The 72,089-nt window shown below is 32.2% G+C and overlaps 2 protein-coding genes and 1 long non-coding RNA gene across 4 annotated transcripts in view; all 3 read left to right on the forward strand.

Moving 5' to 3' along the window:
* The first annotated feature begins 16,680 nt into the window (after positions 1-16,680).
* On the forward strand, positions 16,681-48,107 carry LOC127700025 (inter-alpha-trypsin inhibitor heavy chain H3-like). The gene is made up of 12 exons (XM_052203465.1): positions 16,681-16,844; positions 25,508-25,671; positions 27,494-27,604; positions 28,996-29,228; positions 30,960-31,123; positions 33,177-33,465; positions 35,576-36,255; positions 36,771-36,930; positions 39,189-39,335; positions 42,021-42,125; positions 44,585-44,869; positions 46,300-48,107. Exons 1-12 carry the CDS (start codon positions 16,755-16,757, stop codon positions 46,515-46,517), a joined length of 2,646 nt encoding a protein of 881 aa, XP_052059425.1. The 5' UTR covers positions 16,681-16,754; the 3' UTR covers positions 46,518-48,107.
* Positions 48,108-48,137: 30 nt separating this feature from the next.
* On the forward strand, positions 48,138-54,189 carry LOC127700026 (uncharacterized). 2 transcript variants are annotated; one of them, XR_007981401.1, is made up of 4 exons: positions 48,138-49,291; positions 51,452-51,562; positions 51,916-52,226; positions 53,285-54,189. It is a non-coding gene; the product is annotated as an uncharacterized LOC127700026 (long non-coding RNA). The 2 variants fall into 2 exon arrangements; XR_007981400.1 differs by lacking the exon at positions 48,138-49,291 and having other exon boundaries at positions 51,311-51,562.
* A 15,362-nt stretch (positions 54,190-69,551) lies between these two features.
* Positions 69,552-72,089, forward strand: part of LOC127700027 (inter-alpha-trypsin inhibitor heavy chain H3-like) — a 25,730-nt gene continuing 23,192 nt past the window's right edge. Inside the window, exons 1-4 of the mRNA XM_052203466.1 lie at positions 69,552-69,716; positions 69,987-70,150; positions 71,399-71,509; positions 71,744-71,976. Coding sequence (XP_052059426.1) covers positions 69,633-69,716; positions 69,987-70,150; positions 71,399-71,509; positions 71,744-71,976 — 592 coding nt within the window. The 5' untranslated portion in view covers positions 69,552-69,632. The remainder of the gene's footprint in view (positions 69,717-69,986; positions 70,151-71,398; positions 71,510-71,743; positions 71,977-72,089) is intronic.

Raw genomic sequence — 72,089 nt, forward strand, 5'->3', positions numbered from 1 at the left:
GGTTCATGTCTGTCATATGTTTTTCATAAATTGTATTGTTATAAATTATGCCGTTAGTTTTCATGCTAGAATTTTTTTACATTTTTTCATGTCGGGGCCTTCTTTAGCTGACTATACGGTATAATGGCTTTTCTCATTGTTTGGCTGATTCCTGCTACTAACGGCCGGTTTCGAATAACTGCATAGTCTCTATTCATTTTTGCACATAAACTAAAGCCTATAATAGCTAATAACAGTCGGAAAGCTGACCCCGGTTTGACCCCATTTCTTAAAGCAACAATGGAAGTCATGTGATTACCATATATGGGCATTTTTTTACCAAAAAAAGTGAAGCCCGTTTTTTGGAATTTGTAGTTTTTTGCATGAATTAAAACTAATTTGCTTTTAAGTGAACATTCTTGAGTATATAAGAAATATATTGATCCACTCAATTATGGATTAAACTAATTTTTTCTCTCAAAATGTGTCTTCAAAGTCTAGGTGTTGACCAAAAAAATCGGTCACTGGAAATTAAAATCGTAATTTTCTTTCTTAACTTCTCGGGAAGCTATGCTGAATTTAAATTATGTCATGTAACCTAACTTTGACTATGACATGTCAAATTTGTGCCACTTAATACGCTGTAATACGCAAATGTGCCACTTCGATGTGTCGATATTTCTGACGCAGCGGGGCCGATAGTAATTTACGAGTTACGTCCCTTTGTTTGACACTCTCATGATCAAACTATTATTATATTAAGCACCATATGCTGTTATTTACATGAGGATATTTATTAAAATAATATTATTGTATATATTTTGATACTAAAGACATGTGCAAAAAAATTAGCGAAACACATTTTATCACTTTTCAGAACTCAGTCTCAGTGAAATACTCAAATCATGAGGCCCTATGTCAGTATGTGCCATAATATTATTATTCCAAGAGTTAATTTAATATTTATATTTTGGTAAGTATTTATACTGCTGTAACCAAATTATTTCAACACAGAAATAAATTTCTAATTTAATCATACAAGGGGTAGCCAAAATATTAATGAATAATGGATCAAGACAGGGTTAAAATGATCAAATACAGGAACTCCTTTTCATTACTGATACCTGATCCTACCTTTTTCATTTAAACTTAAACGAGACCATAATGAAAGTATTCTGAGACTGAATGTAAATTCTTCATTATTTGAAATAAAAGGAAATTACTTAATTAGTTTGCAATTCTTGTATGAAAAAACAAAATATAACAATCAATTTTGTCTCACTGATTCCATGCAGATTCTAATGAATGGACTCAAATTATAAAAAAAAACACTAAACCAATAAATAAATGGTTCTAATCATGATTATGAACTTGAAAATAGACAAGAACAAAAAAGACTGGGTCTAATATTTTTCTTCTTCTATTTTTTTTTTTAACAATTATGCATTTTTATATTTATATAAAAGTATTTCAGAGCAGATTCTGAGTGCTAAGTCAACAATATTATGTTTTAGATCACAAGTCATAAGTAAGTCACACTTCATGTCAGTATGAACATGCTTTGAATAAGAGTGATTAAAATGCTAGTCTGAAAGAGATTGTTTTAAGTTCATATTCAGGACAAGACTTTTTCATTTACCTTTGGCAGTTTTGCAGCATTACTTCATCACAATTTTTTTTATAATATTATAAACGATGAATGAGTTTTGGTTAAGGTTGTGTAAAGACAGTATACGATTTCCTTACCTTGTTTTAGTTAAGTCAAACAATTCACTGACTTAAAGAGAATAATTAATCCAGTCAAATATTCACAGCTGAACTCGCCATTGCTTATTCAAACAAACACACTAAATGTGTGTACATTGTGTAAAGATGCAAGTTGACATCGATGTGTAAGATAAAAAAACTACAATGTCAAAAAATGTCTTTCGTTTGGAATTTAGTTCGAACGGGGTTTCCTAAGGGGTGATAGAACATTAGACTTGATTTTTGTTTTAACTTTGAGATACTTATTATTAATTTTTTATATAGTTTGTATAATCTTTGTTTATCTGGAAAAAAAAGAAGAAAAAAATAACAGACAATTTCGCATAATTCTTAAACGACGATCAAAGGCATTACGTTATTTTTAAAAGACGGACAATTTATAACATGTTTAAGTATTATTTTCTTTGATAATAAGAACCATGCTTGAAAAATCGAACGAAATCTATTTTTGACCCTAATGGCAAGTAAGAAACAGAAAAAAGAAAAAAATCCAAATTGGCGCCAAATTATTTTTCCGCGAAATTAACGCAATTTCAGAATGGCGGGTTTTAATATCAGTCCCATTGTTGTCTTAAGAAAGTAGCAACAACGGTCGTTTCTAAGGGCTTGCTTTCCGACTGATAAAACATAAAAAATATTCAGAATACTGAATGCTTTTTTATGCCAATTTAACAATTCGTATCAATAAATTAATATTGTAGACTTATTTATCTATATACCAACGTAGACTTTTTCGTTGTTTAATTCATTTGTTTTCAAACAAGTAAGAAAACTAAGGCAAGCACCAAGTTCAACACTTAGTATACATATCAGTGGCCCTCCCAATCTAAAAGAGTTGAGGACATTTGTTTGAAATATTTATATATATTGTTAGATACAAGAATTAAAACCAAATAGCAAATATTTTTGTTTGTACTTTTCAATGATTATTTGTTCATGTTAATTTTTTTTTCTGTTTCATACTATGATTCTATGTTACAGTCGGAAAGCAAGCCCTTAGAAACGACCGTTGTTGCTACTTTCTTAAGACAACAATGGGACTGATATTAAAACCCGCCATTCTGAAATTGCGTTAATTTCGCGGAAAAAATAATTTGGCGCCAATTTGGAATTTTTTCTTTTTTCTGTTTCTTACTTGCCATTAGGGTCAGAAATAGATTTCTTTCGATTTTTCAAGCATGGTTCTTATTATCAAAGAAAATAATACTTAAACATGTTATAAATTGTCCGTCTTTTGAAAATAACGTAATGCCTTTGATCGTCGTTTAAGAATTATGCGAAATTGTCTGTTATTTTTTTCTTCTTTTTTTTCCCAGATAAACAAAGAATATACAAACTATATAAAAAATTAATAATAAGTATCTCAAAGTTAAAACAAAAATCAAGTCTAACGTTCTATCACCCCTTAGGAAACCCCGTTCGAACTAAATTCCAAACGAAAGACATTTTTTGACATTGTAGTTTTTTTTATCTTACACATCGATGTCAACTTGCATCTTTACACAATGTACACACATTTAGTGTGTTTGTTTGAAAAAGCAATGGCTAGCTGTGAATATTTGACTGGATTAATTATTCTCTATAAGTCAGTGAATTGTTTGACTTAACTAAAACAAGGTAAGGAAATCGTATACTGTCTTTACACAACCTTAACCAAAACTCATTCATCGTTTATAATATTATAAAAAAATTTGTGATGAAGTAATCCTGCAAAAGCCAAAACTGCCAAAGGTAAATGAAAAAGTCTTGTCCTAAATATGAACTTAAAACAATCTCTTTCAGACTAGCATTTTAATCACTCTTATTCAAAGCATGTTCATACTGACTTATGACTTGTGATCTAAAACATAATATTGTTGACTTAGCACTCAGAATCTGCTCTGAAATACTTTTATATAAATATAAAAATGCATAATTGTTAAAAAAAAAATAAATAGAAGAAGAAAAATATTAGACCCAGTCTTTTTTGTTCTTATCTATTTTCAAGTTCATGATTAGAACCATTTATTTATTGGTTTAGTGTTTTTTTTTTATAATTTGAGTCCATTCATTAGAATCTGCATGGAATCAGTGAGACAAAATTTACTGTTATATTTAGTTTGTTCATACAAGAATTGCAAACTAATTTCCTTTTATTTCAAATAATGATGAATTTACATACAGAATACTTTCATTATGGTCTCGTTTAAGTTTAAATGAAAAAGGTAGGATCAGGTATCAGTAATGAAAAGGAGTTCCTGTATTTGATAATTTTAATCCTGTCTTGATCCATTATTCATGAATACTTTGGCTACCCCTTGTATGATTAAAGTTGAAAAATTTATTTCTGTGTTGAAATAATTTGGTTACAGCAGTATAAATACTTACCAAAATATAAATATTAAATTAACTCTTGGAATAATAATATTATGGCACATACTGACATAGGGCCTATTTGAGTATTTCACTGAGACTGAGTTCTGAAAAGTGATAAAATGTGTTTCGCTAATTTTTTTGCACATGTCTTTAGTATCAAAATATATTCAATAAAATTATTTTAAAAATATCCTCATGTAAATAACAGCATATGGTGCTTAATATAATAATAGTTTGATCATGAGAGTGTCAAACAAAGGGACGTAACTCGTAAATTACTATCGGCCCCGCTTCGTCAGAAATATCGACACATCGAAGTGGCACATTTGCGTATTACAGCGTATTAAGTGGCACAAATTTGACATATCATAGTCAAAGTTATGTTACATAACATAATTTAAATTCAGCATAGCTTCCCGAGAAGTTAAGAAAGAAAATTACGATTTTAATTTCCAGTGACCGATTTTTTTGGTCAACACCTAGACTTTGAAGACACATTTTGAGAGAAAAAATTAGTTTAATCCATAATTGAGTGGATCAATATATTTCTTATATACTCAAGAATGTTCACTTAAAAGCAAATTAGTTTTAATTCATGCAAAAAACTACAAATTCCAAAAAACGGGCTTCACTTTTTTTGGTAAAAAAATGCCCATATATGGTAATCACATGACTTCCATTGTTGCTTTAAGAAATGGGGTCAAACCGGGGTCAGCTTTCCGACTGTTATCTTATCAATGCGAAGCATTTTAAAGGATCATTCTAAAATTTGATAGCGCTATTTTGCCTTCAACTCAATTACGACATAAAATGACGTCAAATAATATATGACGTAATAATGACGTTTTATGAAAAAGATGGATAAAAAGAAAACAACAACAAAAAAAATAACCACATAATGAATAAAATATATAAAATGTATTCAATAATTGAAGGAAACTTTTTTAAGGGTATTTTTTAGAAATATCAAAAAGTGAAAAAAATAATCGATTTTTTTACACAAAGGACATATATGTCCTTCCCGCAGTAAGCCAGGGGAAGACACATGTCATATGTCCCTGTCGCAGTAAGAGGGTTAAGGTGGCTCACCCCAATAAGGACCCCCGGTAGATTTTTTTTATTTTCACTTTTTTTGTAGATTTTTTAATGATGAATCCAAAAAGGCAAAGAAAAAAGGGGGTCATCAGGCTCGTTTTCCCCTCAAATGGAAGCGAAATGTGCGATTTTGACCCTATTACAACAGATTCTCGGGTCAGCCGGGAATAGCGATAAGGTGTATTGCGGGATACATTTGATATTTTACACAATACCTGTTTTGCAAATATATCCAAACTACTAGTATGTTGAAGATCTATAGTACGTTGCATTCAAACCTGCATATCAATGTCGTTTACGGCGTCCACTTTCAAGTGCAGTGGGAGCAGTGACGTCGGTATGACGTCAGAACTGTAACTGTGAAGCGAAACCTCCTCCAATAAAGGAGAACCTCATATAATTCGATTTAAGGGCTTTGAAAGTCTCTGTTAAATTTATTCACAACTTTCATAGGCTCTGGACTTTTTAGAGCTTGACATTATAATGTATAGACACCTGTCTTTTGTTAGAGACTTTATGTTGGCCCCAGTCTTCTTTGTGTTGTTTATATAATTGGCTTGTTGTCTCATTATACGCCACATATCCTTTTATTCATAACGCATACAACGTATGTAAACTTTAAATTGAGTGAATACTACTGTATATTCTGCATACAAAATCTGTCATTCATTTTACGGCAAGTTTCTTTAAGGACCTCTGAGGAGCCAAAAATTTCTAGTATTCAGTAAACTTTTTTCTTAACCTGATTTTGTACCCAATTCTGATTTTTACCCATTTTTTTGCTATTATCATGAAAAAAAATCACAGTTTCACAATTAAATGTTTTTTCATACTTTCAATAAAAATGAAGTGGACCAATCTGAATAGATTTAACTAAAAAAAAAATATAGGTAACGTTAGGTGTTAATATAAGAAAGTTTATAAAATTTTGTTGCTTTTTCGTGTCAAATTTACCATGCTGTCAATTTTGTAAATTTGGGATTTTTCTCTTTTTTTAGAATACAAAGCATATTATTTCAACTTCTTTTTTATAAATGATTGAAAAAATACATTCTAAGAAATTCGAAAAGAAAAAATTGATATGGGATGTACATGTTTCTGGTAAAATTATTTCTTGTGCCCCTCACCCATTTTCTCAACATTTTGGCTAATGAGACTGACTAGATTGGTAATAAAATTTGAAAACTTTATTACTCAAATACTACTTATTGTAAATACACAATTTTTTCACAGAGTTAAGTTTGATTATAATATTTTTTAAATTCATTGATATTTTCCACTTGTATCACATGTTTTGGAAATAATTCCAGAACGAGATTTCAACGAGACTGAAACGTCAGAAGAATACATCTTTAAGGATGTCCGCTACTCTGTTTCAAAATAACAAGCTTTTTAAAAGACTGTTATACATTGAAAGTATATGAATAAAGGAACTTAAAAAGCAGGAAAAGTGAAGGGTCCGTGTGCTTGTTTTCAAGATATAAGCCATTGAAAATTTGGCGGGAAGTGATTCTCTCTAGATTTTTCATACACTTAACATTGGCACCCTTTTTCTTTCAAAAGCTATGAAAAAATAAAAGGATTTTATAAGATTTTCAAATATGGCTTTGTAAACAATATGTAATCAAAATATGAAAAGAAAAGTAAGGGTTTGCGGGCAAAAACTTTTAATGGCACTACATGGATAAAACTAGAGGATTCCGAATATCTAACAAAAAATCAAATACAAGAGTAGCAAACATCATTAAGTGCTGTTCGGAAATACAAAATCACGACTTTCAAAAGCACTGTGCTTAAACGGCTGTACAGCCCAATTTGGAGCCGCCTGGCATCGGTAAGAAACTTCTTACTTAAATAATTACAATACCATGAATACAACACAAATGTTCAGTAATAAAAAAATTGTATCAATGATCATCAATCTTTTACGGAAAATCCTAAACGTAAAAGGTTATTTAATACTACAAAATAAACGATGACAGCACGATTTGCGGAATCACTTTGGTTGTAAGTAACTTGAAAACATCTTGTTCGTAATTTTTTTCAGTATACCAATAGAGATGTCCGTAACTTTAACATGATGTTCTTTAACCTTGGACATAATATATTATAGAATAATAGTCCCAGCTGTAACTTTCTTAGAATCGATATTCGTGAATGAAATAATCAAACATATCTATAGAGATTGTATCGAATATATAATCAGAAATAAAGTAGATTTCTAGTATGATATAATTCTTCTGTGAATACCAGCTAATTGATAAACTCGACCCTTTTTTTTTTAAATTACATGTGTTATTATTCTCCCTGCCATTATACATCTAGTGACATAGATACCATACTTTATCACTCAATCAGCCAAACACAATGGAACTTCAAAATTTAGCATAAGAAAACGAGTTTTTTACGAGAAATCAGGACATGCAGCTTATAAATCTAACAACTTCCCACTGCAGATATCACAAATTTCAGATCAAATTACTAAAGGCTTTAAGTTTTAACCATACATTAATAGTGAAAATATGAAAATCACATTCAAGAGAATAAGTTCAGTGTCAATCATGGGCGGAAATACATAGACGAAGCTTTCCAGACCCCTTAAGGTGGCTCACCCCAATAAGGACCCCCGGTAGAATTTTTTTATTTTCACATTTTTTGTAGATTTTTTAATGCTGAATCCAAAAATGCAAAGAAAAAAGGGGGTCATCAGGCTCGTTTCCCCCTCAAATGGAAGCGAAATGTGCGATTTTGACCCTATTTCCAAACTTTTCCACCATTTCATCAATAACGACTACATCAAATTCAAAGACTTTTAGAACCATGTCAGTATGATTATTATGTGAAAAAACAATTGGTTAAATCGATTTTTCGTAAAAATTCCCCGGTAGATTTTTTTTAAAAACGGATATGTCAAAGATATGAACTTTTCGAGCATTTTAAGGTAAAATAAAATGGGGGTCACCAGGCTTTTAAAAAAGTTACGAGCTTTTGTTTAACCCCTCTACCCCATGAGGTCTGATTTCAATGCACTCCCCTTACTGAAAAATAAGCCTTGTGGCAAACATTTGCCGCAAGTTTGCAGCAAACATTGCCGCAAGTTTGCAGCAAACATTTGCTGCAAACTTGCCGCAACCATTTTACCATGCAAATAAAGGTTGCGGCAAGCTTGCTGCAAACATTATTATGCAAATTAGATTTTCCGCAACTGTTTGCTGCAAACTTGCGGCAATTGTTTTCTGCAAACTTGCGGTAAACTTGCAGGAACTACACATATACCAATGCCATGTGTGTAGACACATTCAATTTATCTCTTTCAAATTACACATCAAAATTTAAAAAAAGAACTTCCTGCCTGTATACAAACACTGTCATTGAAAGAATACTTGCACACTTATGAGATTAAAGGAAATACATAATCTTATTGATATTGATAGGACAATCTAATTGAGATATAAATCTCTGATTTCGTTATACTCATGCTTCGACGCAAGTTACGATTGATCGATATTTTATTAGATTGTTGATAGGATCACGTATTAATTAATCTGAGGAATGCCATTTGTGATGTCATAAACATGTTGAAATTTACATTTTGACCTCAACATCAAAATTATAAAATATTTTACCTGACAAGAATAAAAGTCTTTTGAATATCTGGATAGATATATCATACTTTTCTATTTACAAATTCAAAGTCAACATTTATTTATTTCGACTGGGTCAATACCGCTGCTGGTACAGGGGTTATCATCTGACCAGTAAGCAATACTTCGACACTAGTATACCGTCACTAGTATGCTGAATTATTAAAGATATTCTATGTGTGGTTTACAACAAGTGTGTTGTGTGGTATACAACAACTGTGTTGTGTGGTACACAACAATTAGACAAAGTTCTTTAATCGATCATATCGAAATCACGCATAAAAAATACGGAAACGCTAATATTTCATCCAAATTGAGTTCATGCAGCAGGATGGTTGACAAATAAATTAGGAAACAGGAAAATATATTATTAAAAAATCAAAACAAATCATGCAATAATTAATGAATTGGTTTAAAACTTTGGTATGCTGCAAAGTTCAAACTATTTCAGCAATATAAAGTCTGTCTTAAATGTTTGAATACATTTTTGTCGGACAAAAACATCAATGTGAATTTTATATTGAATAATATGAAAATAAGGTGGTATGATTGCTAATGAGACAACTATCAACCAAAGTTCAAATCAAGTGGATGTAAGCAGTTATAGGCAACCGTACGGTTTTCAACAGTGAGAAAAACCCATACCGTATAGTCGGCTATAAAAGTACATTGAGTATTCAACATTCCAATATTTCCGAAATACAATTGAAAATATACGTTGACTTCCAGCAGAAAGTGAGTTGTTGAGATTGGATTGATAAGTTCTTATTAAAACAATTTTATATAGCTTCTTCAAAAGCTTATTTGAAAGCAAAGGATGTATAAGTACTTGAATACGTCAAGAGCCATATGACCAAAACGGAAATAATGAATTAACTTCTTTGTTTTGGTCATGCTTGTACATTTTATACAATGATATTTTTCCGTAGAAGTATATGATAAAAAGATCATACATGGTTGTAGTCAATTTTCATATTAAATGTATCATCAGCCCTAGGTTGATATCAACCCTCGATCTTTCGGTCTCTGGGTTGATAATTTGTCCTAGGGCTGAAAAAAAATCTGATGTAACACCGTCATGTTATTATTTGATATTATCGACTTTTTGTGCACATTTGTGTACTCATTTATTTTTCGCTTTCTGAAATTGCCATTCCGATGAAGTTTTATATAGAAAAATCGCTTGTATCGCAGTATGTTTGATTTTAAATTATAAGAAGAAAAGTGCAACTTTGCCTTCGCCAGAAAAAAATCAAAATTTACCTCTTATTATGTGTAATAATACAAGTGTTAACTTATTTGTCAAGCTTTTCAGTTCAGAGCTAAAATGATTTGTAATTTTGTTAGATATTGAACTTATTATTCCTCAGGGGCAGCTGTCTTCATATAAAATATTAATTAGCCAAAGATATACCTAAATACCATCTGAACAGTTTGAATTCAAAACTTAAAATATTTCTAAAACAGCTTTTCTTAAACTTGAACACTACCACTATGAAAAATTACCATTTACATGTATTATGATTTTGTCACTAGCCATGTAAAAAGAAGTAAACCTATTGCACGTGCCGTATGCTCTATATATAACTGTTACTTTTTTTTATAATTATCCTTTATCCGCACTTGTGTATAATCGTGATAAGTTTGAGAAACAAATGGAAAAAGCCATTTTTATAAATTTGGTGCATCTGAAGCGCTTTTCTGGAATTTACTTTTATCTGGAACGCTCAAACATCTTAAATACTTCACAAGTCTATTTTAAAGCAAAGGATGTATGACCACTTGATTACGTGAGGAGCTATACAAACCAAAACGGAAATAATGAATTAATATCTTTATATTTGTTCATGTCTGTACGCGTGCACGACGGATATAGATATTGCATTTAGTAAACACTGAATATTTTTAAGATGGATAAGACTTTTTTTAATTCGACATGAACATTTCATCGGTGTACACTGGAAACTGACAGATTTTTTTTTTGGTTTTTTTCAAACTATGATTTGTTTGAAAAACTGATATTGATATCGATATCGTGTAGAAATTTATTTCTAACACTTTTTTTATAGAGTAGTAATTGTATATTATCCGTATATCTTTATAGAAATGAATTCGTGTTATAAAATGAAACCTACTGTCAGTTTTCCTGTTATAACTTCTAGGTTTTAAAGTCAATCTAGCCTCGGCATTTAATGTGCCGTACGGGGTGGCAGATTAATATCACGAGGGGATGAGAGAATTATCCAAAAAAAAAGAAGATAAGTTTGCCTGTTAATCTGTTTTCAACTTTGTTCTACCGGGAAATTAACAATTTTACATCAAAATTTGAAAAGACTTCTCGCTTCCATCATTATCCATGACGAGCTGAACAATATTCTACGGCATTTGATCTCTGGTGGAAAGTTGACTCATTGGCAATCATACCATATGATCTCTGGTGGAAAGTTGTCTCATTGGCAATCATACCATATGATCTCTGGTGGAAAGTTGTCTCATTGGCAATCATACCGTATGATCTCTGGTGGAAAGTTGTCTCATTGGCAATCATACCATATGATCTCTGGTGGGAAGTTGTCTCATTGGCAATCATACCATATGATCTTATTTTTATATCATATGAAGCTTGACACAAATTTCAGGAAACTCTCATTTGTAGTTTCCGAGAAAAATACGACGAAAATATCATACATGGCTATTATGAATATATAACGGCTCCGTGTTGAAGGCCCTCTTTGACCTATAATTGTTTACGTTTTACACATTGTGACTTCGATGGAGAGTTGTCTCATTGGCACTCATACCACATCTTCTTATTTCTATATAAGCATATCTTTTTTTTAATAAGTTTTGACTTTGTTGTCGATCATTTATGGAAAAAAGGTTGTTAGGGGAAAGGGGGAGACTACATTATTTCTTTTTTTTTTTAATTTTGGTATTTTTACTCTCTATATCTTTCTCTCTCTTTACTGTTTCGGTGAATGTTTGAATGTTGATTTATATCAGATAATGATCATATATCTACAGACATCTTTATTTGTCTCCAAAATTTGTCTTTATAATTTGATAAATTGAACTGATCTTGCACGTGTCTTCTCGATAAAATGTCTTTCACGCTCCGAAACTAGATCTTTCACGATCTGATTGCCATATATAGACTTGACCAACGTTACTTATACTTAAACAATGATTTCTCTCGATGTAAAGTGAAGGCCGTGCCAGCTGTTAATTCATTATGAATGATCGCTCAAGTAGATTAGAAATACAAAACTAACTGTGTCCAAATTTCATGGTAGTGATGGGATCAAAGGAATACTGTAAAATAGTTCAGAAACATATTATATATCATTATTTCATTTTTATTTATTTTTCAATTTTTCATTATGAATTAATTATTTTAAATCTAGCTAAATCTTTTTCGTTATTTTTTTTGACATCCGTGATAAAAGAAATACGTACGTTTTATGATTTTGAAAGTGACTTATAGACCCAATAGGTCGGGTTTATTTTATTGTTTATGTAATATATTTGTATTTTGTTAAACTAAACTGTTATTACCTATGTCACTACAATAAAAACTGTCTATTTTTATTCCATCAATGTTGTTAAAGAAACTCGTGTATTGCTTGGTTTGTTTGCTGATCGATATATCAGTCTGGGGAACATGATCTATTATAGTAGTAGAAATTGGGCTTTGAATTAACTTCGATAAACTGCTAGTACCCTTAGATCGGTACTTTGTATCTTTTGTCGTTTTGTTAGTGTCTGTGTGTGTGTGTGTGTGTGTGTGTTAAATATGGATCTGACGAGTAAATCCCTTTCAATCATTTTACAGTTTCGTTTGATGCGCACTGTTACACAGGTTTTCCAGGGATATGGGGAATGGTTGGGCATTCCAAAACTTCGCCACTTTCTTTATATGTATGTCACAAACAAGGAATATTTGTTGCAGTGGTTTTCGTTGGTTTCCATAAGTGTTATTCATTTTTAAGTCATTAACTTAAATCAGACTGATGGTTTTCTCTTTTAGATTGCTTCACATTTTTATCACTGCGGCTTCTTTGGCTTACTATACGACATTGCCTTTGTTCATTTCGGAAGGCCGTAGTCCACGATGACCTATAGCATCTTTGTCCCTTTGTCTTTGGTGAATAGTTGTCTGTTTGGCAAACACACCACATCCCTTGATACTAGTTATGGATGAAAGTAAAAAGCGAGCTTGTATGATACTGTAATGATGACGGTGTATCATTCAGGGTTGGGGTAAGTCATTTTATACCATGGAAAATATACTTCACATCCTTACCTCTTAGGATTCCATTGAAATTTAGTATGTCGTTTAAAGATGTATGTGAACGAATATAATTTACTTTTTAATGCAAGGAAATTGCAGTACCAACATTTCATTGTGTGGTTTTATCTACTTAACATCTCCTCGCTGTACCGCTTTAACATTGTATCTTAGTATTTCAAAGATCGTAAAACAAAGAGATGGAAGGAAATGTAAATTTAAAAAGTCTTCAAAAGATGTCTCCTTTTGTTAATATAAAAACAATGAGATCGACAGTTTATACTTATAATACAATAGTGAGAATCATTTGTTAACAAAGCATATAAAAAAGTTAAATCACAATAGCTGTTAAATCCAACTTTGGAGCTAACCGTTTTAACTTATTTTGAAAGTTTAGTTTTAAGAAAATATTTCTAAATGTTCGTAATATTTATTCTTTAATATAAATAAGGAGATGTGGTATGAATGCCAATGAGACAACTCCCCAACCAAGTCACAATGTATAAAAAGTTAACAATTATAGGTCAAAGTACGGCCTTCACCACGGAGCCTATGCTCACACCGAACAGCAAGCTATAAAGGGTCCTAAAATGACTAGTGTAAAACAATTCAAACAGGAAAATTTAATACTGTTTTGACAGCGTATTCTTGATGTACAATCTTTTGAAAATTTTCATCTTTTTCAGAATTAATAATTCTTATAACATATACCTATTGATATTGCAGTTGTGACAAGTTTAATCGAGCTTTGAGGAATGATAAAAATGTCGTCTTTTTAAGACAGAGATCAGTATTGCTTCTAAAAGACTATTATTACAAAATGGTGATTAATACTGCAAAAGATTTCTTAAACATGAAAAAATAGTGTATGGTTTAAAAAGTTACATTGCAATATTCTAGGCATTGTAAATAATTCCAAAAGGTCAAATCAAGGTTGTCACAGAATGACGAAAGGTGAAACGAATAATATATAAACAGAATAGAAATAGGACAGACAGCAATATAATACAACCACTAGATACGAGTGTCCTGGATTTCGACAAACTTGAAAATAATTTGATATGTTTTTGAGCTCTCAACCCTGCAACAACTAGTGGTGATACAATTTAAAACATTCAGAAGGATGTGTGCAGCACTTACTAGTACTGTTTCATTGCAATCCCATTTACGGTTATAGATTATTATCCTGAAACCCGTTTTCTGAACTCATTTAAGTCTGTAAGTAACTAAGTGTATGTCTTTGCCACGCAATGATCTCAAATGGAACCTCAAGGGTGGACTTGGGTAAAGAAATAAGGTCACATTGACTTCTTCCGTTACGACAGTAAAAAAGAAACCTTTCTAAAGTGGGGCGTCCACTTGGTTGTGTTGGATGTATAAATACGCAGTCTCGTTCGATTGGTGACGTTAACTCCGAAGTCTTTTGAAGGCCGAATGCTACGTACTCTGCACGTTAAAGAATCTCTTTTGATGGTCCTTTATTGTCATGTTAATAGTCTTAATTTCTATAGCCTCATTTCCAGTGCATTTCCTGCCTTCAATTCCAATCAGCCGACCTTGCATAACCTTTTCTACTAAAATATATTTCTACTAATTGTTAGTTTTTCTCGTCCTCAACCAATCTCCGGCGCAGAGATCATATCCGTTCCGTTCAATACTACGTAACACTACACTCAATATGACGAGGTCATATTAAGTGTAGTATTGCGGAGCATGCACGGAACGGATATGAACTCTGCGCCGGAGATTGGTCCTCAACTTGCAATAAAAAAAAATGCAAGCAAGTAACAACCAATCTCAAATCGGATAATCTTTTGTAAGGATTTAGAGTTATAATCCGGAAACTCCTTTCCGGCTGCATTAATTTCGGTCTATTTATAGTTACTGAGAACTTAGATTTAGTGACAACAAAATCCGTATCAATCTTCTTCTCATATGAGAAAGTTGTTCTTGCATTTCGATATAAAGTAATTGATTTAAAATGTGGAAACCAAATGAAATGATGGGCGGATAAAACAGTATTATACACTCGCTTCTTCGTAGTTTTTAGTATACATGTAAAACAACGTTCATATTTTGCGTTCTTATGTGCAATTTTACTTTTGTATTCTGTCATTTTAAATTAGATGTGGAATAATTGCCAATGAGACAACTGTCCACCAGAGTAAAAAAAAAGCGTGGATTTTAGAAATCATAGGTCCATACGACCTTCAACAATGAGCTTAACCCATACTGTATAGTCATATATAAAAGGTCCCGACATGAAAAATGTGAATCAATTAAAAGGAAAAACACAACGGTCTGATTTAGGACGAAACAACAAACGAAAAATAAAGAATTGTAGACAGCAACTAACGAAAACCATCAATCTACAGACTCCTTACATAGGACAGGTGTACATATACGGAGTATTTAAAAAAATGTTTATGATTACTCAACCCTTTCCTTACCTAGAACAGCGGTGTAACAGCACAACACAAGAACAAACCGTAAACACCGTTTGGAAATGGATTGACTCATTAGTTTTCTACTAAGCTAAAAAAAAAAAAAAAAAAAAAAAAAAAAAAAAAAAAACCTAACTACACTACAAAGACACATATAATCGATCTAAGAATACTAGCAGTTACTGAAAGCAAGTTCAAAGCCAATAACAAATAAATAAATCATGTTCTCCCAGACTAAAGTATCATTCAGTTCACATCAAACAGTGAGATTTAAGTGTGAAGGAGAGGCGAAAGATACCAAAGGGACACTCAATCTCATTCAATCTCATTAAAAGTTAGAGGAATGCACGACCTTGTGCAATGGCGAAATATTTATAAGTACATAATATTGAAAGGATGTAGGACCACAAGTTTTGATAACTGTATATATCAATACATTTTTAGTCATGTTTTAATTTATCAAAAACAAAATCAAAGACACTATTCAAAGATCTTACAACGGTGTTAAATTGATATCCCTTAGTAATAAGTTTATTCAAAGAATCAATGATTTTACATGGATCGTACCTATAATTACGTGCTTAATAAACACCATTACTGAAAACTTCGTGATGTGTATTGTTATATCTCATTTGTAAGAAGAATTCCAAAGGGACAGTCACACGTCCAAACCAAATCATATTATCTATGTAAGAATTTAGTAAATGGTTGAAGTAAATTTACATTCATTCACTAGTAAAAATATTTAAAATCGCATTCAATCATTATATAACGATTAAATCATACATATAAATGCACACCATTTACTTCTATTTCTCTTTATAATGGTGAGATTAAATGCTTTATTTTTTATTTCAACTTAAATATAACCTCGCAATATTGAAACGAAAAAACTCACATTATTTCTTTATTTATATACAATATATGAAAGACATAATTAACAGATTATTTCACATTATTGAACAAACAATAATATGATGTTGCATGGAAATAATTTGTTTAGAAATCCCTGAAATTATTATGTAAATATGAAGTAACATGCTGTTTGACCAGGAAATATTAGTATGCCACAAAGACGTATTAGATGAGCTTAAAAGAAGTGATTATAAAACTGCTCAGAAATACATCACTTCAAATTATTTGCAGACGTGAAATAATTACATGTATGCCATAAAGTGACAAATGATCACGATGACAACAGAGCTGTTAAAGTTTCATTATGTGATGCTTACTTTGTTACTTGTAATACTTGAACATTTTGTGATTTCACAGGTAAGTTTTTAATGGTTTTTATTCGTTTTTCTCAGCATCCCAAACCCTCAGTGCTGCTGCTCGCTTCCCTCAAGATTACAAAGAAGGGCGCCTCTATCTTCAAAAGGGAGAGCATTAATGTAAGGTTTTTCTACTTGTACGAAACGTTCATCCGCAGACCACTGAGGTTGAGAATTGGACGTCCCTGCGAGAGTTCATCGATAATGCAAGATTTCGTAAACCAGTTCTAACTCCAGACGACGTGGACCCTATTCTTACAGACAAAATGAACTTTAATTTTATCAGCAACAAAATTTATAACTATGGCCCAGTACGTGGAATTGTAGTAAGAAAACGTTAGTCTCTACAAGCTAATATGATCCATATAAGGTATCTCGTAAATGGTAAAATAAAAAAACAACAATTGATGATGGTTATCTGAGATAGATAACATGGAACTAATGAAACATTTACGGTAATACATTTTAATTTTAATTTAATTATTCAAATTTCATTTTGCAATATTGGACAGTAAGTTGAGATTGTTTTGATCCATTCTTAAAGTGAAAAGTTACAGTAAAATATTTATTAATATACTGCCAAAAATTCATGCAGCTTAAATATCGACAAAAGGTATACAATATATATTTTCACTTATCGTATGGAAAGCCTCAGCTGTCATATATTAGAGATTTACAAAACGTTATGCTGAAGCTTAAAATGTAAAGTTTAGACAGCGTGATGTTGAATTGAGTCATCAAAATGCTAACTCTAAATTACAATATGCTAAGTTGAATTTGCGCAATGTTGACTTGCAATGACAAGTGCTTTAGTCGTGATAGTATAATGATAAGTCACGATGTTGTGATGATATGCCAAACACACGTAACGTTGGGTTTAAAGTACATGATGTGAAGTTGACGTTGCATGATGTTAGCTTGCAGATGGATACTGCTCAGTCGTCCACTTCGATAGCTATGATAACAAATAAAATGAATAGCTAAAATGTATGGTGCTGATATAACCAGGAAGATTTGGACAAATGTGAAATAGAAATAAAGCTAATTCCGACAATATATTTTAAGTGCTATAGTGACAATTTATTAATCCGTTTATCAAACCTTTTACATTTCTTTGTGTTTAATTAATTCTATTGTTAAATATATGTTTGTCGTAATGGAAATCACTCTGACGATGACAACTTAATCCTTTGGACACTAATCCTTTGCTATAGTAACTGTTTTCTATATATGCTTTTGTATGTTATTTTGTAGTCAGTTTAGGTCTTAGGTCTGGTACTGTCCGGACCTTGCTAATAAAGTTTAAAGTATTGGTATTCCGTCTTTGAATTACTATAACACGGAAAACGCCCGGTTATATATTGGTGGAGGACCCGGGCACGATCTTGAGGTAGTTCCCCCAAACTAGTAATGAATACCTCTAGAAGCAACTATATGGAAGCAACCTGGAATTACCAGCCTTGCAGAAATGGACATCAGTTTCCGATGAGAAAAGCAGATACCTATTTGGACTTTTTGTGCAAATATTGCGGTAAGACATTGAACGTTTTCACCTACCATCGGTGTTATGCAGCTAACGCTTATTGTTACAAGTGCAGACATCATGGACATTTTGCCCGTATGTGTAGTTTTCACGTTAAGTCGTGTGATAACCCAAAATCGAAGAAGAAATCAAAGTCAAAAATTCAAAGAGACAGCGACCGAATGAGAACGTTTATTGAGAAGAAACAAATGTCTCAATTTCCGTTTCAAGAACTCGAGGACAAGGAACTCTCCGCTTTTACGTGCTCCATACAGGACGAATCCGCGAAACTACACATTAACAAATTGAAAGTGTCTAACCGAAACTTCATCAAAAAAATCGCTGTGCTGAAGTGTGAAAATTCTAAATTGGATACCGTAGTGAAAGATAATGTAATGTTGAGTGACAGTTTGGACAAATTAAATTTGGAACGTTTAGAACATGGCCGGATAATTCAAAAGATCGAACATGAATTAGCCGAACATACAAGTCGAACTAAAAATTTTGAAAAAGAAATAAGTTGTTATACAGATAGAAATGAACATTTGGAAAGAGTAATAGTTCAACTGAAAGAGGAAAACCTAAATTTAACGAACACCAGACAACGCTTAACAATGGAGTTCAAAAATTCTGACATGCAGTACAATCGCATCTTAAATGATATGGAAGACGAAATTCAGAGACTTAAGGAAGAGAACGTAAACAGTAGACACGAGATTCAACATCTAGATATAAAACATTCAAACCGAGATGTGCGTTCGACCCTTGCAATTTGCTCGCGTGGCAATTCGCAGCAACGTCATCGGCGAGGAGGAGGATACCCACGACGATAACAAAATTCATTCGGCAAACTCGGAGACCGAGTTTAGGTGGAGTAGTGGCGAATATAACCAGGAAGATTTGGACAAATGTGAAATAGAAATAAAGCTAATTCCGACAATATATTTTAAGTGCTATAGTGACAATTTATTAATCCGTTTATCAAACCTTTTACATTTCTTTGTGTTTAATTAATTCTATTGTTAAATATATGTTTGTCGTAATGGAAATCACTCTGACGATGACAACTTAATCCTTTGGACACTAATCCTTTGCTATAGTAACTGTTTTCTATATATGCTTTTGTATGTTATTTTGTAGTCAGTTTAGGTCTTAGGTCTGGTACTGTCCGGACCTTGCTAATAAAGTTTAAAGTATTGGTATTCCGTCTTTGAATTACTATAACACGGAAAACGCCCGGTTATACTGACTTGTTATTAATAAATGTTGAGCTGAGATAGTACGATGTTATATCATTGTGATATTACGATAGGTCTATCATGCAATCTGTTGATTTAAAACACCATGATGCACAGTTGAAAGTACATGATGTTAAGTTAAGATAACATGATGCTACACCACTATATTGAAACGAAAGGCTTACCATACAATTTGTTGACCTAAAACAACACGATACAACGTGTTAAGCTAAGATGCTCACTTGAAACTACACGACGTACAGTTGAAATTTTGTAATGTTAAGCTACGATAGCACGATGTTATATCATTATAATGTCACAATAGGCTTATTATACAATTTGCTCATTTAAAATTACACCTCGTACAGCTGAAAGTACGTGATGTTAAGCTAAGATAGAACGTTGTTATATCATAAGAATTTCACGATAGGCTTACCACACGATATGCTCATTTAAAACTACATGATTTTCAGCTGAAACTAAGTGATGTTAAGCTAAGATAGCATGTTGTTATATCATTAGAATGTCATGATAGGCTAACCACACGATATGCTCGTTTAAAACTACACGACGTACAGTTGAAAGTACTTGATGTTGAGCTGTGATAGCAATATCTTGTATCATAATAATATCACGATAGGCTTGCCATACAATATGCTCATTTAAAACTACACGACGTACAGTCGAAAGTACGTGTTGTTCAGCTAAGACAGCACGATGTTATATCATCATAATGTCACGATAGGCTTATTATACAATTTGCTCATTTAAAATTACACCACGTACAGCTGAAAGTATGTGATGTTAAGCTAAGATAGCACGTTGTTATATAATTAGAATGTCACGATAGGCTTACCACACGATATGCTCATTTAATAAAATTGAGAATGGAAATGGGGAATGTGTCAAAGAGACAACAACCCGACCACAGAACAGACAACAGCAGAAGGCCACCAACAGGTCTTCAATGCAGCGAGAAATTCCCGCACCCGGAGGCGTCCTTCAGCTGGCCCCTAAACAAATATATATACTAGTTCAGTGATAATGAACGCCATACTAAACTCCAAATTGTACACAAGAAACTAAAATTAAAAATAATACAAGACTAACAAAGGCTAGAGGCTCCTGACTTGGGACAGGCGCAAAAATGCGGCGGGGTTAAACATGTTTATGAGATCTCAACCCTCCCCCTATACCTCTAGCCAATGTAGAAAAGTAAACGCATAACAATACGCAAAACTACATGATTTTCAGTTGAAACTAGGTGATTCTAAGCTAAGATAGCATGTTGTTATATCATTTGAATGTCACGATAGGCTTACCATACAATATGCTCATTTAAAACTACACACAACGTACAGTTGAAAGTACGTGTTGTTGAGCTAAGATAGCACAATGTTATATCATTATGACGTCACGAGAGGCTTATCATACAATGTGTTGACTTGAAACTACACGATGTAAATTTGAAGTAGTTTAGTCTTGACTTGAAACAGTAAAATATTAAGTTATAAAAACAGAACGTAAAGTCAAAATAAAACAATGATAGGATGACATATACTTGTGCAGAATTGAAGATTTTTGGTGTTGACTTCGAATATAGTACAAATATTAGATCGTTTTATGTTAAATTGAAAGACAATAACGATGCGTAAAACATTACAGAATTATGTGAATTGAAACTGCAATTCTATGGAAAAGAATGAGGGACAAATCCCCAGGATTTTGTCTTCTTCATTTGCAAGTTCGGAGGCAAAATGATATACAAAGAAAGTTTTCCATAAATTCATAAAGCAAAAGAATTACCCATCGCTATATATTACACTTGAATACAGTTTTGCCGTATATTTTACATGTTTTGTTCGGATTTTTTTTATGATTAAAACCAGACTCTTTTTTATGAACAATATTTAAGAAAATGTTTATCTATGTTGTGTGTTAACATATTATACAACATATTATTGTGCTTATAAGACTTATGACTGTGAGGGTCAAATTTTACTCATATAAAATCACATCTATGTAAGAGTTAGCGGAGAATTTGTATTTACCACTCCCGTTTTCCCCGAAATAAAACATAAGAATCTGGAGTTTTAATCTTAAAAAACAAAGATCAACTGTTATGACAAATAATACGCTTAGCGTAGGACTGAGAGGGTCAGAGCTATATCAGAATGTGACCCCCCCCCCCCGTCGTCCGTCGTCCGTAAACTTTTACAAAAATCTTCTCCTCTGAAACTACTGGGCCAAATTTGACCATACTTGGCCACAATCATCATTGGGGTATCTAGTTTAAAAAATGTGTCCGGTGACCCGGCCAACCAACCAAGATGGCCGCCATGGCTAAAAATAGAACATAGGGGTAAAATGTAGATTTTGGCTTATATCTCTGAAACCAAAGCATTTAGAGCAAATCTGACATGGGATAAAATTATTTATTAGGTCAAGATCTATCTGCCCTGAAATTTTCAGATGAATCGGACAACCTGTTGTTGGGTTGCTGCCCCTGAATTGGTAATTTTAAGGAAATTTTGCCGTTTTTGGTTATCATCTTAAATATTATTATAGATAGAGATAAACTGTAACAGCAATAATGTTCAACAAAGTAAGATCTACAAATAAGTCAACTTGACCAAAATTGTCAGTTGGCCCCTTAAGGAGTTATTGCCCTTTATAGTTAATTTTTAACCATTTTTCGTAAATTTTTGTAATCTTTTACAAAAAATCTTCTCCTCTGAAACTACTAAGACAAATTTAACCAAACTTGTCCACAATCATCATTAGGGTATCTTGTTTAAAAAATGTGTCCGATGACCCCGCCCGTGAACCAAGATGGCCGACATGGCTAAAAAATAGTACATAGGGTAAAATGCAGTTTTTGGCTCATATCTCTGAAACCAAAGCATTTAGAGCAAATCTGATTTGTATTAAATTGTTCATTAGGTCAAGATCTATCTGCCCTGAAATTTTCTTACCAATCAGGCAACCCGTTGTTGGGTTGCTGCCCCTGAATTGGTAATTTTAAGGAAATTTTGCCGTTTTTGGTTATTATCTTGAATATTATTATAGATAGAGATAAACTGTAAACAGCAATAATGTTCAACAAAGTAAGATATACAAATAAGTCAACTTGACCAAAATTGTCAGTTGACCCCTTAAGGAGTTATTGCCCTTTATAGTCAATTTTTAACCATTTTTCGTAAATTTTTGTAATTTTTTACAAAAATCTTCTCCTCTGAAACTACTAAGACAAATTTAACCAAACTTGTCCACAATCATCATTAGGGTATCTAGTTTAAAAAATGTGTCCGATGACCCCGCCCGCGAACCAAGATGGCCGACATGGCTAAAAAATAGTTCATAGGGTAAAATGCAGTTTTTGGCTCATATCTCTGAAACCAAAGCATTTAGAGCAAATCTGACATGGTGGTAAAATTGTTCATTAGGTCAAGATCTATCTGCCCTGAAATTTTCAGACCAATCAGGCAACACATTGTTGGGTTGCTGCCCCTGAATTGGTAATTTTAAGAAAATTTTGCAGCTTTTGGTTATTATCTTGAATAATACCTCTAACAAGGCCGGGGGGGGGTCACATTCTCATATAGCTCTGACCCTGTCCTCAGTGACGCTTTAGCGTATTATTTGTCATATCAGTTGATCTTTGTTTTTTAAGATTAAGACTCCAGATTCTTTAGTTTTATTTCGGATAAAACGGGAGTGGTAAATACAAATTCTCCGCTAACTCTTACATAGATGTGATTTTATATGAGTAAAATTTGACCCTCACATTCATATCTTATAAGCACAATATTATGTTGTATATATTAACACACAACAAAGATAAACATTTTCTTAAATATTGTTCATAAAAATAAAAAAATGGTTTTTAATCATAAAAATAAATCCAAACAAAACATGTAAAATATACGGCAAAACTGTATTCAAGTGTAATATATAGCGATGGGTAATTCTTTTGCTTTATGAATTTATGGAAAACTTTCTTTGTTTATCATTTTGCCTCCGAACTTGCAAATGAAGAAGAAAAAATCCTGGGGATTTGCCCCTCATTCTTTTCCATAGAATTGCAGTTTCAATTCACATAATTCTGTAATGTTTTACGCATCGTTATTGTCTTTCAATTTAACATAAAACGATCTAATATTTGTACTATATTCGAAGTCAACACCAAAAATCTTCAATTCTGCACAAGTATATGTCATCCTATCATTGTTTTATTTTGACTTTACGTTCTGTTTTTATAACTTAACATTTTACTGTTTCAAGTCAAGACTAAACTACTTCAAATTTACATCGTGTAGTTTCAAGTCAACACATTGTATGATAAGCCTCTCGTGACGTCATAATGATATAACATCGTGCTATCTTAGCTCAACAACACGTACTTTCAACTGTACGTCGTGTAGTTTTGAATGAGCATATTGTATGGCAAGCCTATCGTGATATTATTATGATATACCATCGTTCTATCATAGCTCAACATCACATACTTTCAACTGTACGTTGTGTAGTTTTAAATGAGCATATTGTATGGTAAGCCTATCGTAACATTCAAATGATATAACAACATGCTATCTTAGCTTAGAATCACCTAGTTTCAACTGAAAATCATGTAGTTTTAAATGAGCATATCGTGTGGTAAGCCTATCGTGACATTCTAATTATATAACAACGTGCTATCTTAGCTTAACATCACATACTTTCAGCTGTACGTGGTGTAATTTTAAATGAGCAAATTGTATAATAAGCCTATCGTGACATTATGATGATATAACATCGTGCTGTGTTAGCTGAACAACACGTACTTTCAACTGTACGTCGTGTAGTTTTAATTGAGCATATTGTATGGCAGCTTTCGTGATATTATTATGATATAAGATATTGCTATCATAGCTCAACATCAAGTACTTTCAACTGTACGTCGTGTAGTTTTAAACGAGCATATCGTGTGGTTAGCCTATCATAACATTCTAATGATATAACAACATGCTATCTTAGCTTAACATCACCTAGTTTCAGCTGAAAATCATGTAGTTTTAATTGAGCATATCGTGTGGTAAGCCTATCGTGACATTCTTATGATATAACAACATTCTATCTTAGCTTAACATCACGTACTTTCAGCTGTACGTGGTGTAATTTTAAATGAGCAAATTGTATAATAAGCCTATTGTGACATTATAATGATATAACATCGTGCTATCGTAGCTTAACATTACAAAATTTCAACTGTACGTCGTGTAGTTTCAAGTGAGCATCTTAGCTTAACACGTTGTATCGTGTTGTTTTAGGTCAACAAATTGTATGGTAAGCCTTTCGTTTCAATATAGTGGTGTAGCATCATGTTATCTTAACTTAACATCATGTACTTTCAACTGTGCATCATGGTGTTTTAAATCAACAGATTGCATGATAGACCTATCGTAATATCACAATGATATAACATCGTACTATCTCAGCTCAACATTTATTAATAACAAGTCAGCACCATACATTTTAGCTATTCATTTTATTTGTTATCATAGCTATCGAAGTGGACGACTGAGCAGTATCCATCTGCAAGCTAACATCATGCAACGTCAACTTCACATCATGTACTTTAAACCCAACGTTACGTGTGTTTGGCATATCATCACAACATCGTGACTTATCATTATACTATCACGACTAAAGCACTTGTCATTGCAAGTCAACATTGCGCAAATTCAACTTAGCATATTGTAATTTAGAGTTAGCATTTTGATGACTCAACTCAACATCACGCTGTCTTAACTTTACATTTTAAGCTTCAGCATAACGTTTTGTAAATCTCTAATATATGACAGCTGAGGCTTACCATATATCGCACATATTCACTTATCGCAAACTTCCTTTGTCTCGTTGCAGGCCTTAAAACCAGAGATAAAGTCGATGCATATTACATCGGATATCTACTTTAGATTTGCAACAACTGTAGTTGAGGCTAAGATCCTAAACATCAATCCTGTAGCTTCAGAGGTCTTGTTTGACATGACTTTACCAGACGCAGCATTCATAACAGCCTTTACAATGTGAGTCATAGAAATAACTTTGTTTTTTGTCTTTATCTTGTCTTTTTGGAAGGTTTAAGAATTTAAAATTGCTTCGAAATGCACTGACTTATGTGCTTGGTCACTCATCAAATTTATATATATATATATTATTTGTCGAAATCCGGATATGGTGTACAAAAACTTTGCACCTTTTGTTTGCGGTATATCATCTCTTCCGCAAGTTTATTGTTTTCTGTTTAGTATTAAATTTAAAATTTAGATCCATTTATTACATCGGTGATCCGTTTATTCGGCAATCGCCAATGGCAGTCAGCAGGGTTTAAGAACATTTGTTGTTCGACCTGTTAGTCAAATGCGTGTTGTTAAAATATACTTTTTCACTTTTTTGGTCTTTTGGAAAATGTTGTTTGTGCTGTATTTAGACCCCTCTAACAAGAAATTTGTTTTGCATGCACACGTATAAAAATTGCGGTTTTTATCCAACGCAATCATAGGTTTGAACGTTGTTTTCAATTTAGACTTGTTTATATTTTTTCGTTTGGGCTTGTATTATATTTGCCTTCGGGTTTATATGATCCGTTCATCCTATTTTGACTCTTCAAAATTCAAGAGTCTATCCTAAATTGAGGTAAATTACTGGGCTTTCCAAATACCGTTTCGATTCCTAACATCACTGAAGAGACATTATTTGTCGAAATCCGGATATGGTGTACAAAAACTTTGCACCTTTTGTTTGCGGTATATCATCTCTTCCGCAAGTTTATTGTTTTCTATTTAGTATTAAATTTAAAATTTAGATCCATTTATTACATCGGTGATCCGTTTATTTGGCAATTGCCAATGGCAGTCAGCAGGGTTTAAGAACATTTGTTGTTCGACCTGTTAGTCAAATGCGTGTTGTTAAAATATACTTTTCACTTTTTTGGTCTTTTGGAAAAAGTTGTTTGTGCTGTATTTAGACCCCTCTAACAAGAAATTTGTTTTGCATGCACACGTATAAAAATTGCGGTTTTATCCAACGCAATCATAGGTTTGAACGTTGTTTTCAATTTAGACTTGTATATAAAAACCGCAATTTTTATATATATACAGTCAAGTCTAAATTGAAAACAACGTTCAAACCTATGATTGCGTTGGATAAAAACCGCAATTTTTATACGTGTGCATGCAATACAAATTTCTTGGTAGACGGGTCTAAATACAGCACAAACAACATTTTCCAAAAGACTAAAAAAGTGAAAAAGTATATTTTAAATATATATATATGAAGAGGATCATGCAGAAAGTATGGTAGCCATTAATCACAAAAAAACACAAATAAATAAACAGAAACTGCTTAATTCAACATTTGAAGGCTTTGTTTATCATTTCTATTAAAATAGAAATTAAACGAATAAGTATTGCAATGTCTGTCTTATACCAAATCTTCGACTACAAACGGACACGAGTAAACGATATGAAGTAGTCTCCCAGATTACAATGTATTTTAGAACCAGCATCATATCGGAATTGCCTTCACAAATTAATTGCTGCTAAAATAGAAAAAAAAGGTATTCAAACTTTGCCCAAGATGAACTCTGTTATTAACAAGATACTCTGCGTCAGTCTTGAGTCAATGTTAAACATAAACACCCCTGCCCTTTGTCAATTTGGGTCTTACATTGAGAGTCGACACAACGTAATTTGTACAGTGATTTTCGTTTAAGTAAAATCCAAAGAAAACTTTGATTAATAATCTCTGACTAATGGCTCCCTACTAGTCATGTATGGAATCGTTAGCGAGTGATATAATACTAGCAAGAGAACTAACATAATTTGAATAATAATAATATGTCTGAAGGGAAATTGGAGGTAGAAGGTATGCTGGAGATGTAAAGGAGAAAGAAAAAGCAAAGCAACAGTTCGAAGAAGCAAAGAGTCGTGGAGAAAGTGCTGGACACATCGCTGCTGCGTAAGTTGAAATTGTTTAAAATATTAACTTAATTCCATTGATTGATGACTACTTAACGTCAAGCGACGAATTTATTAATTTTTTAAATCACAACCATGATGTCATTATATTTCATGATTTTAAATCGTTTAATAAATAAAGATTACACAAGCCCCATGCTAATATACTTTTTACTCAAAAAAGTGAATTAGGATACATATTGTTCGTAAGGGAAATTATTAATGAAAGTTGTTGTCTTTCTTCGTTCATATACATGTATTCGGGTAATACAGTTATCATACACTGTACTTCTAATGTATTGAGGGGTTCTCGGTGGCCGAATGATCTAAGTAGTCCAACTACAGTATCACTAGCCTGTCAACACTGAGGTTTGGAGTTCGAACCCGCACGCGTGGATAGTGTACTCGACTCCAGTCTTAATTGACAATGTTTGTCAGTTTTTCTGCCGAATGTCGGTGGTTCTCTCCGGTCACTCTGGCTTCCACCACCAATAAAAACTGAACGCCACGAAATAGCAAAATGTGCTGAAAGTGACATTAAACACCACTATCAACTACATATGCTAAACGTATGTTTTGTTGCTACAGAAGGATTCTCAATTGACATTGACTACACATGGTTGACGTAAGGATAAATAATATAAGAGTTGCCTTTCTTCATATTCAATAATGGGTAATATTGCTTGAATTATAATTCTTATGAATAACGTTTAGCATAACTGAACCAACTGATGAAAGCGAGACAATAATGAGACAAAAAAGAGTGAAAAGTACATGAATAAATGAACAAGAAAGGAGGTACACGTGGACAGTAGGAAATCTTATTTTAACGGTAAACGCATGTTCTTTGTCTAGTGCAGCCATTTAAAGTCAGTAGAATATATTATATCGAGTTTGCCGAATTCTTTTTGAAAAGCCGAGCTGCAAAATAAGTACAGTACATTGTATGAAAGCAAAATATATAAAAAGTTCCGGAGCATAACAACGTTAAATATAATGAGACGTTTTTTAGTATTTTAGTAAAAGTTAAAAATTGCCGTTTATTTTTTAATCTTTTTGACACACATGTGTTTGTTCATTGTAATAATTTTATCTTCCTCACGTGTTAGTATATTCTCAAACAGATAAAGTTTGCAGTTAACTAGTTAAAAAGTCCTGAATCGGTTAACAATCGCAATTTCTATTTTTTTCAAAATCGAACACAGACATTTTCATCGTATTTGAATATAAATTTTGACGAGAGAACGAGTCTAGAAAAAGATAAAAAAAAAAAAAAAAAAAAAAAAAACGAAACAAAAGCTTTTTTACAAAAGAAAAGTAAAATTTATGTTTAAATTAATTTATCAAATAAAAAAGCAGAGGTTGTCATCACGACTTATACTCTCATTACAGTCCAAGAACTTCAAACAAGTTTAACATTCTCGTTAACATCCAGAAAAATGCATTGGTCGTGTTCAAACTTAAATATCAAGAATTGCTGAGACGAACCCTTGGATCATATCATCACGTGATTTATGTTGATTCTGGTCAACCGATAGAAGATTTTAGAATAAAAGTATTAATAAGTGAATCCAGAGACATTGTAAATTTATCAGTCCCACCATTAGAGGGCAACACTGAAATAGGTAAGCCAGTTAGAGTTAGAACCCGTTCACACTAGGACATTTATATCGATTTAAACTAGATCGGTTCACTTTAGATCGGTTTAAGGGCTAATGTGAACGCTTTGAATCGATCTTCAATCGGTCTAAACTAAAACACCAAAAGAGGTAGTTTAGTTTGAATCGATCTAAAGTGAACCGATCTAACTTTAAATGTGAACGCAAATACTGATTTAAACTAGTACGATTGAATCGAAAATAATCTATGCGCATGTTTAGCGACAAAACTACAAGTGTAATTACATAACACCCCAGTATATATATCGGTGATTCGTTGTTTAACCAATATTTCTCTGTTTAAAAACAGATCGACCTTTGTGTACATGCAAGTAAAAACAAACGGAAAAAAGTTGTCTTCGCCGTACCATAAATTTGTGTGTCTTCTTTTCTTCTGTTGTTTTTGTTGGTTTTTTTGTTGGTTTTTTTTTCAGAACCGGAGCATTTCTTCCTTGCTACAGTTTTTTGTTTCAAAATAAATGAAAACTACAAGAACACCGGTATCAAAATTTGAACTTGTGATTCAAGAGAAACAATAACGTCATCCATTTTTTTAAAGAGTGTCACGGTTTCAGTGTACCAACACATAAATTTGATTAATTATTTCTATTTATACACAATGTTTACAGTTTTACGGGTAATAAGGTCAGATCGATTGCATTTTAACTGTAGTGTGAACGCAGTGGTTCAGATTAGACCGATACAGATCGTTGTGATTAAAGATAATGTGAACCCTTACTGGTTTTATTTAGATCGATTCAAATTAGATCGATGAAAAAAATGCTAGTGTGAACGGGGTCTTAATTAAACAGCAAGATATTACATTTTTTTAAAGAATACGAGACATTAATGACCCGTTAATGAAATGTCTAACCAATTGCAATCAAACATAGCTGTTACTTTTTCCGAAAAGGCAGGGGCGGATCCAGGATTTTAGGTTGGGGGGGGGGGGAGGGGGGGGGGTGGGGGAGGCGCAAACTTAAATTTTCGAAATTTTTATTGAGGTTAAATTACCGATATATTCTTTATTAAGCTGAGGACAACCCATGCTTTGCAAATTTTAGGGGGGGGGGGGCGCACGCCCGCCACGCCCCCGCCTGACACCGCCCCTGAAAGGAATATATGACAAAAGATGCAATGTTTGGTCACTTTAATGTTTTTGTTTGATTCTATTTTCACAACAGCTGACTTAACAGAGAGCGTAGCGTATAGATAATTGTTCAGTAAAAATCTGTCTTGTGTTGAAAATAGATGTGTAAATCTGGTGTATATTTACATTTGTGACGAAGAATAATTTTTGCTGTCTAAAAGTAAAGAAAATTCATCACTCACATAAACAACAAAAGGTTACTCTTCAGTTAATATACCCAAACTATTTCAATATTGATTTGCAATTTAAAGAGCTTGGGTATAAATAAAATATTCGAGCGTGTAGCGAATGATTGCTAGAAAGATACTGCGTTCAATTTTATACAGTTGTTGAAAATGTTGGCAAACTGACATATGATTTCACATAAAACACAAATGTCTTTTGGTTCAGGCAGGAAGAACCTAACAAAAACTTAAAATTATTTTAAATAAATCCAGCAAAATTACATGCGGGATTTTTTTACTCCTCATTACTGCTTTCTGTATGTATCAAATATCATGTTATTTAAATACCTTTTTCATTTTGTCAAATATTCTTTTTTGTTTCAGATATAAGTAAATTTGTGAATATTAAACGCATCTCTCCTTTGAGGTACGACATAAGATATTCACCAAGTCTTGAGGAACAAAAGGCTATGTCAGAGCAAGGCATATCAGGACAGTTCAAAGTGAAATATGACGTTTCCAGGGACAAAGATGCAGGAGATATTCTGGTAAATTCATTATATGCATTTGTTATACAATTTCATAATAACATAATATATATATATATATAACTGATTTAATTGAGGTTTTAAATTGTATTGCGTATTTTTATTTTCAGGTTCAAAGAAATCTCAATACATAGACAAATGACGCCTACTAGAAAAAAAAACGGACTAGCGAAATTATTTGACATAAACATGTCACTTCGATCCCCGTGGTGCTTGAGTAATGCTCAGGTTCATATATGATTGGTGTTCCTATTCCATGGTATTGCCTCATTATAATGAAACTTCCTTTATGACGGGGGATATACTTTAAAAGAGAATGTTCGTATTGTAAATGTTATAAATTGCAATATTAGTGGAACCGTTGAACGGAGATGACAAGATATATAATGAATATATCACTTTCCTAATAAATAGGTTACCCAATTTTTGAAGAAAATGACTTAAACCTATAATTTATCAAATACATTTAAGAATGAAAGAGTTGGTAGATGTAAACGAGACATTATCTTATTTATATAGATTAACAATAAATTATTAAAAAAACACTCTGATTTTTTTTTTTTTTTTTTGGTAACTTTTATGATTCGAGCGTCACTGATGAGACTTTCGTGTACAAAAACGTGCGTGTGGATTACAGGTTTTATTTCTGGTATCTATGACACCCCCCCCCTCCTTTTCCTCCGGGGCGGGGGTATCGCCAGTCCCCCCCTCCCAGAGGGTATCACTAGCCCAGTAGTCAGCCTCCTGTGTTGACATGAATTATCATTGATATGGTCATAATTATAAATTTACTGTTTACACAACTTTAAATTTTTCGAAATACTTAGAATATTCTACCTGAGGAATAGATTACCTTAGCTGTTTTTGGCAAAATCCTTCGGAATTTTTAGTCTTGAATGCTCTCCAACTTCGTACTTTATCTGGCCTTTGTAAGAAACATTTCATGCAATTGGTTAAAATCAAACCGGGTCGCCCTAGAAATGCTAGACCAACCCAAGTTTGGTTTATTCAGATGTTCCATCTACGTAATCGAGTAGTCACTTCTACAACTACTTCTGCTGGTATCCGAGTTTTATGGAGAATTTCTACCTAGACAGTCCATAACAAGCTTCTCAAAAGAGTAATTTGACCAAACAGACCTTATGTAAATCCAGTTTGGACACAGGTACACAGACGTGCACGTGTTTGTTACTGTTCTACATTAAGGTTTTGTACTTTAAGGATCTAGCACCGAATTTTAGTTCAGCGATGAGTCACGGCATATAAATTTTGCGGTGAAAGCGTTATAATTTTGATAGCAATATCCTTCAAACGTTAGACAAATGTAATGCGTGTCCAAGAAATTTAACGGTTCAATATTATAGAAAGAATGTTTTTCGACCACATATGCTTAATATCATTGACCGACAGAAGAAATGATTTAACAGGCCAATCGAAGATTCCTAAGTCGGAAAAAAGTTAATATCCAATTATCATGACCCTTAAAGACGCCAGATTTGAACCCCATTAACAATCTCTGGGACGAACTTCATCCCCACCGCAACTATTGGACAAACTCATTCAAGCATTGCAATATCTATGGCAAATTATAGGATATAACAAAATATAATTAGATCCATGCCAAGGAGATACAAAAGAGATTTAGCCGCACATGGTAGTCACATTAACGTCACCGGAAATTGACCATATTTATCGGATTTGACTGTTTTTACAAACATTTGTTCAGTATCATGAATAACATCTATGTGTGAAATTTGAGCTCAAGATACCAAAACATTCCTGTTAAATCGCTTTGAAGTAAACAGAATACAATTTGAAAAAAAACTTATGGGTGTGTTTTTTGCAGAGTTTATATACCGATACTAACGCAAACCCTTTCAAAAGTTTTGAAGGCCAATAATTGGAATAATTAAGCGAAATGAAACCAACAGAACAGTATATAAACCTGTCATAAGAATTGATATCATATCAGTCCAGGCTTTACTTAATAACTTTATTTTATATATACATGTATATTGTTATATCTTAAAAATAGCAAACTAAATATTTTCAGATTGTCAATGGATATTTCGTTCATTTATTTGCCCCTAAGGATCTAGAACCACTCCCCAAGGACGTAATGTTTGTCCTAGACAGAAGTGGATCTATGTCGGGACGTAAAATTGAGCAACTGAAAAATGCAATGGCAGTAATCTTGAGTGATATGAAACCAGAAGACAGACTGAACATTTTGTTCTTCGACAACAGGTTTGATTGGTTAGCAGACAATACAATGTTGGAAGGTTCACTGGTAAACTTTGATAAAGCTAAGAGATTTATGAAGGCAATCACCGCAAGAGGGAGTAAGTTACGACAAGCTATTATATTGTAAACTAGAGGCTCTCAAGAGCCTGTGTCGCTCACCTGTATTTACTGATGCTTTGGAAATCAGGTAAAATAAGGTTAAAATCATAATTAATAGTATTAGATATAAGATAGTATAATGATATCTAAGATAATAACAAAAAACTGCAAAATTTTTGTAAAATTACTAACTCAGGGGCAGCAACCCAACAAGGGGTTGTCGGATTCGTCTGAAAATTTCAGGGCAGATAAATCTAAATCTGATGAACATTTTTGCCACCTGTCAGATTTGCTCTAAATGCTTTAGTTTCAGAGATATAAACCAAAAACTGCATTTTACCCCTATGTTCTATTTTTAACCAAGTCGGCCATGATGGTTGGAAGGCGGGGTCATCGGACAAATTTTTTAAACTAGATACCCAAATAATGATTATGGCCAAGTATGGTTAAATTTGTCTCAGTAGTTTCAGAGAAGAAGATTTTTGTAAAAGATTACAAAAATTTACAAAAAATTGTTAAAATTGACTATTAAGGGCAATAACTCCTAAAGGGGTCGACCGAAAAATTTTGGTCATGACGACTTATTTGTAGATCTTACTTTGCTGAACATTATTGCTCTTTACAGTTTATCTCTATCTATAATAATATTCAAGATAATAACCAAAAACTGCAAAATTTCCTTAAAATTACCAATTCAGGGGCAGCAACCCAACAACAGGTTGTCAGATTTGTCTGAAAATGGTAGGGCAGATAGATCTTGACCTGATAATCAGTTTTACCCTATGTCAGATTTACTCTAAATGCTTTGGTTTCAGAGATTTAAGCCAAAATCTACATTTTACCCCTATGTTCTCTTTTTAGCCATGGCGGCCATCTTGGTTGGTTGGCGGAGTCATCGAACACATTTTTTCAAACTAGATACCCTAATGATGATTGTGGCCAAGTTTGGTTAAATTTGGCCCAGTGGTTTCAGAGGGGAAGATTTTTGTAAAAAGCTAACGACGACGGACGCCGACGCCGACGCCGACGCCGACGCCGACGCCGACGCCGACGCCGACGACGGACGACGGACGACGGACGCAAAGTGATGAGAAAAGCTCACTTGGTGAGCTAAAAAGGGAAGAGAAAATTAGGACCTGAATTTGTATTTGAGACGTAACACAGTAACTGTTGTTCTTTGAACATCGTGTCAAACGTCCTTAATATAACACTTGAGATAGGTTAAACATTTGTTAAAAGCAAAATAATCATGTTTACACAAACTAAACACTGTATGATAACTAAACATGAAATATGCTGCAGTCTTATATTGCGGGTCAAACATATTTAAAATAAAAGAAGTGTTTTTTCTTTAAAGTCTTAAAATCTAAAGTTCAAAGTATCACAGCAATAGGTCTTTACTTAAAGATTCTAACAAGATTACAAAGTATTACTGTTTTGTACATGCTTTCATGTCTTGTTTAAACTGCAGTATGAATTATTTGTTGCAAAAATAATAAGATGAATCTTGCAAACAAATGCTCAAGCCAAATATATATATAGTAAGAAATACTAAGTATTACTGTTGACATTAACACATTCATTTATATTTAGTATATATTTCAATAGAATATTTTACAAAACCAAGTTCCATTTGTAATTATATCAAACATGTTCTTCAGCAAAAATGTGTAGCACTGGTATAACTTAGGTTTAACCGAAAAATAACTGGGCTGATATTCATAAAACCACTTAAGTTAAGATATCCAATCGTAGTACTGATTCATCGTTGGACATGTAGAAAAATCCGTCCATTCGGAACAAATCTACTAGCCCAGTACTCTTGTTAATGCATGCATCACACGACATTTACCCCGCCTCCGACAGAGTACATTAATCGCTTAATGTTATAACGTTAAATTCCATTACTTACGCTGTTAATAAAAACAATACAGGGTACAATTATATCTTGACAATAATTCTTTCAAAAACTTATATATTTGAGATGTGTTGCTGATTAATGGTTTGTCATGCAACTCCCAATTACTAATAATTGGTAAAATATAGATATGAATAATTTATTTCTGTGTTTAAACCATGAATGTTTTAAAATTCTACGTATACTTTTAGGCACAGACATCAATAAAGCCGTAATAGATGGAATAAAACTGTTGACCAGATTCCTCAATACTAAAAAATCTTCCATCGTAATGTTTTTGACTGATGGACTTCCAACTTCTGGAGAAACAAGCATTAACGCAATCTTGCGGAATGTTAGAACAACAAATGAGGCAAAACTTCCTATATTCAGTTTAGGTTTCGGAAATAATGTTAATCTTAATTTTCTTAAACAGATGTCTACACAAAACAATGGATTTGCGCGAAAAATTTACGTAGACTCGGATGCTGCTTTGCAGATTGAAGGATTATATTCTGAAATATCATCCGCTCTATTAAAAAATGTTACATTCGATTATTTAGGAGACGTTGATTATAATACAATTACAAAATTCTATTTTCCATTCTATTTTGGTGGTTCCGAATTGATAGTTGCGGGGCGACTGAGATCGAAGAATTCTAAAATTGTACCTCGAGTAAGAGGTTGGAATGATGGTTACATAGACTTAATTTGGAGACCTAGACCTGTTCCTGATCTTGTTGCATTAACTACGGATGCTGACTTTTCAACAATAACAGAAAACATGTGGGCATATCTGACAATCAAACAATTAATAAGGGAATTAGAAGGTGATATAACAAGCACAGATAAGGATCGTATTAAAGCTAAGATTATAGATATAGCATTGAAAGTAAGTCTTTCTGTTCTTCTTTATTTTCGTGGGAAGTAAGAAAATTGAAATTCTCTAAAAAAAATAAAAAGAGGCGTGGTTATGCGTAAGTGAGACGGCAATCAAATTCCATAAAAAAAACTTGAAAGACATTTATAGAGAGCACGAATAGTCGGGTTACAACTAAAATTATTGTCTCTTGCATTACAAATTTTGTAAACCGGAATATAAGCAAGCATAATTTAACTTAGAAAAAAGCATTTTTTGATTATCCTAATGATATTTTGAACTGAGAAGCGATATCTTTGAAACAGAGATGGAGTAACATTTTGGCAGATTAAAATTTCACTACCTAAAGCTTCTGTATCATGATTAAAAAGGAAACCTTTTTAATCTAGATCAATGTGTTTAAGAAGCAATGTTTTAAGTTCGTATCAACATCATTACTTTAAGCTGGACAGGCAGTCAGTAAGTAATATTAGTTTCGAGCAATACAGGAACAGTCGCTAATTTTAATTAACATGTACTACTTCCAGTACCAGTTTGTCACACCCTTCACCTCTATGGTTGTTACAGCGCCAAATCTACGGCGGCCAGTGCCACATAAACGTCGACTAGTGCCGCGACCAGGTCTACCAATGCCGCGACCAGGTCTACCAATGCCGCTATCACGTCTAGCGGGAAGTTTTGGACCAAGTGAGTAACATGCAACTTTCCATGTTTTTAATGAAGTTTAATGAAATAGAATATTTGTCAAGCATGAAGCGTAATAAAATTCCCAATCCATACCTTGTTAAATAAACCCCTCAGAATCAGCTTTATTCAATAGTTTTGACTCTAGTTACGTAGCAACAATAAACCGTGTTTTCAATTTTAAACCAAAAGTTCCTTAACATTTAAGATTATAAACACTTTGCATATACATCGAATCTTAAAAAAAAAAAAAAAAAAAAAAAAATTGTCTTACTAGCTAACTTCGCATAGATCCTTAAACATTGATATGACTTTTAGTTAATTTATGAACCCAAACTGAACATGATATATCACAGTTATGATCCTGTCGACAAAATTTTCAAAAAACATCTTGATCGTTAATACGCATGTCAAGAAACCTGAAATATGACACTCACAATCATATTATCTATCTATATATAAGTAAATAAAACACTTCGAATTTAAAACACAGTAGTAAAATCGAAATGAAGTTCATCGATTGACAATTACAGTCATATTTGATTTTTTCTTTTTTTACAATTAAAAAAAAAATACGCCGACGAACCACTTTAGTAACATTTGAATCATCTTTAAGTATCATGAAAATGTGGATTGTATGTCAAAAGAACGATCAAAGACAATACATTTACAGCAACCGATGTGACCTTAAAATACCAAGAAGTAGTTCTTTACAAATGCAGGATTTAATCTTATACCTTGAACGAAACTTTAAGTGCATTGCCCGGTCTGAAAGAATACTTAAAAGTATTTTGATCAAGCAACATTTTACAACATGTGAAAGAAAAGCAAAAATTGCAAGACTCTAATCTGATCATTATAATTTGTAATGTTTTTCACATCAGGAATACAAAACTAAGCAATTGTTTAAGATATTTCACAATAAAAATGGGAATCAAACACAGAGGAAAAAGCCAATCGCTGAAACACCAATCGTTAACTACATTGTACAAATTCAAATGTATAATCTAATAAAACACTTAAAGAAAACTTGTACTGAAATGTGTGCGTAAATTAGTTTTCATTAATCTTTGTCGAATTTTCTTGTGAATATTTCGAAAATTGCTTCAGCAAGAGTCTCAGCTTAAAAAGAAAAAACGATTTTACAAATTCATTATTTGAATCAGTCATTCTTTTCACATAAATATAAATTATTATTTTCTGTAATGTTTTTACATGAGACGCTTTTACATCTTATTTTTTCTTAAAAATTAATGTTTTAATTTGTGCCAATTTTAGCCTTTTATTTTAAGATTTGTTTTTATTATAATTTACAAAGGAGTTTGACAATTAAATCAGTAAGCTGAAAAACTAAAAATAAAATGTTATAATTTAATCATATTTAGTCATTTCGGTTAGCATGAGTCTGATGTTATAAAATACCACTCAATTCTATGAAAAAGCTTCAAATGTGGAATGACAGCCTTATGCAACAGTTGCTCAGTAATGATATCAGTGTATAAAATGATCTAAAAAGACGTGTTTCTTCTTTGAAGTTATAATGTGGTTTTTAAAATATTTAAGGAATGACTGTAATATTTTTTCTGTCTATGAAGTAATAACATCAAAAATGTGGTGCACAGTGAATCACCCGCGTAGCGGGTTATTTTAAAGTATGCACCACATTTTTTATGTTATTTTGAATAGACAGAAAAAATATTATAGTCATTTCTTATAATTTAATTCTAAATTCCATTTTAAACCGGAGTAAACCATGAAAAATCGTTGATGACGTCACGGTCACATGACAAAATTGTGTCTATGAGCTAATAAACAAAACAACGTCAGCCAATCAGAAGACGCGTTACATCCAAAATTAAATTATGTCGATATATTAGTATTGTTCTGCCAAGTATGCGGGAAATCAAATTCAAATGAAAAGTAAGCAATGCTCATCGGAACAATTAATTGAAAACACTTTATAAATTTGTTTCACCAGTAACGCTATTCCTGATTCAAATTCGTCAGGAACGCTTTAATTCCACGAAATATTAAAAGTTAAGGGTCATTACGTACTTGAATACGTTAGGACCTTTATGACCAACAGGGACATAAAAAAGAAAAGCCAAATTCATCAAAGGTCAAATTTTTTTGAGTTAGTTGGAAACATAGTTTCTTGATAATTTCTGAATGTATCAACGGAATATTTAAGAAAGGTAAAATATTCATAAAATAACCAAAACTAGAAAAACAAATACACACATGATAATCGATTATTTCAGGTTTTAGTAGCTCTAGCGGGAACGGACGGGGTAGAGGTGGACAAATAGTTCCGCATGGAATTATGGCTCCTCCAATTAAGAAATTGCGTTTAACAACTACAATACCCACTACTACCACAACGGCTACATTTCTTTGTAACTTTAAAGGTAAATAATTGAATGTGTATGATAACTATAAATAAAGTCAATGTTTATATAGGGTATTTTTCTTTAAATGTTACATTTACCTGGTCTAATTAGATTTACCAGCCATATTAACAATGAATATATGGCTTTAGTTTTTGTAAAACTGAGTTCATAAGACTTTTGCTGATAAAGGGAAGCAAATAAAGGCAAGTAATTATTAAATAAATAAATCTATGACTAAAACAGATTGCTTAGAACTCAAGTCTAAAACTTTGGTATGAACAAAATGACCTTGGAAAAAGGTTCATGTGTTGAAATCATGGTAATATTAAGCAAGACGTTTTTTTTCAAAATGTGTCATGTCATCCATTTTCAAACTATATATGCATGGCAATGTAGCAGGAAATACTTAACCAGAAATAATTTATATTCGTCATTTTATATGTACTGGTATTTGAATGTGTGAAAACGATGGTTACAGAGACAAAACAAATTTAACCCACCATTTTTCTTAAAATGTCCTGTACCAAGTCAGGAATATGGCAGTTGTTATCAGACAGTCCGTTTCGATGTATGTTGGCGTTTGCTTTTGTTGTTCCATTGTTTTTCCTTTATAGTTGATGTTTTTCCCTCGGTTTTAGTTTGTTACCCGGATTTGTTTTTGCTTAAATCGAATTATGACTATTGAACAGCGTTATACTACTGTTGCCTTTATTTAACCTTTCCGTTTTTTTTCTGAAAAAATTTATAAGTCAGCAATATTTTTCGAAGTGACATATATTGTCAAATTATTTAAGATTAAAGAAACCTAACTGTAAAAATTCATAAACCATATGTTCCCTATAAAAACGGAAGCGATGATATTGACCTGCAAGATTAGTATTATCTATTCCCTTTTTTAATCCAGATTTATGACATTAACATTGTCTAACATAGATTTAAATTACCATGACCTTTGACCTAGCGTTTTCAAAAAAACATTAAGACCTTCTTCTCAGTTTTTGTGACCACATATCTATGTGATTTTAAACAATGTGAATACAGAAGTGTTTTGTTTGGCATCCAACAAACATTTCCTACACAGATATATCCAATTTTATGATCCTTTTACCTCAAAACCTTTAAGTATCTTCCTCTCATTATAATTGACCATAAAATTAAGTGAAGCTGTAATCCGCTAAAAAAAATGTAACATTAAGGATGCACACCTCTGAGGAGCCAAAAATTTCTAGAATTAAACTTTTTTTCTTAAACCTGACTTTTTGGTTAATATGACTGTAAAAAGGTAATTGATGAAGACAAACTCATATGGTGGTGCTTTTCTTTTTTTTCCTCCGACCATTTGAAAGTACCCCATTTTTAATGATTTTCCAATTTTTCATAAATTTTTACCCCTTTTTACGGCTATTATCATGAAAAAATCACAGTTTCACAATTAAACTTTTTTCATACTTTCACTTAAGATAAAGTGGACCAATCTGAATAAATTTAACTTAAAAAAAATATAGGTTGGTGTTAATATTAGAAAGTTTTATAAAATTTTGTTGCTTTTTCGTGTCAAATTGACCATGCTGCCATCTTATAAATTTGGGATTTTTCTCTTTTTTTTAGAACAAAAACCAAATTATTTCAACTTCTTTGTTATAAATGATTGAAATAATACACATCGAAGAATTTTGGAAAGAACAAATTGATATAGGATGTACATATTTTTGGTAAAATCATTTCTTTGTATCCGTCATCCATTTCCCCAACATTTTGGCTGATAGCACTGACCGGATTGGTTATAAAATTTAGATATTGTATTACTCAAAAACTACTGATTGTAACTACATAATTTTTTCACAGTGTTTAGTTTGATTATAATATTTTTTAAATTCATTGATATTTTTCACTTGTATCACATGTTTTGGAAATAATTCCAGAACGAGATTTCAATGAGACTCAAACATCAGATAATACATCCTTAACAAACCACTTGTGACGTTGATCTTAGACAAAATGACATCAAAAGAATAAGGGTCTTTCATCCCGTTATATGTACCATTTATCAAATTAAGGTTGCAATCCGATATAACGTATTTGATTATGCAACCGTAAGACAATGTAACTGACGGATGCACTGTTGGCCGGACGGACGCATCAAAAACTATATAACCCGTTACTTGGTAATTATGTTTAACTAAAGTTAGAGATCGTATGCATGTTATTGTATTTTCATCAAATTAGCTTCTATGTAAGTTATAACTTCATTCAGAAGGTTATTGTATGTAATATTGAATTCATTCTAATCTAAGAACTAAACTACTGGAGGAGATGTTGCTTGCTTAAAGGAAAACAAACAATAACATATTCATGAAAGCGGAATATTTCGTAGATCATTGTGATACTAAGTGAAACTGTAACTGATGACCAATTTACACAAGTGTTAAATGAATAATCTTTAAAAAAGCTTTAATAACATTTTTTATAGATCACATATTTATTCCATAACGTTTAACACATTTTTTCAGACAGAGCGTTGTCTTTTTTAATTAAGTCATAACAAAAAATTTAGTTTGAAATATGGGGTAAAACATGTCATATTAACTCTTTTCTGATGTCTCACTGGCAACGTTTACATTGTATGTGTTTTTCATGACAAAAATTCCTATGGAAGAATGGGTGCTTAATAAGAGTTAAGTCATATATTATGACATTTTTCAGAACGGGCTTCACCTGATATTTTCATATATATGAAAGGATCGAAACGGCCATTGTGCATGGACATGAATTTCAGAGCTGGCAAGTACTTGTTGCTAGCAGACAAAGGTAAGATTGTGATATATCATTTGTAGGTTTGTATATATCATATGACCTGAGATCATACCCGTTGTTTGGTTGGGTTAATGTTGCTTAGTCTTCAGTTTTCTTTGTTGTGTTTTGTGTACTGTTGTTTGTCGTTTGGTCGTTTTTTTTTTTGCAATGGTATTACCAGTTTGTTTTCGACTTATGAGTCTGAATATCCCATTGGTATCTTTCGTTCCCACCGACTACAGTAACTTCTTATTATGATTACTTATTCTATCGCGACAACTATCAAGTTTTAAATGTACTATTTAAACTTGAATTGTATTATACAATAAGGGAATGCGATATACCTTTACAATTTTTAGCAAATCTCTATTCCAATCTTCCTAAGAAATTTCCATTGCTACACAGAACCATTTTCTTCATGCGCTTTTTTGTTTCATAAAAAATTGTTTTCTAAATTATCAACATCAATTTTATCAGCAATCAAAGCCGGGCTTCAAAGTTATTGTGGAACTACCTATTCCAGAGGTGGCGTAAATCAGATCTGGATACTAAAAATTCCAAAGATCTTTTATTAGAGTACATACAATCTAAGACTCTTTCATCTTGCAATAGTATCAAAACATTTGACTTTTTTACACTTTACACAAGTATTCCCCATTCCAAACTAAAAGACAAATTGAAAGTGTTGGTCCTGCTTTGTTTCATAAAAAAGAATGGCCAACGTAGATACAAGTATTTTGTCTTAGGGAGGGATAAATCCTACTTTGTAAAAGACCACTCCGATTCAAACAAAAAATTCTCTGAAACTGACATTATCAAGATGCTTGATTTCTGGATTGACAACATATTTGTTACATTTGGAGGACGTATTTTTCAACAAACAATCGGAATTTCCATGGGAATAAAGAGTGCTTCTCTTCTTGCCGACTTGTTCCTTTATTCATATGAGGCTGACTTCATACAGGAACGTCTTAGGAAGAAAGAAAAGAATTTAGCAGTATCCTTTGACTTTACTTTCCGCTATATAGATGACGTTCTTTCACTAAATAATTCAAAATTTGGTGACTATGTTGAACGCATCTATCCCATCGAACTTGAGATAAAGGATACAACAGATACAGTTAAGTCTAACTCATATCTCGGCTTACATCAAATAATTGACAATGAGGGTAGGTTGAAAAGAAAACTTTACGACAAAAGAGATGATTTCAGCTTCCCAATTGTGAACTTTCTATTTCTATGTAGCAACATTCCAGCAGCGCCTGCATACGGAGTATGTGTCTCCCAGTTGATACGATATTTTAGGGCATGCATTTCCTATCATGGTTTCCTTGATGAAGGGTTGTTGCTTACAAGGAAGCTTTAAAACCAAGAGTTCCAAGTGGTGAAGTTGAAATCATCTCTTCGTACGTTTTACGGATGCCATCACAAGTTGGTTGACCGTTATGGAATATCCGTTTCACAGAGGATAGCGGATATGTTCCGAATGTCGTAACTACAATCCTGTCCCCTTTTTCAGAATGTGACCTACCGAATTAGACTTATTACCGGGTATGTACTAACATCAGCAACACGACGGGTGTCACATGTGGAGCAGGATCTGCATGCTTACTTTTCCGGAGCACCTGCGATCAACCCCAGTTTTTGGTGGGGTTCGTGTTGCTTTAGTTTTCTTTGTTGTGTTGTTTGTACTATTGTTTGTCTGTTTGTCTTTTTCTTTTTTAGCCATGTCGTTGTCAGTTTATTTTCGACTTATGAGTTTGAATTTCCCTCTGGTATCTTTCGCCTCTCTTTTACAGTTATGCTCTGTGTCGGATACGGATTTAAAATAGGAAATAATTAGTAAAATGAGCATAACAGTAAACAAAAACAACCGAAAACAATTGTCTTATTCATTTTAAGACATTCTATGATTATAATAATCTTAGTCTGCCAAATTAGATTTCTTTTCCACAAATAATTAATTTTAAATTCACATATCCCAAAATACAAAGCAACACTTTCAAAATGTAACTGCATATTGGAACCTTAAACATTGGAATCGAAAATTGAATTGGAAATTTGAATTAACTAACAGATACAATGGATAGCAGGAATGATCAAAAATATTATACAGTAGCACAGACCACACCAACCGTCAACCGACTCCTCAGAAAAAAAAATAATCCGTCAAAGATAAGAGAACATGTACAATACATGATTTAAATAAACTACAGGAAAAAAAATGTGATGGTATAATTGCATAAATGTCTCGGTAAAACATGTAGTTGCCTATTGAAACATAAAATATGCGTCTGACTTCAGTGAAAGTTTATGACAATGCTTTGTGACAATTGTTCCGATAATATTATTTAGCTGGTTAAACTAATGACTTTTCAAATAAGGACTAAGGATCAGAAATCTAACGATATATTATATCACAGTTCAAATAGTTGTTTTTAATTGTATTGTAAATTCTTCATTTTTTAATACAGAAAAATCACTTGCCGTAACGTTCAATGTTTGTACAACTCCGGGAAACAGGAAAAATACAATCGGATATATCGAAGAAGTCGTAATTAAAAACGGTCAGAACGAAGTAAAATTAAATTCCGAAGGAACACAGGCAAAGAAATGGTCCAAAATCGGATACAGATATTCAAACACATTTAGCAGTCAAAACATTACATTCAATATTCTACCATCAAGAGATGGAAAGAGTCTACAGATTGATGTCAAAGTAGGGCAAAGCAATGTTGTTGGTGCTAAAGGACTATTAGGTAATATGATAACGTTACTTTTATACTTACTTTTTTTCTTTACCTCAAATCATTTGATTATTGCAATTTCAAGATTCATAAAGGTATCTATTTCAAGATTCATAGACACTGTTTCGATGAATTAAGGTTATAGTAATAGTCGTGCACAGTTTTTGGTAATTCTTTTGTGTGATAAACTTATTGTTGCAGTACGAAGTTTATTGACATATAAATCATGATACCTTATATTATTATCTATTTTGTAAAATTTTGCGTGCATCCTTACACTTCAACCACATAAACCCCTACAAAGAGTTAAAGAAACATTAAAAAGGAACCAAATAACAACATCTAAATTGAATTTGGAATATTTAAACAAATATAGTAATCGTGTAAAATTTAGAACTCTCGATATTCCCTTTGTTATTGTATTGATCTTTCTGAGTGATAATTTTCTATAACGAGCTACTCGACTGAGAATACATTTATCGGAAGAGAAGAATGAAAACACAATGACGTCATAATCCAACGTCCTTGACATTACATTGAAAGCTGAAAAACTCACTCTCGTTTTCAGAATCATAGATAATCTATATATATATTTGCCTTCTGGTTTATATGATCCGTTTATCCTATTTTGACTCCTCAAAATTCAAGAGTCTATCCTAATTGAGGTAAATTGTATGGCTTTCCAAATACCGTTTCGATTCCTAACATCACTGAAGAGACATTAATTGTCGAAATCCGGATATGGTGTACAAAAACCTTTGCACCTTTTTTTTGCGGTATATCATCTTTTCCGCAAGTTTATTGTTTTCTCTTTAGTATTTAATTTATAATTAAGATCTATTTATTACATGGGTGATCCATTTATTTGGCAATCGCCAATGGCAGTCGGCAGGATTTAAGAACATTTGTTGTTCGACCTGTTAGTCAAATGCGTTTTGTTAAAATATACTTTTTCACTTTTTTGGTCTTTTGGAAAATGTTGTTTGTGCTGTATTTAGACCCCTCTAACAAGAAATTTGTTTTGCATGCACACGTATAAAAATTGCGGTTTTTATCCAACGCAATCATAGGTTTAAACGTTGTTTTCAATTTAGACTTGTATATATATATATGTATTGTAAGAACAAAACAATAAATTGTAAACACAAATCTTATACATTTAGAAAACATCCAACCAATATAGTACACATACATAACAAATTTTCTAGTCTTTTAAGAATTGTGGAATGATTCTGATAAAATATATATGCTAATAGATTACAATTATATCGTAAAGAAAATCCATATTTCGACATAACTAATGACTTTTGTCAAAACTAAATGAAAACAAATTCTTCGGTGATTGATTTTTCTAGACTTTGTTTTATTATTGGATAATTATTGGTTGAAGTAACTCATGTTTAACTTCGGTACAAGTACATGTTTTATTAAATTTACTACAGGGACATTTGTTGGAATTGGAATAGAAAGAGTGAACTCCAGAATTGTGAAACTAAATCCAAACTTGGGCGGTGTTTGTACTAGTAGAAATATAACAAATGTTAGAATAAGCCAATCACGGATAGACAGACAGTGCTGGAAAATCGATGATTTGAAACCTACTCCTGCGAATTCAAAGGACTTGGTTCCAACATTTTGCAAATACAAAAGTATGTCTTAATCTTAAAAGCTAAATGAACAACTTTTGATTCTGTTATAAAATGTAGTAGTCTGTAAGTGGATGTAAAAAATGAAAATACTGAAACGAAGACAAAATAAACAAATATTTGAAAAAATAAACAATGTATGTAAGCTAGATTTAGGGAAGCAAATTTCAAAAGTAAATAATTTAAAACTAAATATCTGATATATTAAACACACCACATATATAGATATGTTTTGTTTTGATTATCTTTCGTAGTAACAATGATACACAGAAGTAAAAATATAGAACGCTTGACAAATTTGCGTCGTTGCGTATCTTAAAATGTCTTAATAGTACTATGTTTTCGTTATCATATTAAATAGATATACTTATATGTTAACAATGAGCCTGAAAATAAAACATGCTACACCAAAGAACAACTGATCTGTATGGTGGAGTTTCTCGTTGACAACATATTTATTGAACTTGGAGGTAGAATTTTCCAGCAGGTTGTCATGATTCCTATGGGAACCAACTGTGCACCTCTCTTGGTAGATATTTTCTTATTTGTATATGAGTCTTTGTTCCTTCAGACAGTGCACGTGGTAAAAGACAGGAAGATCAAAGACTCTAGATTATTTAATTTCACATGCAAGTGTATTGTCAATGGTGATTTTCTTTCCATTAACAATCCAAACTTTTCTGATTGGGTTCCATTAATATATCCTCCTAAACTAGAGATTAAAGAAACCACTGATGCAGCTCCCTCCGCATCATGACTTACTAGATATTTACCTCGAATTTGACAACATCGGTCATCTCATACTAGAATGAGAACGAGACGATTTCAATTTTGAAATTATAGATTTTCCTCATCTTAACAGCAATATACCACCCGCCTATGAAGTATACATTTTTCAGCTCATACGATATTCAAGAGCTTGCAGCTGCTACTCAAACTTCTAAAACATCATCGATGTTTTGCAAAAAAAAATAAAATAAAAAGGTCGTATGACTTTTGACGTGACTCGATTTTCCATCTCGCCTTTGGGTCTTTTACTTTTTAACCTTAGGCATTCCTGGTGCAGGTGGGTCCTGGGGTGCGAATCAAACACAGTCTTTCTATTTTCTTTACCCTTGTATTTATATTTACTTTATTTTTACTTTATCGAGAAAGTGTATACTATATACGGTATGTACTATGAACGACAAATACTTTTTTGTTTACCAAATTGTCAAATTTACATGTTTTTGTTGGCGTCTTTGTTTGATTAATTTGTATGCTTTTTTTACTTTTTTTTGTCTGTGATGTATAATTGTTTACATTTAGGCTGCTGGGTCTCAAATACTGTCACTTTAACCTTTTATTTCTGTTTAGGTTGCCCACCCAATTCTATTGATATAACAGAAATATAAACTAATGTTATACAAGTGGGGGTTTAACTAGCCATAAAACCCGGTTTAATCCATTTTTTTCTTCGGAAAATGCCTGTACCTAGTCTGGAATGTGGCAGTTGTTTTACACTCGTTCAGTTGATTTAAAGCGTTTGATTTTGTCAGTTTTATCACTTTTTTATCATACATTTATTGATTAATGATTATTACGTAATGTTTATTGACATTTCAATCTGGATGGTTAACAATTAGTATTTTTAAAAACAATTTTTATATGTTTTTTTGTAACTTGAAAATTGTTTTTATATTATTCTATGACTTGGTATCTGTGTATAGGTAAAAACTCAATGTTATCTATTCAGTCTAAAATATGGTGAAAATACGAAGAAAGAATCAATATCTATCTGTAAACACGATTCCACAAAAATAAAAAAAAGACTCTGAAACAAACAATAGTCCACAAAACACCACAATAAAAACTTTTGATTTAGCAACACGAAACCAACTGAAAAGTGTTCATGTTTGTCATTTACATCTAAATAATGAAAAATAACATGCCTATAGAATTGTAAAATTGTGGTTTATAGATGAGCTGTTTGATTTCATTTATTAGTCTTCCATCTTAGCTCGTCTCTGCATATTCTGTAATAGACAGTATGAAGGCATCATTAAACTTTGTCCAAGATTTCACACAACCAAAACAGGTCAGATAAAGTTGCATGCTTCAAGTTTCAAAGTATGTGTCACGTGAGAAACAAGTGGAGCACAGTCTTAGTTAATTGCTGATTGTATAAACAGCTTTTCAAGCATATTCGAATTCTCAAAACATATCGTTTTGGTTATTTCTTTTCCATATAATATAAAAAAGACATACTCAGAATGTTTATACACGTATATGTTTCCGTAATTTCAACAAGAAGGATGGCAGATGTAAAGGAGTTACAATCATGTCTCATTGTTTATGGAATTTGATTAAAATCATACTAATTTAGATTGTATTGAAACTGTTACGGAATCCGCTGTGATTGATTACTATTCGTTGTTACATTTACTCACAGTTGTACATGTAGAATTGTACTTAACTTAGTATTGAGGAAAAGGGTAAATGATCAAATTGTTGATTTGTTATTTGAGACGCTTTGTATTTTATTTGGTCATTTACAATGTAGAAATGAATGCTTAATGTAATCGTATATGTAGAACTTTGTATATAGTATGCACATGAAACGTACACCAAAATTTTTCACTTATTTGTTATTAATTGCGCTTGAGTTTCGGCTCAGTCGATTTTTTTGTTTTTCTACTCTTGGAACTTGTGGAGTGAATGATGGTTTTGCAGATATGATTGCACTGGTAATACCAATATTTTTTTGGAAGTCTCTTGTGAATGTTGTATACATTTATCTTTCAGACAGGTCAGTTAATTGTATTTGAATAGTTACATTACATAATTTATATGTTTCCGTTAGTTTGATTAGTTTGATTGGCTAACAACAATCGTGCTCATTCAAAAATTAACCTTCAAATCAAAATGAATGTTACATACGTGATGACACGTGCTTCCACAAAAAAGTGCAAAGATGAATAAAAGAAAAACTTGACAAAACTTTTCATGGTCGTATATAAGAATAAAAATGTAATAATAAGAAATGAATGTTTCTTTTTGTAATTTTTGTAAGCGAAAGCGCTTCATACAAAATGTTCTTCGGTCAACACTCAAAAATTACAAAAAGAAGCATTCATTTCTTAAATGATTTTCTAGATGAATCCCTTTGTTCTGAAATTTGTTTTATAATATTAGATAATATCGCATACGCTGGTTAAAAATCGATTTCATATCTTTTCCACACAAGTGAACAGCTTATAAAGTGTACAGTTTTCATTAATAAACACAAGACCCCAATTTCACGGTCCACTGAACATAGAAAATGATAGTGCGAGTGGGGCATCCATGTACTATGGACACATTCTTGTTTTAATTTTGAAGTAAATACACATTTGTTTTCACTCGGTACATTATCATTATCTAAATTGCGAAACATCATTTATTGCTTCCTAGTTGAGTCTACACATATGCACATGTTGAATATTTCAAGATTTTATCACTAGGAACTACGTATATTTTCTACATTTATAGAACATGGAGTCAAAGGCAGAAAACAAACTAATAATTATTTTAATAAGAGTGTGTAGAGTTCCATGAAATTCGCTAATATGCATTGATTTGTTTTGAATGTGAATTTTATTACTAATCAATTATATCAAATAATTTTATCATTTACATGTTTACTGTGATCACATGATTTCGCAGTTATTCATAGAACTTCAGATTCTGTATACTATGGTCGATAAAAAACCGATGTTGCATCAGGTTGTAGTTATTCAACTTTGCACGATACTTTATAAATCATGATAATAACAGCTTATTTATTGTCACTCAGCAGCATGAAGTTCTATACAGAATGTTCTTACCTAGTTACTTGGCTTAGAAAATATCCGATCCACGAAAGAAAAAAAATACCTGGCTGTTATATCATGAACAATCAAATATCCTATTGTCCCTATGGACAAGGTATCATGGTGCAATAACAATAATACACAAATAGAAAATATAGAACGCTCCATAAATGTGCGTGTCAGCCCTCAGGAAAGTTGACCTACGACGAATTTGGCTATTAGCCTTAGGTCTCTGTTGGTCATATAGCTCTTCACTAGTCACGATACTTATACATCATTGGCTTTCAAATATTTGGCTTTGAGTGTGCCTAATGAAGGCAAATCTAGAAAAGCGCTTCGAGGGCTAAAAATTTGAAAAGTGAAATTTTCATTGTTTTAAAGATATGTCCTTAAATTATGTAATAGAAGCTATTTAAACAATATACAAGCAATTTGGTACTGTCGGATATTTATAAACAATCACCATACATTTCAAAAAGAGACATTCGTTCTTCCTGCGTAACTAATACATAACTTTATTTTTTACGTAAGAATCGAGTATATAAAGCATTTTTTAAGGGTGGTGGAACCTGATTCGAATTGTGTTATGTCCTTTTTACAAGAAACAAATCTGGTATACAATTGACTCAACATTGCAAATGCATCATATGTATCTGATTGGCCAGACTCTTATGTAATGTTTAAGTTATGCACAAGCCCATTTCTATTTTACTAATTAAAAAAATTGAATTAGAAACAACCATGAATGTTACTTAAAAGAATTGATAGTATTTACCAAAAAAAGGACAACAGACAAGACAAATCACCAACAATTTAATTTTATTACATAATGCGAAAGTTTTGAAAGCTTATCGATAACCTTATCAGATCTCTGCGAGAACTATTGTTACATAGTCGGAGGAAAAGATAACATGAAAACGAGCAAAAACAAAACGTTTTTTTTTTTTTTTTTTTTTTTTTTTTTTTTTTTTTTTTTTGTGTAATATCATATACTAACTTTACAATGTTGCTTAGCTTTCAAATATTTGACTTTGAGTTTTGCTGATAAGTTCAGAAAAGCGCTTCGGACGCATGATATTTATAAAGTGTTGTTTTCATTTTTGACCATGTATTTTTAGACCAAAGATCTCCTAATTTTTTCTTACACATGAAAGGATCAACAGTACCACTCTGTATGAATTTAGACCCAAAGGACACAGGCAGATATCATTTTCTATACAGTCCAATAAGTAAGATATTCAAAATATTTAACAAAAAACAAAAATCAAAACCATTTCCAAACAATACACATTTACTGAAGGAACGTCAATGTAATTTAAGATACATTTTTATAACATAATCTTAACATAACAAACTACACAGAAAAAACGAAGAACATGAAAAGAGAATAGAAAACAAGAAAAAAATATAGAGACCTCGCAAACTTAGAAGGCAACTATTGGAATAGACGAGATAATTGAATAACACATTTTCCTTTAATGAATGTACAAGTTGATAAACATAAGTTTAAAATGTTGCAACCGAGTTAAAGACTGGCGATCAAAATTTTAATAATTAATTTTATTATAACTGTCAATTTCAGAGCCACAAAAATCACTTCATGTAATCATTGCCAAAACCCTGATTCAGAAGAGGAAAAGAGATTACATAAAAGCTGTCGAGTTACGGGAAGGGGAACAGAAAAACAATATATGAATATCAAGTTTCTGAAATTATCTAATGCTATGTTGAATGTTACAAAACTATGGAAGGACATTCACAACAAAAGAACAAAAGACTTTTCGTCCTATAATCTAACAGTTGTAGTTTCCCCTGCCAAAATCCGACTATTCGGTTTACAACTTCATCTTTATATACGACAAAGCAATTAAGTTTTTGCTTCTGGACCACTACGTAATTTTTATTATTATACGGAAAATAAGCAGCATCATTACACATTGACCTATTTGAAAATAACGTTCACCCTTAACCGTTTAGTTCTATTATACAAATTAAAGTATTTGAAAGATGATTAAAATAATTAAAATGGCCAAACATATTTGTTTGTATACAGCAGTTAGAACACTTCCTGTTGTCTTTATCTACCAAATATAGAGGAATGGAAAATAAGTTTTATTTGTGTGTTTTCATAATTATTATTGTAGCAAGTTTTAGCTGCAGTATAAAAACAATATAAGGTCAATGTCAGAAAAAAACATTTTTGTATTCGGCACAAAACTGTTGAAGGGCTCGGTAAACATCGCCCTTCCCCAGTTTCTAATCCTCATATAAAAAATTTGATATTTTGCTGACATTGACCTATTATTGTATATATAATGAAGATTCCAAAACGACATGCTGCTTTTTTTATTGTTTTTCTTTATCATTACTGCTCATCAGTATTTGTTGCATATCTTATTCATAATTTCTAACGCTACTGACATAAAATATCATTGTCTTAATGCTCGTATACTGCATAAAAGTATGAATGGTATTTAGTAATTTTGTATGATCATAAACAATATACAAAAACTTAAATTGTATTCAACTTTCTGAAAAAAAACAAATATAGGCAAAGTTGGATTAACATCTGTAATATAAATACATATTTTGAAGACTATTTGACGGTCCTTGGTTATATAACTGTACGAGGAAGCAGTTTAAAAAAACAGGTATTATTTTACCTGCCCATAATTAATCGGCTCAAAAATGTCATTTACATATTGTGTTGCATGTCTTACATTTGCTTCTATAAAAATGAAGTTCTGCAATAAAGAATGGTTAGAATTTTTATGCGATAGGGGCACATTTTCACACAAAGCTTATAAAACTGAGAAGGTAGTCTTCGTCTCAAAATACTTCATTTATTCTATTGCCCGTAAACTTTTCCTAAATGTCCATTTTGTACATGTACATATGTACTCTGTTGTCAACCATTTCTTACTTTTATCATTTTTGTTTTATCTTTACAGGTTGGTTTGTTGGTATGGAAATTAAAAGCATTTCTTCAACCGAAATAATTGTGCGACCGAATGTTGGAAAACAGTTTACTGTCAAAAAATTTAAGCTGTTGAAGTCCTCGCCTGTATTGTCATATTTAACAGACGCCTGTTGGTATATAATGAACCCAGAAAAAGAGATTCCGCTTTGGGAACGCTTATTTCAGCAAAAAGATATCGATATATGGATATAAGTGCTTCACAATCAATATGTGATGATCAGACTTCAAAGTTTACCTTAAATTTATAACATGTTCAAAATAAATCGTTTTATGTTCCATTGTTTTTATACAGAAACAAATTTTGATGTTATATAGTAAAGGCTCGACTTATTGTTATAAATTACACATTCATATACACCAGGACATGTTCGCCTACATATTAATGTCGTCTATCGAAGTCAAGTCTCTCACGTTTTGTTCCAAACAAATTAGAATTGGTAAAAATAATCACCTGATGACTCGTGCTTCAAGCGACAAGAGACAACGTGGGTCTAAACGAAAATTCCTGCTCTGCACGCAACTTCTGTCATGTAAGTCCAAACTCATTTTACGTAGCTACTTCCATGACAAATAACAATTTTCCTGAAACTTGCTTTATGTCATAGAACAAACATTCCCAAGTAGGCTGCGACTTCGAGACTACATAAAGAGAAAATACCGGCCAATTTGTAAAAAAATATGTGACGGCAATTGATCATTTTTCTATAAAATATGAAACTCCCACAGAGAACACTTATTCATATGCAAAAACAAGAGTTGGAGTGTGTTACTTGTTATAATTGTTATCTTTATTTGGACAACAATAGTTTTTAGATAAATTCAATCAATGCATAAATACCTTTGCCAGTATTTTCTTACAAAATAATAGCTAAATTATCTTCAGGAAATAGAAATTATATTATCATTAAATCAATACAATAGATAAAAGTACAATAAATATGTTTTTAACGGTTTTTGGTATTTGAGTTTGTATGTCAAAGTATTTACCTATATTCTCTGATGCTCAGTTCAAATTCAAATCATAATCATGTTTATCATGGGAAATCCCCTTTTCATATGCCAAATCTCACAATGTTCAACGTTGCGTGCAGGAAAATAGGCCGCTCACGTGCAAGATTAATCATGTAAATCACTGTCAATACGTACATAAATACTGGATTATATAAAACGCAAGCACGATTTGACATCTTGACACCGGTATTGCAGTATAAAGCATGTGAATAGCAGTAACTAAAGAAATGTAGGATTAATTACAAGCTAGAAAACAAAGATGTTATTCGAATGCCACATGTTGGCGGAATTTCGTAACGTAAAATCGGCAACAGTCAAATTTGCCGGGAACGTCGTTACGTTGACACAAAGGTATTACCGCGTTATTTAACGTTCACAACACTGCCCTCCGTCAAAATAGAAGTTTGTCTCTAAATTTAAATAATTAATGGCGAAATATTAAATAATAACATTCAATAAAACAATATCTTAACAAGCACCTGCTGACTTAATATAATATTAGAATAAAGAAAATTTGTTTCTTTCAATTTTTGACTAGGTCACGAATAATATGATATCACGTATATCACAAATCACACTAAAATTGTATAAATCGAATACGACAGAGATAGGAATAAATACTGTCAAAATTATAGTTTCATGTCAATAAAATGTTTAAAATTTATGGTTAGATCATATGTTTTCGTACGTCATATAAATTTGTACTATGCATGCCTTATCAATGGAAATTGTGACGTCACAATGCATTCTTGATAGCACGAAAACCCATGAGACGAGGATAATGTCTTCATTATTGGTATGGATTTATGGTCTTTTCTTTTGGTCCTTTTCTTCTGTGTCGTCTTCCGGTCTTTTCTTCCTCTGCCTCCAATTTTTCATAATGTCCTTTGTTGTTGTGTCATCTTCCGGTCCTTTTCTTCTTTTTTCTCCAAATTTCCATGATGTCTCCGTGTTTTCTTCTCTTTTCTCCAATATTTCATAAAGTCGCTTGTTCTATCATGTGTATTTTCAAGTATGTCTTTATAATTTTTGTTCTACTTCCGTTTTAAATGCTACAATTTCATCCTTTTCTATCAGCAATAATTGTCTTGATTGTACTTCATTTGCAAGATTCTTTGAGCTTTTTATGTTCTGATCTTCCAGTATTTCAGACATCTTCTGAATATTAACCTTATTCATTGGATAACCATTATTTACTCCTTCACTGATCATATTTTGTACTATTTCTGAACTCTGGATCCATGACTCAGAAATATAGATTTCTCCCTTATGTTCATGATCAGGCAAGATATCTAATTCTCCTTCATCATTTTCTCCCTTTCCAGCAATGACTATCTCTGCATTGACTGGTATTGTATTGACTTTCTCCAAATCAATTTTTCCCTTACAAGTGTCACCCCCAACTCCAGTGCCAATAGTTGACTCGGCTTTAACCTCGTTATTGACCAAAGGAACAGTAATGGTAGCTGCCCCAACCCTATCAATGCTTATATTTTCCTCTTTTTTATTACTCGGTTTGGCACTAACACTTACTTCACATGATGCACTCTTCTGTACTTTCTCTGATTCCTCAAACAATAAATTTAAGCTCAGGTCCTGATTAAATATATCAAATTTATCATCTTCATACATGTAGTTCATTGTCATTGTATCCTTAATTTCACTCGTGTTACAAATAATCAATTTGTCAATTTTTTCAGGAGATGTGACTTGGCCAACAGTCTCAACCCTTGTTAGTTTAAAGGATTCTGCTGTGTACCCTGCTGAGAGTCAATTTACTTGCTAAACCATCTGTTTTCTGTGATACTTTGCATTAGTCTTGGTTTTGGACAGTCTTTTATGTAATGACCTTCTTCATTACAATTAAAACATCTAGTTGTTCTTGTTTTGGTTCTGTTGACTTTATTATACTGTTTGTTTTGTCTATATCATTATTTTACATCAGGTTTATGATATTTTGTCATCTCCTTCTGAATTATCTCCCCTACTGACTAGGTGATGGACTGGGTGATGGAATCTTTCATCCCTCTTTCAAATTGGGTAAGTCTCTCCTCTGTGACGTATCTCTTCCCACCAACTTCTATGTCTTGAGATCCTCGATCATCCCTAAATCTTTCCTCTGTTGTACCAAGCTGACGGATGTTTCTATCTCTGGTACCTCTCTTATATGTTTCATACAGGATAACTTGGTGTATTGCCTCTGTTATGCTGGTAGTCCTTTTTGTCAACAAATCAATAGCAATACTCTGATCCAGAAGTCCTCCTAACATATACTCCACACTAAGTGTACTATGGGTTGCTATGTCAAAGGTTGGGAAAGACTTTCTGACTAACATCTCGACCCTTGAAGTATACTCTTGGATTGTCTCTCTATTTTGCTTTCTCAAAGTATGGAGCTCTTGTCTGTATATTTCAGGATACCCATGATCTCCGAATCTATTTGAAATGGCTGCACACAGTGCTGAATATGATCTCTTTGTCTCTGGTGTAAGGAATGAGGCATAGACCATTGCTTCATCTTTGAGGGTTGTAACCAGTTCTATGGCTTTGGTTGATGGAGTCCGATTGATCATTTCCGCAATCAGCTCAAATTGCATCACATATGCGTTCCATGGATCCGTTCCGTTATAGAATGGCACTCTTGTTCTTTGTCCATTGTCATTAAATCTTGGAACTTCTGTTGCTGTATAGAAATACTATGGACCACTCGAATGCTGCATTGGTAACAAGTTTGACTCTGTGATTGGATGATACAATGAAAAATCCCTATTTGGTACTGGATTTTGTTGAAAATAACTGTTCAGGTCTTGACTCTGCATAAAACTACTATTCTGTACACTATGGTTACTTCGTTGCATTGTTTTATGAGGAGATAGATGTTGCTCAAAAATTGACTCAGAGTATACATGTTATTGTTAAGAACTGGATTGTGTGAAATGTTGCTGTTAACAATATCCTGGTTAACATGGCTATTGGTACCAGGATATTCATTCGGTTCTATATAATCTGTTGACTGGTAAGTTGTGTTGACCAGATTTTGACTAATGTTTGTTTGACTTGAACTTGGGATAGGGAGGCCGTTTTGTTGGGCTGTTCTCTTAATTCGAAATTTCATTTTTAAGGCATATCATTGCTTTCTTAATTGTGTGAGCTCATCACTATAAGAGTATGTTGATCTTGAAATTAAAGCACTCTCACTTCTACTTTGGGTTGGAACCAGAAATGAATTGAAGTTATTCTCAATTCCTTGACTTATAGCAGGTAAGTTGACAGAATGATCCATTGTACGAGAATTTTGATCAGTCAAATGAGTTATCTCCCTTTCACCTTCATTAATTGAAGTAGGCAATATATTTGGGTATTTATTTATTGTCTCCCCTTGATTAAAGTCAGGTAAAAATCTTGCAGCAATACAACCATGAGAGTTTCTAGGGTCCCCTGAAAAATGGGCCTCAACATTCCCAGATGATATAGCTTGGTTTGGAATTGCTAAACTACTTGGTGGGTTTATTCCAGATCCCCTTCCCCTTCCTAAAAGTATTGATCCCATAGACATATAGGTTGTCTACTTGCCAAATTATACATCTTAATTTTGACTGATAAATAGAGTCAAGAGTTTTAATTTACTAATCAACTTGGATTAAAGTTTATCCATGTTAATCTTGTACTTTTTGAGAATTATTCAACTTAAATTGATCGTTATCCTCGTTTTAATTGGTAAAGAAATTCCTAACTTTACTTTTAAATCAACTTAGATTTAAATTTATCCTTGTTTAACACACTTAAAAGGTTACACAATTTGGATTATGAATCTATCCTTAATTAGTGAAATAGACTACATAAATTACAAATTTAAAATAAACTATAGACGTTCAACTTTGACCTTATTGAAAATTTACTACAACTTAGATTTATATTTACCCTTGTTGTAAACAAATAAGCTTGTAAAGTGGAATATTTAATTTATAATTTTGAAATGGACTATAAATTCTTCAACTTTAACCCTTTTGAAATATTATTATTATTTAATCATTCAACTTGGATTTAGATTTATCCTAGTTGTAAAAGAATAAGTTTATGAAATGAACTATATAATTTACAACTTTGAACTAGACTATACATTTTTCAACTTTAACCCTGTTGAAAAATCTCTATTTAATTTAATAATCAACTTGGATTCAAATTTATCCTTGCTGAAAATAGACTCCTAAATTTAAAACACAGTTTGGATTAAAGTTTATCCTTGTTGAATAAGGTATTCATTATTATTTAGCCCAACTTGGATTCTATTTTATCCTTATTTAATATTTGACTTATAAATTTGTCTAATTTAAGATTCAATTTGGATTAGAGTTTATCCTTGTTGACGTATACTCATTTACTATATTATTTCAACTTGGATTTATATTTATCCTTGTTGTATATTTTAATTTACTATAATGTTTTTCTTCAACTTGCATTTATATTTATCCTTGTTGTATGTTTTAATATACTATAATGTGTTTCTTCAACTTGCATTTATATTTATCCTTGTTGAATATAAATCTACTTAAATATATACTATAAGCTAAAGTAATCTCACCAACTGTACTTTTCATTCCTTTTAGCTTTTGTTGAAGTGTCCCTTTTTATTTGTTCAGTTCATTTTTAATGTGTAACCAATGCAAATATTATAAAATATGGACAGTAACACTTTTTTACTTAATATGTATGCGTGCCAAGTAAATGGTCTCGTAGATTATTAAAACTTTCTTAAAAAAAAAAATTTAGTACGCTGCCACCAATGTTGTAATTGTTATCTTTATTTGGACAACAATATTTTTTAGTAAAATTCAATCAATGCATAAATACATTTGCCAGTTTTTTCTTACAAAATAATAACTAATCTGTCTTTAGGAAATAGAACTTATATTATCATTAAATCAATACAATAAATAAAAGTACAATAAATCTGTTTTAACGGTTCTCGGTATTTGTGTTTGTATGTCAAAGTATTTACAGATGGATACAAAGCAGAAATACATCTAACAAAAGCACAGACCGGACGTGGCAAGGTACTTATACATCACCACAACAAAAAAAGACACTAAGTACAGATCTGAGAGTACTCGCATTTACTGATAGATAGTTCAAAGCCAATAGCAACTAATAAAAAAAATAATAAGGGGTTCCGCGGAACCCTGTGTCTCGCCTGCGATTGCTGCTGTCAGTGTAAAAGTTTAATGTTGACTTAAAAGTGAGTCCATTTATCAGCAAAATACAAAATCTAAAACTTTTTCTTTAGATGCCATTTCTTGGTTTAGAAGATCAGCTTCTTTCCAAGATTCCAAACAATCCATGAAGGTTTACTAACTTGTCATGTCAAGAAAATTTAAACCCAGACTGTCTGTAGAAAAGTAAGTCCATCTATCAGAAAAATACTGAAAATTATAAACACACATTTTCAAAAGTTTGCTTCAGACATTATCTCTTAATCATAAAAAAGCTTCTACCAAAGTTTCCTAAAATTTTATGAAAGTTTGACAAAGTCATTGATGTGTAACAAACATTAATCCCAGATTGTATCTTCATTTTAACTGTAGAAAAAAATAAGTCCATTTAATTTATCAGTAAAATGAAAATAATTTTTTTCAAAATTTTGCTCTGGATACTGTCTTTTGGTCATAAACAAGCTTCTGTTCAAATTTCATAAAATTCCATGAAGGTTTGGCAATGTTATTGATGACTGAAAAACTTTAACCTCAGACTAAATCTGATTGTTATCGGTAAAAAAAAACTAAGTCCATTTATCAGTAAAATATGGAAAAATGAAAATAAATATTTCAAAATGTTGCTCTGGAGACTTTCTTTTGGTTATAAACAAGCTTCTGTCCAAATTTCATAAAATTCCATGAAGGTTTGACAAAGTTATTGATGTCTCAAAAAACTTTAACTACAGACTGAACCTAAATATTGACGCCGACGACGGAATCTAGTATCGATATGTCTCCTTTCGAGATATAAATGTCGCAGGCTCGACAAAAATCATGCATCTTAGACTAAAATATCAATCAGTACACATCCAACATCTAATGGATTTATTGTAAAGACGTCATTAACAAAAAAACATGACCTTGTGTAATGCCTAGATGCAGGTATCAACAGATTTTAGAGCCACGAATCAATGTGCATATGTATATAAAAATAATATTTAGTTTCTAATTTACTGGTAACAAAATCAATATTTATACCAATAGAAACAATGTTTAAAGATCTAATTACAGTGTTGAATTGGTAACCTTTTAGAAAACGTTTATTTAAAGGATCGATAAGTTTACCCGGATCGTATCTAAATTTCCGGGCTCGGTAAACAACATTGTCTGTATCTCAACTTTGCAACGATGTGTTTTGCCGTCTAAGATCTTTGGATATCACTATAATCGTCTGATCTGTAATTTAACTGCGTGTTATTCCTGTTAATGATATTTTGGCTCCGTGTTGATTCAGTTGGAGGGTTGTTCATGCATGGCAGCAGACGCTAGCCCTGTCGACGCTCGGGTCTCGCTCCTCTTAAGGTTCTTGCGATTCTCTCGTTTTTCGTTTGTAACCCTGATTTGTCTTTTTAATTGATTTATTGGATTTAAACATTTGTGAAGCACAGCCCCTTTCAACAACAAAACTGTCAGCATGGAGCTCCTAACAGGTTGACCACTAAATTGAACAAGGAAATAAAAGATGGTTCGTAATTTGGAAAGCAGGCTAAAAACCTAAAGGAAGTTATGTTTTCAAAACTGTCTTTTCGAGTAATGCCGCTCAAGTAATATAAAACAGAAAAGACTCCAGACAGATTTCATGAAGTCTCATTAAGAACTCCATTTGTTTTTCGAAGCCACAAAGACAAATGCAATATTATTTTGAATCAGTAGTCCACAACTTCGACAAAATTTTCATTTCCTTTTGATGTTGATATAACATTGTTATAAAATTATCATAATGTCATTTCATAAATACCATTCTTTCAATTATCACCACCTTCCAATCTTTGTCGGATGAGACAGCTTGTCATCAAATGATGTTTCATCATGCCATTGGACTCGTTGACTCAACAGTCCAAATGCGTTATACACCTAGCTAAACATCGAATTCATACTTACCGTGAGCAACAAAATGGGTGCCGAATATGGAGCAGAATATGCTTACCTTCCGAAGCACCTGGTATCTTCCTCTGCTTTTGATGGTGTTCGTGTTGCTCAATTTAATTTTTGTATGTAGCTTTTGTAGACGGTTGTTTGTCTTTTCGTTGTTTTTCGTTTTTTAATGATTGTGTCGGTCTCTCTCCGACTTATCAGTTTTGATTCTAGATTGAGCATTTTCAGACCTTTTTTAACACGGTAGCAAAATCTTCAAATAGTATCATTATCGGTAGTTACACGGATTTTAGTAAATTAAAACGTAGACAAATATGCGTTGACAAACAAGTATGATCCCTATGGTATTACATCTTGTCAAAACAATTTATTCTCTATTTTGGCAATATACAAGGACATATATTTCTCAGACTGTTTAAGATTTTTTTTCTCCATTTAACCGTTGGAGGTGGACTGATTGATATTTACTCTTAGGAAACACGATTTTGTATGAGTGGCTGTGTACAATCTTCTGGTCTTTGTGTCTGTTGTATTTTGCATGCTGTTTTTTTTTGTGCTTCATGCGTATCTAACAAGTCATGTTCTTTCTACTTAACTTTAACATTTTGTTCTTGTGTTGTTCTATTACACCACTGTCTTGGGCATAGGTGGATTGAGCGTTTATATACACGTATAAACCCGCAATATTTGTTATGTACCTGCTCCAAGTCAGGAATATCTAAATAAAGCGTTGTCGTTGAATGCTGTCTGTCATATTCGTTTCTAGTTTCTCGTTTCAGTCATTCAAAATATGGTAGTTTTTTATCAAGTTTGAATTGTTTTAAATTTTGTCATCAAGCGGCCTTTTATAGTAGTTATCTACTTTGCAGTATGGATTTTGACCAAGACCGTTTGCTTACTTATAATTGCTTGCTTCCACGTATGTAGTGGATAGTTGTCTCACTGACAATCATATCAGATATCCTATATAAAGTTTACTGAAGGGCAGTGATAGTATGACACTTAATGAAGGCGTGACTAACTGTCATTGGTGTCCAATCAGCTTTTCAATTGAACAAAGTTTAACGTGGCGTAATGTAACAATAATGCTATGAAATTGGAAGTATTTTTGACGAAAAGTAAGTATTGAAAATCAATTAGTTAGTCATAACTGAAGACCTTGATGTTGAAATATATAAAAAAAACTTTTGAAAGTTTGATTACCCGTAGTATATCTTTTTCAATGTCATACTTCTATTCACTACATGATAGAAAAGTTAGGAAGAAAATTACCATCCTACAGTAATTTTGTACGAGAAACACATTTACGGATAAGATGTTGACAATGACTGAAATATTTTTTAAAAAGTGTTCCAAATTATGTGACACCTGTTACCCCGTTAAAGTAACTTTTTTATTATTGTAAGGTTACACAAATTTAAGATGCATTTAATATCCCCCCGCCCCCTTCCAAGACGCAATGTAACATTTTGTAACTACGAAAAGAACGTTGATTGGGCGTTTCCCGTTAAAAGTATGTTCCTGAAAGAAAGGCATAAGTCGATCGGTGAAGTCGATCGGTAACTTCTTTAATGAAACAAAATAACACACAAAAATCGTTGGCAAATTTCATAATTAGATTAGTACCCTTTGGAAGGACTTTATTCAAAATATTGTTCAGTGACAGAGAGGAAAATTAATGCTTTCATCGGATCAGTCTTTTATCTTTCCGCATTTTTTTGTTTTTGTTTTTGTTTTTAATAGATGAGAATGCATTTTGAAGATCTAAAATTCGCTCCTTTCAAAATCAGTTGTTATTTGTTTATTTGTTTTTAGTGGAAAAAATAAGCACTTGATATTGATGCACGTCGTGCATTTTCACATGAGAAACAAGGTCAGTGTCTCTGCTGGATCAGAAATTGCTGAACCTTTTAGATCATATAACTTCAAATCAATTATATGGTGGAGATCTTCCTAATCAATTTCTATTGTTCTGTTTTGTGAACTATTGTTTGTATTTTTCGTCATTTTTTATTTCTTCGTTTTCCTGTTATTAAATTCCCTTAGTAACACATCCTTTATCAACCGATTCCTGTAAATACACTTTAAGTTAGATTTTGTTTCTTAATGATAATTTACCATAGAGATATACTTTTAACGAAAAAAAACCCCCACTTTAAAGGTTTATCTGAATGAACGAAAATTGGAAAACCTTTAGAAATTGAACAGTAACTATTTCGCATATATCTATGAAATCTCTGTTGTTGTTCATTTAATTGTATAACTGATTTAAGTTTAATATCGCTAAACGGGTAATGCATGCATCGCTGTATATGATTTGCTTGTCCATAAACCTGGTCTACTTCCGTATGATATGAGGATTTCCCCCGAACTGTTTCTTCCAATTCCTGTTTTTGAGAAGTGAATTCGGTATCTTACCTTTACATACTTTTAAAAGATCTGTACTGTAATTGCCGTTGAGATTGCTAATGAAAACATGATGTAAGTACTAGATTTGTCAAAATACTTTGGTATATATGCTTTTGATTTTTATAAAGTCTATGTGTTTAAAAGTTCTACATTAGTACTACATAATTTAGATACAATTCACTACTTTAAAAATAGTACTATGAAAACGCTGGAGAAGCTATTATAAATAACAATTATGTTTGCTCCGCAAGCTGTCGTTTAATTAACAGGAAATTGTTAATTTCATTTTTTATAAATTAATGTTAAGTTAAAAAGAGAAATAGCAACGAAGGAAATATATGTCAGTGAAGAGATGATGTGATAATATTATATCTATCTACAACCTATACACCTAAATTGATCAACAGGTGATATCATCCACATATAAACCACATGATTGCTTAATTTTCTTATGTTCGTTTTGCTCTTTGCCACTTTCTATATATCTGTCAACATCCCTGTACTTAGTAATAAACTGCCATAGTTGAACTTTGAGGTTTAAAGAAATTGTATACACAAAGTAAAGTGGATTTAGGGGAATAAAGTAACAGTTCTTGGAAGTTTAGTAATATAACATAAGAAATTAAAAAGAGCAAGAACAATCAATCACAGTGACAGAACAATTAGACAATAACGCGTACGTTCACTTTGTTTTACCAATATATCTATTAACATGACTTGTTACCATATTGTCAACGAAACAGTACTAGTCATATCCGAGTTGTGCATATTAATTTCTAGTTATCGATATTTTTCAACGTATTCATTACTAAAAAAAATGAGAAGAAACCTGCAACAAAAAACTGTATGTTGAAAAAGAGACAACACAATAGCCAAATGAAAAAATATAAACAGACAAAAACATCCTCACAAGACTATTCATTAAACATAAGATAAAGCAACACGAACACAAACAAAATCTGGGAGGACATTCAGCTGATCCAGAAAGGCTAACAGTTCCGGGAAATCAGTGATAATTAAGTGATATACCAATCGAGTAATAGAGGACGGGATTTGTAAAAAATATCCGTGGTTATCTGTGAAATTGATATGCCATAACTGTTAACCAAAGCATAAAGTTAAGAGAAATACACATGCCAGTATCTTAACTAGATCTAAATTTACAAGCTTTAATTAAAAATTACACGTATAAATACAAATCTGGCGTTCTCAATATTTACAAAAAATGTTTGAGCATTAATCTTACTTATTAAAGCTAACAATACCTGTAATATCTTACTAAGGATTATGATCAAGATCCAGTCGGTTCCGGTAAAAAGTTAACGTCGTGTCGGGAAGTGTTTTTCTTCACTTTACTCAGAACTTTTTTGGCAATATTTAAATGACTATTCCACTCTTTTGAAGTCATGATAAGTATATTTGAAAACTTGTTGATTAAATTCAACTTCAGCTTCAAGAGTATTGACATCCCAGTACATCACATAATATTTTGAATATATTATACGGCAATGGGAGCCTTTTCTTCTATTCCTAAACTTTGAAAATCGTAAACTTGGATATGTATGATGACTCGTTTCGAAGTTTAGACATTTTCACTTATAGGGTTAAATTTTTGGGGTGCGACGTGACATTAAGTTTTCCGTAATTTCGCTTACCACGAAAATCCTTTTCTGATGCGGCTTCTCGAGGTAAAATATCCTTACTTGTTTAAAATTGCACATGTCCTATATCTCTGCAAAGAGATTGTTTGTTTACATATCATATTGAAATTCATAGTTCTGATTGTTCAAATATTTTTGTGTGGTCTACTATGAGTTTATTTACAACAACTGGGTCGATGCCAATGCTGGTGGAGGTTTTCTTCTCAAAGGTATCACCAGCTCAGTAGTCAACACTTCTGTGTTGACATGAATTATCATTTATATGGTCATAATTATAAACTAACCGTTTACAAAACTCAAAATTTTTCGAAATACTAAGGATTTTCTACCCCAGGAATAGATTTACCTACCTGTATTTAGCAAAAACTTACGAAAATTTGGGTTCTCAATACTGTTCAAATTCGCCCTTTTTTTGGCCTTTAACTTTTTTCTTCGAGCGTCACTGGTGAGTCTTTTTGTAGACGAAACATTCGTCTTACGTACACAACTGTATCTATGTTGAGTATATTTGGTATAATTGTCAGAATAAATCTGTGTAATTTAGTCCATTTCTGAAAGAAGATTAGGTTGTTTAAGCACTTTATGGAATTGACTTAATATCGCTATATTCATTAATTGTAAGCAAAATGTGTAAGTATAATTGATGTCTTTAACTATACCTTCACAAATCACAATAGAGATGAACAATCTGATGATAACATTCACACAAAATAACTACAATACCTTCCCTTTTCACGAACGTGACTTACCGAATTAGATTATTTACCGGATTTGTAATAACATAAGCAACACGACGGGTGCCACATGTGGAGCAGGATCTGCTTACCCTTCTGGAGCACCTGAGATCACCCCCAGTTTTTGGTGGGGTTCGTGTTGCTTAGTCTTTGGTTTTCTATGTTGTGTCATCTGTACTATTATTTGTCTGTTTGTCTTTTTATTTTTGGCCATGGCGTTGTCAGTTTGTTTTCGATCTATGAGTTTGACTGTCCCTCTGGTATCTTTCGTCCCTCTTTTTCAATTACAACAAATACAGAAACTGTTAAAGCATAACATACACTATTGATGATGTCTGCAAGTGCAATAGAAATGAAATGCTATGCAAAAATATTGAATTCTTTGAAAACCCTAAAAATACTTTCTTATTGTTAGCAATGCAAACTTAGTACTTTCAATCATAGGAAACCACATAAAAAGGTCAACACCATTGTTATCATATAAATAAAATCGCTATGAAGTGGACATTTAAAAACAAATTGTCCTTGCACAGTTCTTTTCAAAACTAAAGGTTTACTTTAGTGTATTTCAATGTGAACTATTAATAAGTAAGAAAGGCACATTGGTTTTTAAGTAAACATTATAACATCTTACGCATACAGACATTATGATGTCATAAGATATATTTAAAACATCTTCTTAAGATAATGCTACACACTTTTTGCAGTGTTACATAACAAACAGTTGCCTAGGGGTTTAATTCAAAATGTCGATTCAAAAGATCAGTAACTAAGCGTTGTTATACAATATCAAGCAACAGTTTTCATATTAGGAATTGTTAAGATCCTGGCTGTAATGTCAATTCTATAAATACCATTAATATACATTTGTACAATAAAGAACTTGCTTGATAAATTAGATTGTTGACCAGTAATCCAGATTAAACTAGAATGATGCGTTATAAACTGAAATAGGACAAAAGATTGATTCAGCTTTTATTATCATTTCATTCAAAAACAAACTGACTATTTGAGAAAACAAAATCCAATTTTTGAAAGTATTTCTACAAAAAAAAAAACACATTTATTTGGACATTTTTATGAAGAGCAATCAGTAGTAGCTATACATGAATGTTTGAAGTACTGTGTTTTTAAAGGTTGATCCTCCCTATTTTTCACTGAAAGTATTTCTACAAAAAAAACACATTTATTTGGACATTTTTATGAGGAGCAATCAGTAGTAGCTATACATGAATGTTTGAAGCACTGTGTTTTTAAAGGTTGATCCTCCCTATTTTTCACTGAGAAGGGACAGTATCTCGTGATTTGTAGCATTAAAATACAAAAATCATGCATCTCTTGAAATTTTTTTGTCTGGTTATTTGATTTAGTTTAAGTGACCAGCGGCTTTTTAATGGTCAAATGATTTGGTTACAAACATATGTATCAAATACTTCTAAGTCGTGGATTATTGCCCACGTATAATCAACTATTCCTGATTTGAATGATAATGACATGAAATATATCTTCTATTGTTATAATCACTTACATTTTTTAACAATACAATGCTTCCATAAGAAGTTAGGCTTATTAGTCACTTCCTTGAAGTCAATACCATGTGCTCGGAGGAGGAGTTACCGGTCCTGAGAGAGTCTGAACTTTCGGGGGTCCGGAAAAATAATAAATGCATGTACCAAGTCAGGAATATGACAGTTGTTGTCCATTCGTTTGATGTGTTTTATCATTTGATTTTGCCATTTGATTAGGGACTTTCCGTTTTGAATTTTCCTCGGAGTTCAGTATTTTTGTGATTTTACTTTTAAGTAATTATAAGCATCTTAGAGAGCTATGCAGATCAAGTGTTACTAACGATGACTTAATATTCAAATCGAAGAAAAAGATCTGATTTATGACTTTTACTGATATTGTGTTTTGGACATTTATCTGAGGAGTACTCACTAGTAGAAAATGGGCGATATTAATAGAAACTTATCTATCCACTTCTCAACAAAGTACTTATACGGTTTAAAACACAACGAAGTACTCTGTGCAACTGAAGAGGTGGTCTCTAGAGATACTATTAACTCTATACAACTTACAGAGAAAAACTGTGTTGTTACTGTGAAAGAAAGGGATAGATTGATGACCGTTGGAATTGAAATTCGAGACATGTCAGTTAATTTTGTTGAAATAGCTAAACAATTAACAAATGTCACAATTAAAGATTTGCCCTACGAACTTAGTGACTGTTTCGTTACAAAACAAATGTCTCAATTTGGGCAAGTGGTCCAGGGTTCGATCAGGAGAGGTGTCATTTAAGACACCAGTATTGAGAATGATACTAGATATTTACAGCTTTTAAACTGTGTACCTATACTTCCTAATAAGATATCATTTAGTAAACATGAAATCAGACTATTTGCAGATAATAATAGAACATCCTGTAAATTCTGTAATGGAACTGATCACCCCTCGTTCAAATGAAGAGAAAAAAACCCAACAACTCCGTAAATGCTTTAATTGTCATCAGCTTGGACATATATCTAAAGACTGTCTGGAAGAGGTTGTCTGCAATTATTGTTTGTTAGCGGGTCATATAAAACAGGACACATGTATGTCAAATGTAAAGATAGTATATATATATATATATATATATAATAAGTCTAAATTGAAAACAACGTTCAAACCTATGATTTCGATGGATAAAAACCGCAATTTTTATACGTGTACATGCAAAACAAGTTTCTTGTTAGAGGGGTCTAAATACAGCACAAACAACATTTTCCAAAAGACCAAAGGAGTGAAAAAGTATATTTTAACAAAAACGCATTTGACTAACAGGTCGAACAACAAATTTTCTTAAACCCTGCAGATATATATATAGATATGTCAGATAGTGAGGAATGAACAGACTCTTATGGCTTTTAAAAATAAAATAAAAATACATGGTCACCAAACAAACTGAAAACTATTGTGTCGAACGTGTAAGCAGCTACCTCATGTCATGAAAAAATCAGAAAATTAGAAAATAAACCTGGCCGAATAAGAGATATTTTAGCGAAAGTGTGAATGTTTTTAAATGTATCTGATAACTTTGAATTAAAACTAAATAATCAATTCCTAGCGAAATATCTACATGGTCTTTTAGACAGCGCTATTCTAATTAATGACATAAACACCTGTTTACATCATTATTATTTTATGTTACATTAATTAGCAACGTCACATACTAATTTTACATTTTTAATATTTTGGGGAATTCTTTTACATATTAAATTCATTACACATTACATAATGTTAAATCCGGGATCGTCTTCTGTTTTTAAAAACAAAATCATGTTATAAAACTAACACTGTTAGAATAAGTTGATAATTTGATAATGCATTGAAATATCAATATGTTTGTGACTAACGGTTTCAGAATATACTTCAACCTATTTTACATGCTGTTTACGCTCGTTGATGAACATGAAGTTTCACAGGTTAGTTTATGCTTCCTTTTAAGTATTGAGGATATATATATATATATACGTCGCTCCTGATATATATTCGTATTTTCAGTCTTCCTCGAAATTTATTTGCCTCTTTAGTCGTTCCGGATATGCATTTTGCCACCGAATAATAACCATTTATTTATTTATATCAACCACTTTTTCTCATACACAAATTTCATATTTTTGTTTTCAGAAACACAATTCAGACTTAAATTGGTAAATAAAAGATGTAAACTCTCATCTCAATTTCTTTTCCAGATATCGAAACCAGAGATAAAGTCGATGCACATTTCATCAGATATCTACTTCAGATTTGCTACAACAGTAGTGGAGACTAAAATTCTCAACGTAAACCAAGAAGCATCAGAAATAATGTTTGATATGACTCTACCAGATTCAGCTTTTATAACAGGCTTTACAATGTAAGACTATAATGATTTACTGTAATTATTGATTACTTTAGATCGGAATGTCATTGAAGTATTGTTACTTTAATATCAATTTAGCCCTTATGAAAAGTAAACAGATTATACATTTATGCACCTAATTCTTTTTTCTATATACAAAATAAAATGCAATCAACCTTTTTATATGAAATACATATTATTTTTACTGTCCATCTGAGATTATTAGTGTAGTAAAAATAAATGAAACCAACACTTTAAAAATGTCATGCGTCCGAAGCGCTTTTCTGGATTTGCATTCATCAGGAATGCTCAAAAACCAAATATTTGAAAGCCAAAGATGTATAAGAACCGAAACATTTGGGAGAGGTACATTGGCAAAAAGGAAGAAAATAATAGCCAAATCATCTAAAGTCAACTTTGCTTGAGGGAGTTGAAACCTTGGTTTCTTAATAATTTATAAATTTATAAACACACAATTAAAAAATGTTTGTTATGAACCATGTCAGTACCAAATTACGGACTACTAAGCTGATAATACCTTGGGGACTGATAGTCCACCAGCAGTGGTATTGACCTCAAATTATTTTTAAATGTGTATCGTTAATATTTCGAGCAGTTCTTCTGGTCGATCCAAATGATCAGCAATTGACAAGTTTAATTCAACCACAAAACAATACAAAAAACTTTAGCTCGATAAAAATTGAAAGTTGTAATTTCTTACATTAAACAGTTTGTCATGAATACGTTGAAATATTGAAACAGAAGATTTGATTTGCATATTGATATCTTGAAATGATGATTCATCTGACGATGAGGCTATGGCAACAATGGATCCTTATGCAATGGCCATCTTCATTTGGTTGATATTGTTGGAATAGCTGTGTCGAAGACGACCATAAATACATCCCACTAAACTAATCAACACATTTCTGCTTTCCTTGTTGATAAAATCAACGATTGTTACTCATCACAAGATTTCAAATCGGCATGGAATGATGGGGGTCACAAATACAAAAAAAATGTTCACCCTTTCTACGCAACTGAGTTGAACCTTTGCGGGCTTAACTTTGTTCAAACTTAAGTGTTCAAGTAGTGTTTTTTTCAATAAGTATATATATGTATACAAAGTGACTTCTTTGCTTGCAAAAAATGTTAAACAAATGGTATATACTTTAATATTTTAATAAATTGTAATTCAAACCGTTGTGCTTGTAATCTTAATTGTATATTTTGAAAACTAAAAAAAGTCCATCTGTATCGTAGGGAAATAGGTGGCAAACGATATGCCGGTAATGTCAAAGAGAAGGAGAAAGCAAAAAGGCAGTTTGAAGAGGCGAAAAGTCGTGGAGAAAGTGCTGGTCATATTGCTGCGTCGTAAGTAAAAAGCAATAAAATGTCATATGGTAATATCTTTAACAAAATAATTATTAAGTAACCAGAATAGTAAAACAAGCAAATTGATGAAATTAATTTGCATTTATCATGTGTATGTTCCTTTGTTCATTAAAATAAATTAATCTCAAATTATTGATGAACAGAAATACTAAGACGTTACTTAAAAACCTGCATTCTGTTAAATAAATTCAATGATATGTAATCTTTCAACAGCCCAAGAACTTCGAACAAGTTTAACATACTTGTTAATGTTGAGAAGAATGCATTAGTGGTATTCAAACTGAAATATCAAGAATTGCTGAGACGGAGCCTCGGATCATATCATCACGTGATTTATGTAGATCCTGGTCAAATAGTGGAAGACTTTGAAATAAAAGTGTTCATTAGTGAGTCCAGAGAAATCATAGATCTAACAATGCCACCATTGGAAGGGAAAACAAAAATTGGTAAGACTGTTTGTATTTATGAAACAAAAAATCGGAAGACATCAGTCTAATGGCTTTTAAAATTATATATGACTCATGCAGCGACTTCAAACATAAAAAAAGAAAAAGACACA

The sequence above is a fragment of the Mytilus californianus genome, unplaced genomic scaffold (genome assembly GCF_021869535.1).
Source record: "Mytilus californianus isolate M0D057914Y unplaced genomic scaffold, xbMytCali1.0.p SCAF_47, whole genome shotgun sequence".
NCBI classification, from domain to species: Eukaryota; Metazoa; Mollusca; class Bivalvia; order Mytilida; family Mytilidae; genus Mytilus; species Mytilus californianus.

Bases quoted from the DNA above. Each gene is read 5' to 3' on its own strand.
- LOC127700025 (XM_052203465.1), top strand. From the start codon at position 16,755: ATGATCACGATGACAACAGAGCTGTTAAAGTTTCATTATGTGATGCTT. The intron at 25,672-27,493 runs GTGAGTCATAGA...ATATGTCTGAAG, and splicing joins TTCATAACAGCCTTTACAAT to GGAAATTGGAGGTAGAAGGT. The intron at 29,229-30,959 runs GTAAGCCAGTTA...TTTTTGTTTCAG, and splicing joins AGAGGGCAACACTGAAATAG to ATATAAGTAAATTTGTGAAT.